General features: G+C 44.7%; 2 protein-coding genes and 1 pseudogene across 2 annotated transcripts; all 3 read right to left on the reverse strand.

The window, feature by feature from the left end:
- Positions 1–11117: 11117 nt before the first annotated feature.
- On the reverse strand, positions 11118–12053 carry LOC127199829 (olfactory receptor 4D1-like). Its single transcript, XM_051157816.1, has one exon. It carries the CDS (start codon positions 12051–12053, stop codon positions 11118–11120), a length of 936 nt encoding a protein of 311 aa, XP_051013773.1.
- Positions 12054–22194: 10141 nt separating this feature from the next.
- On the reverse strand, positions 22195–23136 carry LOC127200550 (olfactory receptor 4D1). The gene has a single exon (XM_051158905.1). The coding sequence runs from the start codon at positions 23134–23136 to the stop codon at positions 22195–22197; it is 942 nt and encodes a 313-aa protein (XP_051014862.1).
- A 20097-nt stretch (positions 23137–43233) lies between these two features.
- On the reverse strand, positions 43234–43349 carry LOC127200893 (uncharacterized; annotated as a pseudogene).
- Between the last annotated feature and the right edge of the window lie 17599 nt (positions 43350–60948).

Raw genomic sequence — 60948 nt, forward strand, 5'->3', positions numbered from 1 at the left:
GAATTTGGGGGAGAAAACAAAACGTCAACCAGTCGCAGTTCCTATGAGAAGACATTGGGAAATTTCTATAGTAGAAAGATCTTTAATACTTTTTTTTTTATAGATTCAAGTACAATTTGTTTTGTTTTGTTGAGACAGATTTCTCTGTGTCGCCTTAGCTGCCCTGGTAGTGGCTGCCCAGGCCGAGTGAATGGAAAGAAACCAAGCAAGGCCAGGTGGTCTCGGCGCTGGTGGTGATGAGGAAGAGGATTAAGTTAATACCTTCCTGCTGGACTGCAGGACTGTCTAGTTTTCCACTTGACTAACAAGACAATTTCACTTGACTAACAAGACAATTTACGCTTGGGGGGGGGGGGGGGGAAAGTTCAATCAAAAGCTTTTAAAGACCAGGCATGGTGATGCACTCCTTTAATCCCAGCACTTGGGAAGCAGAGGCAGAAGGGACCTCAAGGACCTCTGTGAGTTCAAGGCTAAGCTGGTCAACATAGCAATGTCCAGGACAGCCAGGCCTACACAGAGAAACCCTGTCTACACACACACATACATACACACACACACACACATACACACACACACACACACACTGGGGGTGAAGAGAGACAGACAGAAAGAGAGAGTGTTTAGATTGTGTTATCTTTCTTGAATTGCCACTGGTTTCCTGAAGTTTCTTCTTCTTTCTCCAGTTTCTCGTTTTTGATTTGTCTTGTTGTATTTTATTATCTGTCTTTTAAAAAAAAAAACTTTTTCTTGATTCTTTGTGAATTTTACATCATGCACCTCAATCCCACTCACCTCCCCATCTGTCCATATCCACACTCCACCCTTACCACCTCCCCCACCAAAAAAAAAATGCACACACACACGAAGCTAAAATTTAAAAAAGTATATCACCATGGAAGCTGCAGTGTGCCACACAGTATAGCCTTTTCCCCAAACAGCTTTACTTATAGGAAGGATGTTTTCTACAAGGTTGCCAAATACAATTAGCCAAAACACCATGAATGTAACATTCATATAATCCCTGATTGTTTTGTGGTTCTTCTTGCTCTATGTAATTTATTATTTATGTGTTATAATATAAACATATATGCCCAAAAAAACCTTTTGAAAATAAAAACAAATATTTATTACAATGAGTCATTGGTTTGGTTCGAGGCCTCATCTTCAGCCTTCTGGCTCAGAATACCTGACAGACCTTTCTGTGAAAGCGGGTATTAGGAAGGACTTGCCCACCTTGTCTTTGTGAAGCTCATCAGTTGACTTTCCCACATCCAATTTGGACAGTATTCTGTCTGTAATTAACACAAGAACATTTTTTTTATTCAGTGGTTAGCTTACCATATATGAAGCCTTTGATGCTCTTTACAGTAGAACGGGGTGCAGCCAAGAGCGGACCTGTCTCACCGTAAAAAAAAAAAAAAAAAAAAAAAGCCTAAAATTAATAAAATCTTTAAATGCCATATTCTGTAGATCTCTGAGATTAAAAAAAAAAAAGATTTATTTATTATTTATACAGAGGGCACCGGGTCTCATTATAGATGTGTAGGCTCATTTTTTTATCAATTATATTTTATTATGAAGTTATTAAATGAGCCTACCTCCCTAACAACCCAACTAACCCAAACAATTGGAAAAGGACATTAAAGAACACTATAATGAAACCTTAAGGATGTCAGTTCCGGGGAATGATTCTCCTGGCGTAGTCAGCAGGATTTTCAGCAGACCAGCAATTCCACCAAAGTCACTGGAACATCAAGCCTCAGCTGGAGTCCAAACCCTTGAAACTTTCCCTGGAGCAGGTCTCTTTAGGAGCTTCTTGAAGTGCAGGGATGAACAGCCAAAAACCAAGTCCCAACTAAAAAGCCTCCTCTCTCCTGTTTTGGGTATGTGTGTGTGTGTGTATATATACATATACATATACATATACATATACATATACGTGTGTGTGTGTGTGTGTGTGTGTGTGTGTGTGTACCCTCTACCCTCTCAGCCTGTTCAAGGATGTTTTTCACCAAGCTCCCCCATGAAGTAATTCGACTTCTAAGTGGAAAAACATCCTGCTTTCTCACATCTAAGTGGTAAACATCCTGCCCTCTTTTCCATCCCACATAGATGTTTATGAGCTACCATGTGGTTGCTGGGAATTGAACTCAGGACTTTTGGAAGAACAGCCAGTGCTCTTAACCTCTGAGCCATCTCTCTAGTCCCTGATTTCTGAGGTTTTTTTTTTTGAGGACCATCTGTTGCATCTGAATTGTTTGTTTATAGCTATTTTTTTTTTTTTTTTTTTTTGCCAATCTAAGAAACATGTTTTTGTAATTAACTAATCTAGTACGTAACATGACCGTGAGTTCGATTGCCTGACTGCTAATGTGCTTTTATTAATTATCCTAAGCAGTGGGTAACAGCAGCTTTCAGAAACTCGAATTTAACATTGCAGTTTTAAGAGTTACATAGGTATAATACCTTAGCATGTTGTAACCAAACACAATCTTAAATCTGTATCAATATACAAAGATTTATAGCAATGTAAGATTTTTGGCTTATCAATACTCTTTGGTGTAAAGGTAGATTCAATAATCTACCCTTTCACTTACCATTCCTATAACCAACCCCTTTAAAATGATAACAAACATCTATTACTTATAGAATAACCAAAAACTATGCACCGTCTCCTGGTAATGAGACATAGTTTTTCTTTCTGGAGGGCCCAAGGAAATTGGGATGTTGTCCAGTCTTTAGAAAGCTAGCTGTAACTTTTGCTTTCCAGCGTATAAATGTAGAGAAAGTTCAGAGCTTAACTGGAGTCCTGAACAGAACAGTCTGGGAGCCTGGATGATCTAGATAACCATTTTGAAACCGTCCCAGATGCGGATTTTTGAGGTGACAGTTACTGAGGCCATCTCTGAGATAGGATCACCTGGGTTTCTTGTCTTGTCTTGTTTTGGTGTCTGGTCCTCTTGTTCTACAAAATACTAACTTTCAAAGGTATTATATACTTATTTATTTATATATATGGACTGAACACAGCTCAGTTAAAGATGATTCTCTGCTCCCTGAGCAGGTAAGACACTTGTTTTTCTATGTAAGTTATTTTGGGCTGTAAAACCAAACTGTAAAATAAGTTTTTAGCTATGCCATGTAAAAGAATGCCATGATAAGTCCTGGGGATTTTTGTAGCCAAAGACTTATTGGCCATGCATAGCTGAAGTCCCAGCTGGAGACATTTTCATGTCTCAGTCAGTCTCGGAACTGTTCCCAAATGGAAGGATCAGCAAATTATGTTACTTGTCCTGTTTGGTCTTTTTTTATTTCTTTCTTCCGGTCTACAGCCAAAATCTTCAGGAGGTATTCCCCTGTCAAATATGATTTTTATCAATTTGGACGGAACCCACAGTTTTTCTCCTCCTATGGAAACACATGCATAATCCCTTCCCCCAGTGTAACACATTTCCTGCCTACCATTCTGAGGTTATGACATCCTTAATATAAACAAATAATTTAGTTCAGCAGTTTTTGTCATAATCCAATGTCTCTCAGTTGCTGTTTTTGTTATTGTAAGAAAAGGAGCCTTTTATTGGACTGAAAGGGGGGAAATGTAGGCATAATATCTCCCAAAAACAGATTAAATAATGATATATTGATTTTGAAATTTTTATTTATTTTTTGAGGGTTTTTTTTTCAAGGCAGGGTTTCTCTGTATAGCTTTGGCCATCCTGGACTTGCTTTGTAGACCAGGCTGGCCTCGAAATCACAGCAATCCACCTGCCTCTGCCTCCCAAGTGCTATGATTAAAGGTGTGCACCGGCTGATTTTGAAATTTTTAAATGAGAAAAGTAGTACACCTGCAAAGATACATGGGATTTTAAAAAGGACTGCTGAATTAGATCAGCATATAAAAGTCATAATTCCAAAATGGAAGGCAAGAAATGTTTCGTGTTGGGGAGGAGAATTATGGTCTTGTCTCAACAGGAGACAAAAAAGCTATGTATTCCATGCAAACTCCTGGAAATAAGATTTGACAGGGGGAGACCTCCCGAAGATCTTGACTGTGGATATAAGGAAAGAAGTTAAGGGGCTGGAGAGATGGCTCAGTGGTTAAGAGCACTGCCTGCTCTTCCAAAGGTCCTGAGTTCAATTCCCAGCACCCACATGGTGGCTCACAACTGTCTGTAACTCCAAGATCTGACACACTCACACCAATGCACATAAATTAAAATTAAATAAAAAAATCTTAAAAAAAAAAAAAAAAGGAAAGAAATTAAGACCAAACAGGACTGGTAACATAACTTGCTGAGCCTTCCACATGGGAACAGCTCTGAGACTGACTGAGACATGGAACTATCTCCAGTCAGGACTTTAACTGTGCATGGTCAATAAATCCTGGGCTACAAAATCCACAGGGGGAAAAAGTGGTCTTTACAAAGAATCACCTTTAACTGAACTGTGCTTGGTGCACAGCCCATACATATGTTAATTTTTTAAGTATAATGTCTTTGTAAGTTTCTATATTTTGCAGAGTGAGAGGACCAAACACCAAAAAAGACAAGACAAGCAGCCCAGGTGATGAGGCTACCGGGGCCTCAATGGCAATGTTTGCTTGAAAATCTTCATCTGGGACAATTTCAAAACGGGCGTCTAGATCATCCAGCGTCACAGGCTGTTCCACCCAGGACTCCTGTTAAGCTCTGAACTTTTCTCAGCATTCAAAGCCCTGACAGGAAACTTCAACTAGTTTTCTTAAGACTAGACTATATCCCAACTTTCTTGGCACCCCCAAAATGAAATTATGTGGGTGGTGGTGGATGGTTTTTGGTTATTCTATAGATAATACATGTTTGTTATTGTTTAAAAGAGTCGGCCATAGGAATGATAAGTAAAAGCATAGGTTGTTGAGTCCACTTTTACACCAAAGAACATTAATAAGACAAAATGATTACATTGGTATAGATCTTTGTACATTAAGACAGATTTAAGATGATGGTTGGTTACAAAATGCCAAAGGATTGTACATATGTAATTCTTAAAAATACAATGTTAAGGGCTGGAGAGCTGGCTCAGAGGTTAAGAGCACTGTCTGCTCTTCCAAAGGTCCTGAGTTCAATTCCCAGCAACCACATGGTGGCTCACAACCATCTATAATGAGATCTGGTGCCCTCTTCTGGCCTGCAGGTGTACATGCAAGCAGAGCACTGTATACATAATAAATAAATCAACAAATTATATTAAAAAAAAGATTATTCTAGGGGCTGGAGAGATGGCTCAGTGGTTAAGAGCGCCGCCTGCTCTTCCAAAGGTCCAGAGTTCAATTCCCAGCAACCAGATGGTGGCTCACAACCATCTGTAATTTAATATGGCGCCCTCTTCTGGCGTGCAGGAGTACATGCAAGCAGAGCACTGTATACATAATAATAAATAAATAAATCTTTAAAAAAAAAGATTATTCTAAAAAAATACAATGTTAAATTCTAGTCATTTTGAAAGCTACTATTATGAACTGTTTAGGATAGGCAAGAAAACCATATTAGCAATCAGACAAGTAAACTATTGGTCATGTTAGATAATAGTGTGGTTAATTACAAAAATATGTTTCCTAGATTGACAGATGAAAAATAGCTAGAAACAAGGGATTCAGACAAGATACATACATAGATGATCTTCAGACTCATCAGGCATCTACAGAATATGGCATTTGAAGATTGTATTAATTTAAGGCTTTTTTGGACATGAGACAGGTCTGCTCCTGGCAGTACGCCGTTCTATTTCAAAGAGCATGAAAGGCTTCATATGTGGCAAACGCGCCACTGGATGAGAAAATGTCCTTGTGTCAATTACAGACAGAATTCTGTTCAAACTGGATGGAGGAGAGTTGACTGATAAGCTTTGCAAGGACAAAGTAGCCAAGTCCTTTATAATTTCTGCTTCACATAAAAGTCTTTCAAATATTCTGAGCCAGAAGGCTAAAGATGATGCTCCAACGTTATGGAGAAGTTTGGCTAGACTGTCCAGGCAGCTAAATTTGTCTGTCATTTCTATACTTTTAGAAGATGCTTGCCTGCACTTCCTACATATTTAGGTAATATTTATTCTTTCTTAAGCCTCTGATGGAGTTGAAGACTAGATAGTTATAGTCTCACAATTAAAGTTAAATTATTTAGGATGATAGAAATTAGTAGATAGTAAAAACAAAACAAAACTTTATCCAAGGATTGCCAAATATACAAAAGTAAATCTTACCTAACAATTTTCATAACTTATATTATATATCATTTGTTATTGTAAGAGAAAGAGCCTTTTATTAGACTAAAAGGGGGGGGGGAAATGTAGGCATAAGGTTATTGTGTAGTTTAAATTCTGATTTTCTGTCTAAATGTTATGTAAACTCTGTTTCCCAATTGTCCCCATTATGTCAATAAAGTAGCTTGCAGCCAATTGATGAGCAGGGGAGAGAATAGGGCTGAACTTCCTGGCAGCCAGGGGAGGAGGAGGTAGGAGATTGAGCCAGAGGATTCAGCCACTGGAGAAGTTCAAGAAAGATCAGGAGGAAGGAGCTGGAACCGAGGGAAGCTGCAAAGTGCAAGCATCACTGGGATGTTTGCTGGGAGTAAAACAAACAGCATAGAGGGTTAAGAACAGATTTAAACTGCTCAGATTGTGTTGTGAAGCCTTGTATTCTAGAAGAGTCTTGATTATTTGTGTCATAATTATTTGTGTGATGGGTTAAGACATGAGCTAAACGAAACAAATAATTAATATTATTTAATATAAAATTAAATAATCTCAATACATCCCTTTTAAAGTATGATTGGATCTCTCTACAACAGCTTATCCTATCAGACTGTGTGGTACACCTGTAAGATACCTTCTATTGTAATGTGTAAAACATTGCCTCATTTTACCAGAGACATCTCCTGGAGCATTGTCAGTCTTAATTTGTACAGGTATTCTCATAATGGCTATAACATCTAATACATGTGTAATGACCAAATAAGCCTTTTCAGAACTTAAAGAAGCTGCCCATTGAAATCCTGAATATGAATTTACGACATGGTACATATACCTCAGTTCTCTAAACTCTGCAAAAGGGAGCACACACACCACTGTATGACCTTGTTCCAAATCAACACCAAACAGGATCTGCATTTCTGTTTTACCATATAGACATCCAGTAACTGGACCTTGACAATACACATACACTATCCAGTCTGACTGTGTTGGCCGATAGCCAAAGCCTTTCTCTGCAGCATCTCAATGGGCTGCCATTCTGCAGTTTCTTCAAGCCTCTGTAGATTTTTCTCATCTGGAACTGCCTCTTCTGGTGTTACTGTAAGTTCCAGATTGGCTTTCTCTGAAAGCTCCCTACTTTAATTCAAAGACTCTTCCCAATCTCTGTTCTACAGCCTTCAGCATCTAATTTCACAGTCTCTTCTTTCTCCAACTCTGTCTTATTCTGATCTCTCCCAAAGATGATATACAAAACCGTAATTGTCACTGAAAAAAAAATTATTTGCATGCTAAGAGAAACAAACTCAAATGGAATCCAGATGCACTATGTTAGTGTGTATTACATCTTTGTATGCCTTAGTCTCTCAAATCTATCCATTTTAAAGCTATCTATATCTACCTATGGAATTTCACCTCCAACCTCTTTCCCTGAGGACTTTCCTTTATTAGACCCAGCTTCCCTTGTAGACCTTACCCGTTCAGATGCTTGAGGCTTCTCCGTCTGTCTCTGGCTCCTGGATTCCAGAGAGACGCTTTTCTGCCTGACTCAAAAGATGGTGATTCCTCACCCACTCTGGCAAGTAACTGTGTCCACAGGTTTTTGCCCCTCCGGCTGGACTGGGCCAGGCTAGCAAGAGCCCCTTCTCAAAGGGATTTATTCTCCTGCCTTGGCTAGGAAATTGTGTCTGGCTTTTGGGAATCTTGCTTATGTTAAAGAGCCACTTTTTTTTTCTCAGCAAGAGTTTCTTTTAAAAATTGTGTCTGCTTTGCCTCTCTGGGTTTGTTTCAGTTTTTGTTTTTCTGCAGCTGGCTGTGGGCATTGCTGCACCATGGGGGTCTAATCAAGGAGCCCTGAGCTCTTGCCTGAGAGACTGTTTTTCTCCTTAAGGAACAGCATTAAGAAACTGCTCTAGGGGCTGGAGAGATGGCTCAGTGGTTAAGAGCACTGACTGCTCTTCCACAGGTCCTGAGTTGAATTCCCAGCAACCACATGGTGGCTCACAACCATCTATAACAAGATCTGGTGCCCTCTTCTGGTGTACATGCAGGCAAAACACTGTGTATATATGATAAATAAATAAATCTTTAAAAAAAAAAAAAAAGAAAGAAAGAAGGAAAAAGAAACTGTTCTAACTTTAGATCCTATGTAAGTTCTTGCCCCACTTGGTACACCAAAATGTTATTTTTATAAAATTGTGTTTGTTTTCTTAGTTTCTCTCTTAACCTGGCTATTGCCCAAATAATTGAGACTCTATTATATCATTTGTTTATCAAGATTTACAACACAATCCTGAGCAGTCTTAATCTGTTCGTAACCTTCTAAACTAATCTGGTTTCCTCCCATCCTAAATCCCAAAGACACTTGCACTTTATGGCTTCCCCTGCTCAGCTGAATCTCTCTCACCTCTCCTGGACATCTGCCTGTGGCCGAATCCCTTCCTGCCTCCTCTAACTTCTCCTCCCATGGAGGACAGGAAGTCCAGCCTTATTCTCTCCCCTGCTCAGCAGCTGGCTCTGCAAGCTGCCTTATTGACGTATCATGGGACAATTGGGGAGCAGTGTTTACACAACATTGAGACAGGGGGTTCTCAGAAGAAGGATTGCAAACCAGACAGGACCTTCGGTGGTCATATGGACAATGAACATCAACGAAGACCCCTGCTGCTACAGAGCCATGAACCGAGATACCTCAGTGGCAGCACAAACCCAGACATCACCACGGACTCAGCGGACCAAGCAGGTAGCCGCTACTCAGATCAGGCTGTTTCTCATCACTCAGTTCTGCCTCTCTTCATAGTGCACAGGTCTTTCTGCTTCTCTTTGCCTCCCATCTCCTCACCACATACTTTCCCATCACAGTGGCACCCGTGGCAGCAGGTGGGGCTCTAGATGTCTTCCATCACATGCCCGATGATCTGCGGTTGGACATCACTACTTGAACTCAAACCCCTCACTGGGTGCTGTGTGCCTTAAGGGATTAGGAATGTGTAAGCTGCTTTGTGAGAAGCTCCCAGAGCCAACCCCCTGAAGGTATACACCTGGAGATTTTTAGTATCTGTAAAAATAAAATGCTCTGTGAACACTCACATCTCAAAGCTCTGCGGTATCAGGGTTGAGGAGTAGCAGAGAGACCCTCCCTCAGCCTGTATGAGTTCTCAGCAGCTGACCATAGGTTTCCCTGGTCCTCTCAGCTTGCCATGCTATGTGTTGGCATTACCAGATACTAGAATTCGTGATCCCTGTTCATGGCAGTTTTCTCCTCATTGTCAGGATTTCTTACTCAGGACAAATGCTTCCTGTTGTCAGTGGGTACCACCTGCAGACACTGATGTTTGACCTGGAAAAAAGGCTGGACAATCCTCTGTCTTTTTCGCTACAGACTGAGGTGGCCACAGTGCTGGCCAACTGAGTCCTATGAGAAGTCTACTGAGGTAGCTGTAGGGAATTTCCCCCCCCAACACACTCAAACACACACACACACACTCACACGCATGAGCACATACACACACATGCACACATGCATAAAGGAAAAATAATTTGCATACATTTCCCTTTTGCTTTGTCTTGCTGAATGGCTCAGATGTGAAGGTGTGACATCCAGAGCTCTGGCAAGCCACAGTCAGCATGAGAGGAAAAGTAAGGCATCACCAAGAAGACAACTCTGAGCTGTAACAGGTTTTGATGTACTTGTCCCTGGCTCTTCTGTCTGAGACAGTGACTTCCTCCTTATTTGAGATGCTGTCCTTAGCTTCATCAGCTGCTGGCAGACAAAGGCATCTCCTTGATACAAAGTTCAGAGGCTGTTGGTACAGAGTTCGGAGGTGATAGCCAATGTTTTCTGAACAATTCACACACAGACACACACACATGCGTGCACACGCACACACACACACACACACACACACACACACACACACACGCCAGCATAGAAGTCTCACACAGCAAATACCACATTTTGACAGGGGGATGTTGCCATACAAGAGAGAAGACAGATTTTCCCAGGATGGTGGAATCTGAAGGTTGTGACAAAGAAAGCAACCGGAGGACCACGGAGACTATGCCTGAAGCAGAGTCAACCTGGGGGTGTGAACAGTATCACAAGACACTTAGAAGACTTCAGTGTGAAAGGGGAACCTGTGTGAGATGGCACAGATTGCACATGTCCATGCCCTCCTCTTCTCTGTTCTAAATTTTGGCTGTGAGTATGGATAAATGTGTGAGGAAGAAACAGAGAAAAGATAGACTCAGGATGGCCACCAAGGTGCGGAGAGAAACCAAGGGGAGCCTGCTGCTTTCGGGTTTTGGTTGGGATGGTGCTGGAGGAAATGCTCCTGCGTTGTGCCTTTAACACTGCATCCGTTTCTAGTGCGGTTTACAAAATGATGTACATCCCCAGGGAAAGACAGAATAAACACAGAGATAAAGCCAGAGGAAAAGGCTAGGCTGTAGGGGGGTGGCGAAGTGTCTGACCACATCAGATACAGCTCAAGGCACATGGAGGTTTCCAGAGAAATGTCCTGCACCCTTGCCGACCTCTCCCAGGAGCTCTCGTTCCAGAGTGGGACCCATACCTTGTGGCTCTAAAGTTAGACTCAGCGGAACTACATTCAGCCAAAACTTGCTTTGGCTTTTGAGCAAGCGTTTGTATTTTGAGTGTTCTTATTTGTAAAACTGTTTAAGGGAATGGTAACATCCACTGTCATGTTTCTGAGGACAAGTGAGATACAGGTGTGACAGTCTCTAACAGGGCTCCTGATACAGGAATGGGGCTATCAAGGATTGATTGTTAGTGTAACCTGACTTGTACTTTGTGAAGAAGGTTTTCCTTTGCGATTCCCTGAGATAATGCAAGTTCAGAGAGATTTGCCCTTTAAAGTCATCCTGTTTAATATTCATTCCTGGCTGCAAATTATTAGTCGCTTTGCTAGTCTCTTCATGGCTGCCTGCATCTCCTGGTTCCTGAGCGTGTAGATCATGGGGTTGAGCATGGGAGTCAAGACCGTGTAGCTGATGGACACAGCCTTGTCCAAGGGAAAAGGAGTGAAGGGCCGGGAGTAGATATAGATGCAGGGGATGAAGATCATGGACACCACGATGATGTGGGTGGTGCAGGTGGAAGCCGCCTTCCTCCTCGCCTGGCCCGAGTGGGACCTCAGCATCACCAGGATGATGGTGTAAGAGATGAGGAGGAGGAGGAACCAGATGAGGACCAGCATCCCACTGTTGGAGATCATGAGGAACTCCAGGAGGGAGGTGTCCGTGCAGGCCAGTCTCAGCACTTGGGGGACATCACAGAAGAAGTTATCCAGGACATTGGGGCCACAGAAGGGCAGTGGGAGCATCAGAGACAGCTGGACAATGGAATGGATGAAGCCTCCTACCCAGGCAGCCACGACCAGCCCCACGCACAGTCTGGTGTTCATGACGGAGACATAGTGGAGGGGCCGGGAGATGGCTATGTAGCGGTCATAGGCCATCACTGAGAGGAAGAAGACCGTCCCACCTCCCAGAAAGTGGAAGAAGAAGATCTGGGCCATGCATCCCTGGTAGGAGATGCTCTTGGTCTGGTGAAAGAAGTCCACCAGCATCTTTGGACAGGTGACTGAAGAGAAGCAAAGATCTATGACGGCCAGATTGCGGAGCAGGAAGTACATAGGTGTGTGGAGTCGCAAGTCAGAGGTCACTGTGGCTATGATGAGGAGGTTTCCCACCACAGTGGTGCTATAGACAAACAGGAACACCAGAAACAAGAAAAGCTGAAGCTCAGGAGTCTGTGAGAGCCCTGTCAAGACGAACTCTGACACCCACGTGAGGTTGTTCTGGTCCATAGTGTCTTCTCCATGCATTTAGAGGAAACAGATGACATGACAGACAAGGATGCCTGCCTCACTCGCTGCTCTTTTCAGTATCATTGTTATTCGGGTCCCTAGGATGAGCATCCTTATGTGAAGACCATGACATCACTTGCCACCTTGGCTCTGAAGAGTTGGCAAGTGGCTGCACAAGATACATTCATGAGATGCTGATTTTATTTTGTCTGTCTGTCTGTCTGTCTGTCTGAGACAGGGTGTCGCTATGTAGAGCAGGCAGGCCTTAGAATCAAGGCCCTCTGCCTCAGACTCCTGAATCCTCATCAGATCTCATAAAGCCACCAAGAACCTGTGACCTGCCTTTCCGTGATTGACATGGCGACGTGAAGACATTTAAAATGAAATGCTCTGGAGTCTCACTGCAGCCTTTATTTTCCTTAAGATCTGATCAAGAATGACAGACTTACTTTGTTGAGATAGCAGCTTCTCCGTAGGTAGAGTAGGACGAAAAAGTGTTTCCTACCAGACGTGGTGGTGCAAGCCTATAATCCTGAGGCAGGAGGATCAGAAGTCTGAGGTCATCCTTGTCTACATAGGGTATGTGAGACCAGCCCGAGATACACGTCACTCAGTCTTTGGGGGGGAGGGTGGGAAGGAAGGGGTGTGGCTTTCTTTACTAGCTTTTCTGTGAGACCAGAAAGGATGACATTCCTGTGTTTGTGCTAACGAGCCGTGCTCTGGGTGCCCCGATCTGCACGCCTCCTTCCTGTTCTAGGCTTTACATTTTGTTGCAAGTTTTCAGCATCTAACACGACAACAAAGTGGTAACAGTTCTCTCATAGTCTATTTTTTCCTCTTAAAACTCAATCACAGGAGTCTGGGACACAGGCCTGAGGTTCACAGTTACTTTGCTCCCAGCAGTGCACAGCCTGTGCATAGGCAGTACTTAGTGAGGACCGGCTGGTGGAGGCAGAGCGTGCGGAGAGTTACAAAGATGTGCGGTTTTGTGCCCAGGACCATGAGCCACAGCTGGAGGCCCCTTACCAGGTGAGGCTGCACAGAGCACAGGTGCAGGCAACTCTTACCAGGTAGGCTACACAGAGCACAGGTACAGGCAAAAGGGAGATGGCTCATTCATGAGACTAAGAGGGAGATGCTGGCACTCAGGGCTCTTCCGGAAAGAGATTCATCCTCTCGCGTGCTGCAAGTCTAAGGGGGAAAAGCGTTGAATGAAAAGAACTGGAGTAGATGAAACAAAAGAAAATTCCAAGGAAGAGAAATGGAGGGAAGGAGGGAAAGGCAACATCAAGGTTGGGGAAATACTTGCTTAGAAACAGGAAGTCAGCTGGGCAGTGATGGTGCACGCCTTTAATCCCAGCACTCAGGAGGCAGAGGCAAGTGGATCATTGTGAGTTCGAGGACAGCCTACAGGCTGAGTCCGGGACAGCCAAGGCTACACATAGAAACCCTGCCTCAGAGAGAGAGGGGGAGGGACTGACAGGGTGAGGACAAGTGGTCTCCCCACTCCTGTCCTGTCTCAGTTTCCCCCATTCTTTCCCCTCTGACCTGTTGCGATCTAGTGAGCTGATGGATAGCATTAGCCCCTCACTCTTGACATCCGTGTGCTCTTCCACTCCTGTCTCTGCTCACACAGCTGCCAGAAGACAGATCTGAATGGAAACATGGCCACACTCCTGTCATAATATTGAAGAATATCCAGTGCTCGCAGCTTAAAACCCCAACTCTTAAAAGTCGCGTGCATTTCTGCACATAGAACCTCCACAGAACAGAAGTCGGCTCGTGTGTGTACAATTCCCTCTTAGCACTCCATGTGAGGCTATAAAGGTCACCTCCACATACCAACCCTTTGTAATCACAGTCCCTGCCACTCAAGAACCAATAGCTACCGAAGGAATTCATGGTTCCTACATATACCATCCATTCGACTAAATCTGTATCTCTGGTAAGAACTCCCGTTTCCTTAAATAACTTTTGCTAGGAACCCACCATATGCACCTTCTCTCTGGCTCCTTTTCCTGCATCTCCCACAAGAACTAATTCTTCATCTACCCGGGCTCCGATCCTACCTTATAAGCATCTCTGGTACAGCACTCATCATTTTTCCTGTCACCTGATTACCTGGATTGCGAACTCAGCAACGGCACCTATGACAGCAACTCTGATTTCGTATTTGCTCAAACAACATCTGCCAGCTTCGTGTAATGGCGCTGAGTGACCTCGCTCTGTAGACTACGCGGAGACTTGCGTGGTGGCTTTGCCCTCCCTTTCCACCTTCTGCTCTCAGCCGTCTCCCTCCCAGCAGCAGGGTCAGTTCTGAGCTTAGCTGTCCCATGCGTAACCTGGAACATCTGTTTGCAACAGCATCACAGCCCCCATGCCTGCTGTGCCTCCGGTCTCCCCTCACCCATCCGGCTGACTCTCGTCCAGTCTGTGCTACTCATGTCCTCTTTCCTCCTGACAAGGTCCTTCTAACAGCTGAGCTGTGTGCGGGGGAGCAAGCCCTTTCCCTCACCTCACGTCGGCCAAGCACGGGACTTCACGGCTTACATCTTCTTGGAGGTCCTTTGTTATGACTTCAGCTTTCCAGTCTTTGGCCGTCCTTCACATGCGCTACATGGGTGGTACCCTAGAGGAACAGGGAATGTCCCCGGGGGAGCCTATTGGACAGGGCTCAGGAGACAGAGCTGGGCTCATTTCCACCAGGATCTGTGCAGCAATGGGACTTGTTAAAAAAAAAAAGTTTCTGCATCTCAAAGCATTCCCCTTCCTTTTTTTTTTTTTTTTTTTTTTTTTTTTTTTAGAATTCTCCCTTAAGGACCGAAAACACCAAGAACAGGAACAATCTTAATGATTAGTTTTTTGTGCTTCATGGTTTTCTGTGCAAGATGTTAAAAGACAAGGTCTTCAGCAAGTGCTGGTGAGATGGCTCAGTAGTCAAGAGCATGTAAAGACCCCGGGTTGATTCCCAGCACCCACATCTGGCTCACCGTCATCTGTAACTGTGGCTGCGGGGACTCTGGAGCCCTCCTATAGTCTCTGCCTCCTTTTTCTGCCCTCTATGGATACTAGGCACACATGTGGTGCATAAATATATATATGTATATACATGCATATATACATACATACATACATATACATATATATATATATAGGCAAAAAAAGCCATACACATAATTTTAAAAGTGAAATACTTTCTAATGTCAACAGAACCAGACTGGGAGTTTTCAATAATTTTTAAAGCTTTTGTTTTTGTTTTTGTTTTTTTTAGCTTTATTTACTTATTATTTACACAGTATTCTGCCTGCATATGTGCCTGCAGTCCAGAGGAGGGTAACAGATCTCATTATAGATGGTTACGAGCCACCATGTGGTTGCTGGGAATTGAACTCAGAGCCTTCCGAAGAACTGCCGGTGCTCTTAACCTCTGAGCCATCTCTCCAGCCACTAAAGCTTTTATTTTATGTGCATTGGTATTTTGCTTGCAGGTATCTCTTTGTGAAGGTGTCAGATCGTGATAGACAGTTTGTGAGCCACCATGTGGTTGCTGGGAATTGAACTCACTATCTCTGGAAGAGAAGTCAGTGCTCTTAACTGCTGAGCCATCTCTCCAGCCCAGACTGGGAATTTTTTTTAATTCCCTTGAGAGAATCACTCAGAGAGCTTGTTGTTGGGCAAACTCCAACCCAACCTTTCTCATTCAGTGGCTCAGTGGCAAAACCAAGAATCTGTGTTTGTAGAAGGTTCTTGGCTGATACTGGCCAACCTGTTCTATGACCAGACATTGGCTTGCTCATCAGCAGAATGCACAGATCTGTCGCCATCATCAAGATAACTGATTAAACCTTTGAAGTAGAGTGCTCATTTTCCCTCCCAGCCTCAAGCTCCCGGAATACTCACTCATGAGACTCAAAGTATATTTATAAATACCTAACCCATGTAGCTAGACTCTTCTTTGACTAGCTCATAACTCATATCCCATTTATTCTGTTCTAAGTTCTGCCACGTGGCTGGTTACCTCTGCTCAGGTACCATGTGTCAGTCATCCACACATCTTCCCAGGTGAATCTCTAGCACTTGGCTGTATCCCAGAATCCTCTCTGCCTGCTGGATATCTCACCTTCTGTTCTATCCTTTCTATAGGCATATGTTTTTTTTTAATGGACAGGCAATGCATCCTTATAATACACATGATATTCTCCCTACACTTCCTTCCTTATTTACTCTTTCTTCCTTTCTTCCTTCCTTCCTTTCTTTCTTTCTTTCTTTCTTTCCTTCTTTCAACAGAATTGAAATAGAGGTAAAAATCATAGGTTGGAAATAGTTTGTATATTATTACAGAGCCTTAGAGCCTGATATATCTTCTCTTTCATTTTGCCAACCAGATTGACACCGTAGATTTACTACCCATAGCCAGGTCTCCCCACACTCTCTCTAAAGAGCTGGGGTTCTTTGTACTTGAATTATCAGTATCTATAAATATTAGAATTGTACAGGAAATCCATGTGTTCTCATTCTGCAGGGCTGACACAGTCGAGTTAACAGGCATTGTATACTTGATGTAATGTAAAAACTGTGTGGGATCTAAGAGTTCAGTTCTCCCTAGACTCCCGGGGAAGAAAGGAAGGTCACACGTTCTATAGTGTCACAGAGTTCCCACATATCTCCTTCATGGCTCTTTTACAAGTGATCCAGTCTTCCTGCCTTGTCTTCGGGGCCTCATATTCTCTCTCCCACTCAGCCTAATCTATCCCTGAGGCGCCCCATTGAGCCCTTTGACTCAGTGTTCAACTTGTTAAAATTTTCATTTCAGGATATATTTCAGCTTGGCTTGTCTTCAGACATTCTATCTCTTTATTAAATTCTGTTTTCATATCTGAAATTGTTTTCGTTATTTTATTTAAGTAGGTGTTTATGTTTTTGAGGTATTTATTCTGTCACTCATTCATATCCTGTTTGAGTTCCTCAGATAGAAGTGTTATTGTTGTTTTAAAGTCATTCTTCTGTGTGACATACAAGTTGCTTTTCTCAGGAACATTACTATGGGGACACTCATTTTTGGAAGAGACCTTTTCTCTTGGTTGGCATTATGTTGCTTGTGCCTTTGCGATGAACCAAGTCATCTGAAGGTAGGTCATTGGTTGTGTTTCTTGGGAGGGTAGGTATCTGGTCTCACCTTTATTGAGTGGGTGTTTGGATCTGTTTGTTATCAGGTTGTGGAACAGCAGGGGATGGTGCTTGGGGCTCATTTTTTGGCAATTCTATGCTGATGTACACCTCATAATATAAATGTAGCCCATGTCTTATAAAGAAGACCCTGGAAAGCCACCCACTACCATGGGAGAACACGGGGAAAAGCCAGCAGTATGTAAGCCACAAAGCTGGCCTTCTAAGACCTCTAATCTGGTCGCACCTTACCCTCAGGCTTTTTCCATCATGAGAACGGTGAGAAACACATTTGTATTCCATAGTAAGACCCAGCCTATGGAGCACTGTTGCAGGAGACCAATCAGACTAAGATGCAGCTTGAGGAATTATCATGTAATATTAGTATGTCAATAACACTGAGGTGGTCTAATCCCGGGGTATCGGAAGGTCCTAATCAGCTAGAATTAGGTGAAGCTTCTGAGCCCTGGGCAGACCTTCTGTGGAGTTAGAAGATCCTCATTGCTGATCCTCAGACTCTCTGGAGACCTCACCAGGATTTATGGTTAGCCCTTTGGACACAGGATTTAGGAGTGGGTGTTGCTACCTGGGGAGGTGCATAGTCTTCCAAAATTGGTGTGTGTAGGGGGCATGCCAAGATTTTGGGGGGACCTTACCTGGGGGAAGGAGGAGAGGTGTGGGACAGGCAATCCTCAGGCATGCCGTGGGTTGGGGCAGGATCACACCTTTCAGTGTGAAGAATGTGAGCAAACTCATAAGGAGACCTTTGGAATGGCAGATGCTTCTGTGATCATCTGAGGGAAATACAGTATTCCACAAACCATAGTTCTAATTTCTAAGAATGTTCCCTCTCATTTTCTAATGGAACCTCTCTAAAGTAGCACTCCAGTCCCCACTCATGAACTTGTGAATATTATAGTGAATATAGTATATTATCCACCCCGGGACTTGGCCACATCGGCGTTCCTGACGTACTGATATGAGATACGTTCTCAAATTGAGTCTTAGTCTGATTGGTCTCCTGCAACAGTGCCCCATAGGCTGGGTCTTACTATGGAATACAAATGTATTTCTCACCGTTCTCATGATGGGAAAAGCCTGAGGGCAAGGTGCTACCGGATTAGAGGACTTATAAGGCCAGCTTTGTGGCTTTCCCTTGTGTTCTCACATGGTGATGGTGGCTCTCCAGGGTCTCCTTTATAAGACACTGGCCACATTCATATTATGAGGTCACTTGACACCTAACAAGGACCTCACAACACAGGAAACATCAGATTTTGGATTGGTCTTAACACATTATTTTGTGGGGTCAGCAAACACTCTCTGTAGCAGTTCCTATGGGAAGAAATTGGGCAAAATTTATAGTAAAGAACTCTTTACTGACAAAAACAGTTCCATGGCTCAGTAAGTAAAGATGTTTACTAGGCATGCTTTTTGACGTGTGTTTCATCCAAAGAGAACCAACTCCACAAAGTTGTCCTCTGATTTCCACATGTATACTTTGGCACACATGCGTTCCACTTATCAGCCCAACACAGACAAAATTAATCATAGTAACAGAAACAAACAGTGCTGTTCTGAAAAGGCATATTTTATAATTTTGTGGACTTCATGGAAAAAACAATTAAATAATAAAACCAGCCAACTCATTTGGAGATGAGAAAATTCACAGAGAGTTGAAGATGGCTATTCTTTGAGGTCAAGTATTGTGCTACTTCCGGCATTGTTCTTTTTATTTGGAATTAGTATGCCTATTCAGAGTCCTTATGATTACAAATGAATTTTATGATTTTTTCTCATTGTATGTGGAATGTCATTGGGATGTAAATGGAAATTATTTCATATTTGTAGCTTGGTTTTGGTAGTACACAAATCCTTTTCCCCCATATTAAAAAAAAAAATCTTTTCTTACTGTGTATAGTAAGCCTTAGTATGTTGTAACTGCGTAAATCAAATGTTATTTAAATGAATGATTCCTCATATACCATCAAAAAAAAAAAAAAAAAGAACTCTTTATTATCCCTTACAGAGGCAAATACAGGTGTTTCAAATTTTAAAAGTTCAACTAGGGACATTTTAAAGTTGTATTATTTTATTTTCCTTGAATTGTCACTTGTTTTCTTGAAGTTTCTTTTTGCTTTGTTTTAGGGTTTTTTTGGGGGGGTGGCTGTTCTGGACTCACTAGGTACAGCAGGCTAGCTTCAAACAGAGAACCCGCCTGCCTCTGCCTCTCTGAGTGCTGGGATTAAGGGCATGCACCACCACGCCCAGCTTTTGTTTTTTTATTGTTTGTTTTCTTAGGGTTTTTTGTTTTTTGGGGTTGTTGTTTGGTTTTGGCTTGAGACAGTGTCTCTCTAAATAGTCCTGCCTGTCCTAAAACTTACTAAGTAGATCAGGCTAGCCTTGCCAATATCTGCCTGGCTCTGCCTCCTGAGTGCTAGAATAAAGGTACATGCCACCCCCACCTTATTTCTTTTTCCTCCAATTTATTATTTTTGTTTTACTTTGGTATCTGTCTTTTATTGGGATATGTTTCCTTCATCTGCCTGGTTGTCTGTGCTTAAACATTAATATTTCAAATCAAGTCACTGGGACGCTTGCTGAAAGCTCTACATGAGTAGGGGCTTGATGCCTGGAGGTCTCCCCAGCCCACTGGGTCAGGCATTCTGTCAGAAGCTTCCCAAAGGATAAATTAGGATGATACACTGGAAACTGTCCTTCTGGGGGCTTCTTAGTAACTCTAAATAAAATTCTTAAGGGTTGGCAGCCATGTAGCTTAGTTGGTAGAGTGCTTGCCTTCCAGGCATGAAGCCCTGGGTTTAATTCCTCACACCTTCTAAACCAAGCATCGTGGTCTACATCTATAATCCAAGCACTCTGGAGGTGGAGACAGGAGGATGGAAGTATAAACTCATCCTTAGGTTCATAGAAAGTCCCATGTCCTTCCGGAATACATGAGAGCGTGATGATGACGATGATGAGGACTAGGAGGAAGACCCTCCCTCAGCCTGTATGAGTTCTCAGCAGCTGACCTTAGGTTTCCCTGGTTCTTTCAGCTTGCCATGCTATGTGTTGGCTTCACCAGGCACTTGAATTCATGACCCTGTTCATGGCAGAGTTTACTTCTCATTGTCAGGATTTCTTACTCAAGACAATTGCGTCTCTTCCTGTTGTCAGTGGGTACCACATACAAACACTGTTGTTTGACCTGGAAGAAAGGCTGGATATTCCTCTGTCCTTTTTCCTACAGACTGAGGTGACCACAGTGCTGGCCAACTGAGTCCTATGAGAAGTCATCTGAGGTAGCTCTAGGGAATTTCTTCCCCAACACACACACAAATACACGTATGCACACATACACACACATGCACAAAAGAAAAATGACTTGCATGCATCTCCTTTTTATTTTGTCTTGCTGAATGGCTCAGATGTGAAGCTGTGACATCCAGAGCTCTGGCAGCCACATTCAGCATGAGAGGGAAAGTAAGGCATCACCAAGAAGACAACTCTGAGCTGTAACAGGTTTTGATGTGCTGAATTAACCAGCTCGAAAGTGCTTGTGCTTGGGTCTTCTGTCTGAGACAGTGACTTCCTCCTTGTTTCAGATGCTGTCATTAGTTTAGTCCACTGCTGGCCGACAAAGGCATCTCCTTGATACAGAGTTCAGAGGTAATGGCCAATGTTTTCTGAACAATTCACACACATACACACGCACACACACACATGCACCAGCGTAGAAGGGTCACATAGCAAATACCACATTTTGAGAGGAAGATGTTGCCGTACAAGAGCCAAGACAGAAGGTTTTCCCAGGATGATGGAATCAGGAGGTTGTGACAAAGAAAGCAGCTGGGGGACCACAGAGGCTGTGGGGGATCATTGTGAGATGATACAGATCACACGAGTCCATCCTCTCATTTCTAAAATTTGGGCTGTGAATTGGGAGAAATGTGTGAGGAAGAAACAGAGACAGAATAGACTCAGAGCAGCTACCATGGTGCAGAGAGAAACCAAGAGGAGCCTGTGACTTTCAGGTCTTGGTTGGGATGGTGCTGGGGAGGAGGGAGAGGGGGAAATGCTCCTGCATTGTGCATTAAATTTGGCATCAATTTATGCTGAGACTTTTGCAAAATGATGTCTATCCCGCAGTGAATAAATGTACAGAGATAAAGTCTTAAGTAAAACCAGGTGCCAGCAAGTTAGAAGCAATACAAAAACCTGTCCCTGTTAGACGCAGCTGAAGGCACTGGGAGGTTTTCTGAGACATGTCACACGTGCCCAGGCCTTCTGAAAGCTCTTGTTCCAGTTGAAGGTCACACCTGTGCCGCTAACCTTGGGGTCAGTGGAACCCAGCTCTATCTTTCACTTTGTAAAAGTAATCGTGCTCTCAGCTTTCTTCTCTGTACTGTTTTAATATAGACTATGCAAGTACTAACAGTGCCCGACACGGGAGTAGCTCATCGAGATAGAGAACTGTAACTCTGTGTGTGTGTGTGTGTGTGTGTGTGTGTGTGTGTGTGTTTGTGTGTATGTGTGTGTCTGTGTGTGTGTGTGTGTATATGTGTGTCTGTGTGTATGTGTATGTGTCTGTGTGTGTGTGTGTGTGTGTGTGTTCGTTCATGTGGAGACCAGAGGGCAGGAACAGGAATGGTTCCTCAGATACCATCTACAAGGTTTTCCTATACACTGTCTCTCTCTGGCCTTAAATTACCAAGGCTGGCTGGTCAGTGATCCCCAAGGACCCCTGTCTCCAGCCCTCCAGCTTTGAGATTCTAAGCAGGCACTGCTATGCCCAGGATTTTGCGTGAGTTCTGTGGATCGAGTTCAGGCCTTTGTGTTCTCAAAGAAAACACTTCACCAGCTGAACTTTCTCCCCAGCCCTGGTCATTGTACATATTAAGAACTTTCCTCTGCTTTTCTGCCAGGGTAGCACGAAGTCCAGAGAAAGCTGCCATTGAAAGCCGAGCTATCAAAGCTAATCCCTCGTCCTTTTACTAAGCACTAGGCGCATCCCTAGTCTCTTCATGGCTGCCTGCATCTCCTGGTTCCTGAGCGTGTAGATCATGGGGTTGAGCATGGGAGTCAAGACCGTGTAGCTGATGGACACAGCCTTGTCCAAGGGAAAAGGAGTGAAGGGCCGGGAGTAGATATAGATGCAGGGGATGAAGATCATGGACACCACGATGATGTGGGTGGTGCAGGTGGAAGCCGCCTTCCTCCTCGCCTGGCCCGAGTGGGACCTCAGCATCACCAGGATGATGGTGTAAGAGATGAGGAGGAGGAGGAACCAGATGAGGACCAGCATCCCACTGTTGGAGATCATGAGGAACTCCAGGAGGGAGGTGTCCGTGCAGGCCAGTCTCAGTACTTGGGGGACATCACAGTAGAAGTTATCCAGGACATTGGGGCCACAGAAGGGCAGTGGGAGCATCAGAGACAGCTGGACAATGGAATGGATGAAGCCTCCTACCCAGGCAGCCACGACCAGCCCCACGCACAGCCTGGTGTTCATGACGGAGACATAGTGGAGGGGCCGGGAGATGGCTATGTAGCGGTCGTAGGCCATCACTGAGAGGAAGAAGACCGTCCCACCTCCCAGGAGGTGGAAGAAGAAGATCTGGGCCATGCATCCCTGGTAGGAGATGCTCTTGGTCTGGTGAAAGAAGTCCACCAGCATCTTGGGGGAGGTGACTGTGGAATAGCTAAGATCTATGACTGCCAGGTTTCGGAGCAGAAAATACATAGGCATGTCCAGCCGGGGGTCAAAGGTCACAGTGACCATGATAAGGGTGTTTCCCAAAACGGTGGTGATGTAGACAAACAGGAAGACCACAAACAGGAGTTTCTGGAGTTCTTGAGTCTGTGAGAAACCTAAGAGAATAAACTCTGACACCCATGTGATATTCTGGGGTTCCATGGGGCCCTCCCCATGTGCCTAGAGAGATATAACATAAAATAAAACATCATGAAAATTCACTCAGGTTTTTGGTGTGTGTGTTTGGTTGGTTTGGGGTTTTCTTCTTGTTGTTGCTGTTGTTGTTGTTGTTGGGAGGGAGGGAGGGAGAGAGGGCAGGAGGGAAGGAGGGAAAGAGGGGTGGAAGGAAGGAAGGAATTAGAATGGGTTTGTCAAAGCACACCATGCAGGAAGCTATAAAATGAGCAGAAATGGGACAGAAGCTTCCAGAGGCACTGAGGGAGCTGCCCCAACAAAAAGCAGTACACTTTTATCTTTGGCTTCTCCCTATGTCAGAACCCACCTGCCTCCTGAAATGCCAGCATGGCCCCTAATAAAGGGCCTTTGTTCCTGTTATGACTAAACAACCATTCATTCCTCTGTACCCCTTTCAGTCAGCAATACACACTGCCATCTCAATGGAGGAGTTGCTGTCTTGACCTTACCTTAAGATGCTCACAAAAGGAGAGAGGAGACCAAGCCTGGTGGTATGGGCCTGGAGTCCCAGCTGCTTGGGAGACTGAGGCAGGAGGATTGCAAGTTCAAGATCAGCCTGGCCTATGAAGTAAATGCAAGGCCATCCTGAGCAACTTACAGAAATCCTGCTTCAAATTAAAGAGTGAGGTATGCTGGGGATAGCTCGGTGGCTGAATGCTTTCCTCACCTCCACAGGACCTGTGTCCCGTCTCTACTATCTGGCTCCCCAAAAAGAAGGGAGAGCTGAATGCAAGAAATAAGATTCACAAATGGCTATTAACTGTCAGAAAAGGGCAAAAAGTGAACATTAAAGTTCACTTCTCTCTCTATTTTGTGGATATATTAAGATTGTCATGATTAAAAAGTAGAAGATGAGGGGGCTGGAGAGATGGCTCAGAGGTTAAGAGCACTGTCTGTTCTTCCAAAGGTCCTGAGTTCAATTCCCAGAAACCACATGGTGGCTTATAACTATCTATAATGAGATCTTGTGCCCTCTTCTGGCCTGCTGGCTCACATGCAGGCAGAAGACTATAAATAATAAATAAAATATTTTTTAAAAAAATTACGAGTCCAGGTGGTGGCGCACACCATTAATCCCCAGCACTCCAGAGACTGAGGCTGACAGATCTCTAAGTTCAAGGCCAGCCTGGTCTACAGAGCGAGTTTCATGACAGTCAGGGCTACACAGAGAAACCCTGTCTCAGAGAACCAAAAAAAAAGAAGGAAGGGGAAATGGTGAGGACTGGTAAGATAATTCAGTGGGCAACAAACTTGTGGTAACCCTGATGACCTAAGATTGACCTCTGAAACCCATGTAAAGTTAGGAGGAAAGAACTGACTCCACTAAGTTGTTCTCTGATCATCTGTATCATGATAGGCATGAACCCCACACAGATCACACACACACAGACACACACACACAGACACATACACACACAGACACACACACACAGACACAGACACACACACACACAGACACACACACACAGACACATACACACACAGACACACACACAGACACACACACACACAGACACACACACACACACAGACACACACACACAAACACATACACACACAGACACACACACAGACACACATACACAGACACACACACACAGACACATACACACACAGACACACACACACAGACACACACAGACACAGACACACACAGACACATACACACACAGACACACACACAGACACACACACAGACACACACATAGACACACACACAGACACACACACACACACACCACTACTGATAGAAAGATAAAATAAAACTTAAAGCAATAAGATGAGGGCTCTAGAGAAATGGCTCGGTGGATGAGCTGCTTGTGCTGTCAGTACAGGGACAAGAATTTAGAGCCCCAGCCCCCAGAGTGATCGAGAAGGACGCCTGAAGTCAGCCTCTGGCCTCCACACACACACACACACACACAAGTGTGACCCTACACGCATGTGCACACACCACATGCCCATTTTTATTAAATATGAAAGACCTCAGAGGTACTCTAATTTTGATGTTAATGTCTCTGTATTATTTGGAATTTTTACTTTAAGTAAACTACACATAAATCATGACTTTAAAAAAAGACTGGGAAATGAAGGAACACGTGAAGGCATCATATCTCCTAGATAAGATAGCAGGCAGCTATTATGCAATGCTCCTAGATATAACATATACGATTTATTTACAATGCACCGGATCCATAAAGCCAACTGCCCACAAATGAAAATGCATACCACCACTATTATCACCCCATTCCCACGTACCAAGCAGCCCTCTCAGCCATTTACCTGCTAGTATAAATGAATTCTCATCTGTTCCTGATGACCACGTACGTGACAGACACTCAGTCCTGATACCACTGGATGCCACCAAAGGTTTAAGGTGTTGAAAGATTCAACTTTCGTCCTTTAAAAAACAATATTCAGAGCTTCTTATTACCTATGGAAGAATAGTTAAGGTTTACCTACAATTCACCAACCACCCAAGAAATTAAAATATAGAAAGAGAAATTCATTTCTTGGATCATCACATCGGCAGGATAGGTCTTAGAAGTTGTACACTCCTCAACACTGTGAGAGTTTAGGGGATCAGAAATGACTGTGGTCTAGCCATAGCTTGAAATATATATTATACTCACACCTTTGTCATATCTTCTCCTAGGTATTTGTCAGAACAGTAAAAGCTAATTCTTAAAATGTGTATTTAAGAATGTATATTCCGCCAGGTGTGGTGGCGCACGCCTTTAATCCCAGCACTCAGGAGGCAGATGCAGGCGGATCTTTGTGAGTTTGAGGCCAGCCTGGTCTACAAAGGGAGTCCAGGGCAGCCAAGGCTACACAGAGAAACCCTGTCTCAAAAAAAAAAAAAAAAAAAACCCAAAACATAAAAGAAGAAAATGTATATTCCCCATAGAGTACTTATACTGTTGATTAAACCAGAAGCAATGTAAATGCATAGGTACAAAATACTGCTAACATAAAACACGACTCCTGCATGGGATGGAATTCCAAGTGGGGTGAATTTGTGTTCCAAAATAAGATTTGATTAAATGATATTTTAGTTTGTTATGTATTGGCATTATTTTAAAGAAATAAATACAAAACAGTTTTAGCATTTGTTCTTGAAGCAGGACCTCACTACAAAGCTTGGCCTGGATGTAAATCAGGCTAGCCTCAGACTTGCAGCAATCTCCCTCCCTCCTGAGTGCTGGGATTGCAGGCAGAGGCCACCATTTTATTAAAATCTTGTAAGATCAAAATGTTAACCGAGGTAGCTGGTGTCATGCCCCACTGATTGCGTAGATATGTATTTTTTTTTTCTCCTTTACCAATTTTTCTCACAGTTCAGAAATAATCACGAGATTTTTCACTTAGCAAAAGAAGTATCACAATAAGAGAACACAGGGGGCAACGAGGCGCGCCAAAGGTTTCTCGGTGTTGCTCAACCCCAGCTCTGTCTGCTGAGCCCTGTCCCAAGGAAAGATGGCCTGAGTGCAGAGAGGGGAAACCTCGGAACACCAGCAAGAGTGGAGCGGGGACAGGAGAGGAGGGAAGAGAAGTCTGTGTGTAAGAGAGCCATACAAACACACCCCACCAAGCTCTGTGAAAAAAAAAAAAAATAGGAAACAGCAAGTCCCCATTGCAGAACCAGCCATTGCCTGCTCCTCTTGGCAGGCTCTCACTCGCACCGCCCAGGGTAGCCTTAATGGCCGCAGGCAGCCAGTAACCGCAAGTCCTCTCTCCAAGCATCCAAGCATCCGTGCTCCATGAGACCGCACATGTCCGTATAGCCTGTGATCGTTCTCACTCCTTTACCTCAAGCCCAAATTCATCTCTGACTCTCCTGTCTCGTCTCCCAGCCCTCACACAGCCAGACTTCCTCCCTGGACGCGCCGCACACACTGGAGCAGAGAGCGGCTCTTCCTTTGAAGTCACTGGCCAGTCAGTCCTCCCACCTGACTTACTGTTCTGCACTCCTGGGAGTGCTCCTGCCTCCAGATTGTGCTCCATTTTAATCCACACCACGATGCGATGTGTAGTCAACTTCTCAAGAGATACCTTCCCCATCTGACCCAAAATGTCTTCAGAAGGATTCCAAGGCTGTTTATTGTCTGTAGGGGCAAGGGAAACCCCTGACATTTAGGTACAGATCCAGGAGTGACCTCACATCTATTCTAAAGAGTGCTCCATCTTGCTAGATAATCTGCCATTCACAATCATTTACTGTCATGATAATATTCATCGGTGTTTATTTACTGGATGTTTCCTGTGTGCTAGGCACTATGCTAAATATTTCAGAAGCATTCTCTTATGTAATGTATATTTAATGTATAGGAAATGCGATGACTTATCTCTATATATAAGTAAACTGAGGCTCGCGGGGGGGGGGGGGGGGGGCGGGCGGCGTAAATAACCACCCCAGGTCACACTGAGAAGGGCTGGCAGAGCTGAACCTAATTGGCCCCAGAATCTGCACCCAATTCTCATCCTCCACTCCCTTGTTTTCCTAAACAGCCTCAGTGCCCACCGAACTAGGACCCTCCGAGGACCTTGGGTGACAGTGCCCCATGTGCATGCTGTTTGGTCCTGCTCAGCCATATGAATCCCGCTTTTCTCTGAAGGCTTAGGAGTCACTAGGTCTTCTAGAACATTGTCACATGCTGGTATTTTTCCATGAGGATGTCTCCATCACCCCATGTACTATAATCTCAATGTGAGGCCAATATGCCGTCTACTACACGGTGCCCAGTGCACCCAGCCCCTCACAGAGAGATTGCTTATTCTGTGATGGATGGAGTGTTGAAATGGGCCAAACCCCTGGCACCTGAATAATGGAGAAGCAGGAACGGACCTGGAAAGGAATGCAAGGACCCTAGTTCCTAACACATAGGTGTTTGGGGAAACGCCAGCATTGCCGTTGCAGGGGCGGCATTCCTCCCACAAACCCCTAAGAGTCTTTGCAATGTATCCCCGGCCTGTAGGAGCAAGAGAGTGGGCTTAGAGGGGCTGAGGACTGGGAGAGACGTGGTACGGGTGGGGAAAGCAGAAACCTCCCAGGCACTTTCTGTTGTTACTCGGTTGTGCCTCTCGTTTGGTCGTTGCTCTTAGGAAACCAGTCTATATACTCTGAGAGGGGAGAAGAGGATAAGTGAGGTCTGCACACAGGAGCGCATCTAGTATGTGGCCGCCCTCGGAGCAGTAACAGATCTAGTAGACAGTGATGTAAGAGCAGGGACAATAAAGCAGAAGAGAGGCCTTGGAGAAGGAATGAAACGGCTGGGGTGAGTAGGAGAGTGGAGAGGCAGCAGGAGGAAGGTGGAAGCAGAGAAGATTTTAAAAAGGGAATATTAGAGAGTGGGGAGTGAGAGAGGACGGTCTGGGTGTGGGGTGAAGCTGCAGTATGGATGTGGGGGGGGGAGGGAGAAAGCTGTGTCTATATTTTGCCGTCCCTCCCACCCTCTTTCCTAAATCCTCCCCAACACATAAGCGTAGGCAGAAGCCTCAGCTCCAGATAAAACTAACCAATCTCCAAGTCTCCCCCCTCCAAGATTCTTGAGCAGTGACTTCCTCACACCTTTCCTCCTCCACCCTATGTTGGTCTCACAACAGGTTCTCTCTGGAGTCTCTCGGCCTGACTTGGCCAGGGGAAGGACACTGAAGTCATCACCTACCTCCAGCCTGAATGGCCAGGGAGACTCAGAGCCTCCATCTTCTACCGTCCTTCTGTAGATGCATTCTCCTGTCCATGTCTCAGACCATAGAGGAGTATCCTTAAGAAGGCCAATTCCTCGAGGGACAAAAGTTAGTCTTGATGGGCTCAGGCTGCTGGGGACAAAGGAGCAATGGGAGTTATTAAAAGTCTGAGTGCTGTTGCATCAGACACAGGTAATCGTTGAGAGGTTGCCTTGGGGCCAGGGCTTCAGGGCGACAGCTCACAGGACCAAGATAAGAATCCCAGGGAGGTTTACAAGAACAGAAGCCCTGGGTTCAGCACCATGGACAGTGTTAGGAGGGGGGTTTCCCACCTTCTCTGTCACTGCAGTTGAAAAAGTGATCAGTGTCCTAAGAAGCTATCCAAGTTGTCACACACCACTCCCACCCCCCATCGCCACCCAAGTTGTCACACACACGCGCACGCGCGCGCCGCCGCCCAACAGATAAACCCCAAAGCCTTTCTTGCCTGGACACCCTCCACTCAACCTCGGATCTTCTCACAGCCGGAGTGAATTGCTCGTTATAAATTGGCTACACTCACTCTCAAACTGTGGTCCACATCTGAAATTTACCGTACTCTGGGGGGTTGTACCCAGGGTCTCACACACGCTAGGCTAGTGCTCTATCACCACACTGCCGTCCCATCTCTCCTCTTGCTTTCAGTTTTGAAGGCCTTCCTACACTTGCCTTGGCCTCAGCCTACAGCCCATGGTCACCTTACTACCTTCTTGTCTCAGCCCCTCAAACAGCTAGGATTCCAGACCTACGCCACCAGGTTCAACATAAATTCATTATTTTTTTTTTTAACTACTAGATTTTAAAAAAATTTTTGTATATTTATTTACTTTCTGTATATGGGTATGGGCATAAGGTTATTGTGTAATTCAAATGCCGATTTCTGTACCCCTCATGTCGGCTTGCAATACTAGTTTTGAGAGTCTCCTGTCTCAATGTTGTATAAACATTGCTCTCCAATTGTCCCCTGATAAGCCAATAAAGCAGCTTGTAGCCAATCACTGAGTAGGGGAGACAATAGGGCTGGACTTCTTGCCTTCTCAGGGAGGAGGAGTTAGAAGAAGAAGTAAAAGATTGAGCCATGCGGAGAGGGCCAGGTGACGTTAAGAGAGAGCAGCTGGAGCAGAGAAAGCCATAAAAGTAAGTACATTGGAAGGAAGCCAGATTAGCTTGGAGCATTAAAATAGATTAATACTGCTCAGTTCTTGTGCCATCAAGCTTGTCAAGCAAATACAATAGTTCAGTCTCAATTGTTTGGGTGCTAGCTGGGTTAAGAGAAAAACTGCAACACATTTTTAAAAACAACCACTAACTTGGGTGTTTTGTTTGCACGCATGTCTGCATACTATGTATATTCCTGGTGCCAACAGAGGTGTCAGATTCCCTGGGGCTGGAGTTAAGACAGTTATCAGCTGCTATGTGGATGCTGGGAATCAAACCGGGTCCTCGGAAAGAGCAGCCCCTTTACTCACCCTCTTCAAAGTGTACAATTCAGGAAGGCAAGGGTGATGCACACCTTTAATCCCAGCATTCAGGAAGCAGAGGCAAGCAGATTTCTGAGTTTGAGGGCAGCCTGGTCTGTAGAGTGAGTCCTAGGACATCCAGAGCTACACAGAGAAATCCTGTCTTGAAAAGCAGAAACAAGGCTGGAGAGATGCCTCAGCAGTTAAGAGCATTGTCTGTTCTTCCAGAGGTCCTGAGTTCAATTCCCAGCGACCGTATGGTGGCTCACGACCATCTATAATGTGACCTAATGTGCACTTCATACTTAGTAAATAAATAAATCTTTTTTTAAAAGCAAAAGCAAACAAAAGTACGATTCAGGGGTATTTAGTATTGTACAACTTTATGTGGCTTTGTCGCTAACTCCAGAACATTTTCATCACTCCCCAAAGACACCCTGTATCTGTTAGTAGTCACTATCTTTTCTACGCTCCTAAATCCCTGGCAACCAGTAACCTGCTTTTGCCTCTATGAATTAGCCTGTTCTGGATATTTCAGTATTGGTTTTGTATCTGGTTTCCTTTGCTTGTTTTCAAGTTTCATCCATGTTGTGATATGCATGAGTACTTCATCCCTTTTCATGACTTAAGTTTATTCCATTGAACGGATATACCACATTTCTTTGTCTATTTAGTCCACTTACTGGACATTTGGGCTGTTTATACTTTGTAAGTATTATGGTTAAAGAGCTAGGAACATTCATGAAAAATGTTTTATATGGAGATATATTTTCATTCATCTGGGATATATACCTGGAAATGAGATTGCTGGCTCTTAGAGACCAGTCTATGCCAGCCTTTCGATGAATAGCCAGACTGTTTGCTGTTGTTGTTTTGTTTTGTTTTGCTTTTTCGAGACAGGGTTTCTCTGTGTAGCCTTGGCTGTCTTAGACTCGCTTTGTAGAGCAGGCTGGCCTAGAACTCACAGCGATCCACCTGCCTCTGCCTCGCGAGTGTTAGGATTAAAGGCATGCACCACAACACTGGCTATTCAGACTATTTTTGAAAGCATCATTCTGTCACCTGCCAGAAGTGTATGAGGGTTATAATTTCTCCACCTCATTACCTACTGGTACCCACCTACCTACAGTTTACCATGTGCATTAATTGCTTTGCTATGGCTATGGTGAAACACCATGACTAAGGTAACTTAAAGAGTTTGTTTAGGCTAACAGCTCCAGAGGATTAGAATCCATGATGGTGGAGCAAAGGCATGGCTGCAGGAAGTTGGGGACTCCCGTCTTGAACTACAAGCAGGAAGCAGGAAGCAGGAAGCAGGAAGCAGGAAGCAAATTCTAAGTGACATGAGCCTCTAAAACTCTCAAAGCCCCATCTCCAGAGGCACACTTACTCTAGTAAGGCCATACACATCCTGAGCCTTGCTAAGACAGAGCCACCAACTGGAGACCCAGTGTTCAAAAGCCGGAGTCTATGGGGACATTACTCATTCAACCCCCACACCATCTGTCCTTTCAGTTTAGCTATCCTCGTAAAGATAAAATGGTACCTCATGAGTTTAATGTGCGTATCCTTGGTGATGGCTGGTGTTTTATATGCTCATCATGTGTATCTTCTTTGGAGAAATACCAAAAACTTGGTGTTGGTTGATTTGTTAATTTATCTGTGTGGTGCTAGGGAGCCAACCCAATGCTTCATGGATATGACAAATATTCTACCAACTGAGTTAATATTCCTTGCCCTTATTTTTCAAATTGGATTGCTTATCTTCTGTTACTGGGCTATAAGAGTTCTTTACACATTCTTGCTGATTTTGAACCATTATAAGATATAAAAATTAGAGGCTAGTGAGATGGATCAGCTAAAAGCTCCTCCCAAAAGCCAGCTGAAGACCGAAATTTGATCTCCAGGACCCACAAGATAAAAGAAAACTGACTCTTGAAAATTGTCCTCTGACCTCTGTATGTGCTCAGTGGTACATGTACACACACACACACACACACACACACACACACACACACACACTAAATAAATAAATAAATAAATGTGAAATTTTTAAGGTATTATAAACATTTTACCCATTCTATAAATTACCATTGCACACTTTTTGAGACAGGGTCTCCATATGTAGCTCAGGCTGGCCTTAAGTTCATGATCCTCCTCATCTGCTCCTGAGTGCAGCACACACCAGCACACACACACCAGCACACACACACCAGCACGCATACACCAGCACACACACACCAGCACACACACACCAGCACACACACACCAGCACACACACACCAGCACACACACACCAGCACACACACACCAGCACGCATACACCAGCACACACACACCAGCACACACACACCAGCACACACACACCAGCATGCATACACCAGCACGCATACACCACATGGCTTACATTCTTAAAACTGTAATATGATATAAAGAACATCTTAAGAGTCATAAAACCTGATTGTTTATTCTGTTGTTTTGCTGTGATCTTGGTGCCACGTTCAACACTCCTCTGCCACACGTGGGGTCATGAAGATTTGACCTGTTACATCTAAGAGTTTTAGTTTTTCATTCCACTCTGATGCCTCTGGTGAGCTCACAAGCTCTACCAAAAACCAAAAAGATCCTGAAGCAGTTTAACTGTCAGGAAAGACCTTCCGGGTCTTTTTTTTTTTTTTTTAGACAGGGTTTCTTCATGTAGCCTTGGATGTTCTGTTCTTGGTTTGTAGACCAGGCTGGCCTCAAATTCATAGAGATCTACCTGCCTCTTCCTCCTTGAGTGCTGAGATTACAGATGTGCACCACCACACCTGCCCAGGGTCTTACTTTTTAAAAAGTATCAGTGACCATAGAAAGGACTCAAATAACCAGATGAATAGATGGAATAAGGAAAGCAATTCAGGACCTAGACAAGAAACTTAGCAAGTGCATGAAACAGCCAGTAACTCAGAGGGGAAATTTAAACCTGGAGAGTGAATTCAGCAACAAAATTAAGGTCAGAAAAATGAATTTTGGGAATGTCAGACAAGACTGAGACAATAATACATTAAACATATATAAAGAAAAAATAATGAACACGATCCAGACTTCCAAGAACTCCAGACTATGTCCAAGACACCAAACCTAAGAATCCATAGTCTAGAAATAGTCCCTAAATTAAAAACCTAAAGACATAGACTATCTATTCCATTCAATTATAGCAGAAAATGTCCTGAACCTAGAAAAGAAATGGACATGCAACTACAAGAGACATACTGAATCCCAGAGACACGGCCAGGGGAGAAATTCTTCATGAAATACTATAGTCAATATATCAAATTTACAAAGCCAGAAGACAGTGCTACAAGCCGTTGGCCAGAGAATGTCAACTCACACACAAAGGCAGACACCATTCATCAAGGACATACAACAATTATAAACATTTATGTATCGTGTCCTGGGCTCCCAATGTCCTAAAACAAAGACTAAAAGGAACAAGAAGCAAGAAGGGTCCTGATACACGGCAGTCATATCCCACTGTCACCTTTAGACGGGTCTTCTAGCCTAAACACCAACAAAGAAACTCAGACGTTAATTCTATCATCAGTCAAATGGCCTTAGCAGATAGCTGTAGCCCGTTCTGTCCAACAGATAGGGAAACTTACAAACTTTTCAGTGGTTCATGAACCCTTCTCTAAAGTCATTCGTCTTATGTGCCACAAAGAAAGCCTTAACAAATAAAAAGAACAAAGGAAAGAAAGACTCCCTTGTGCCTTATCAATCCACAATGGAACAAAACCAGAAATGCACAGCAAGAGAAAGTACATCAGTTTCTGAAGACTGAACAAACACTTTTGAGTGAACACCAAATCACTGAAGAAATCAGAGAGGAAATTAAAATATTCCTAGAATAATTAAAAATGATAGCACAACCTACCAGATCCTTCAGGATGCAGCTAAGGTCAGCCTAAAGGGGAAATTTTATAGTTGCCAATGTTCAAAAGAAGAAATACAAATAGCCAATACATATTTTTAAATGTTCAACATACTTAACCATTAGAGAAATTCATATGAAAATTACTTTGAGACTCCATCGCACCCAGTCAGAACGGCTTGATGTCAAGAAAACAACTTACCAAAGATGTCAACAAGAATGTGAAGGAAGCCAGGTGGTGATGGCGCATACCTCTAATCCCAGCACTCGGGAGGCAGAGGAAGGTGGATCTCTGTGAGTTCGAGGCCAGTCTGGTCTACAAAGCAAGTCCAGGACAACCTGGACTATATGAAAAACTTTGTCTCAAAAAACAAAACAAAGCAAAAAGAATGTGAAGGAAGGGAACTCTTGTTTATTGTTGGTATGTAAACTGGTGCAACCACTAAAGAAATCAATATGAACTTTAAAAAAATTACCATATGCACCAATAAAACACCTCCCAGGTATATTCACAAAGGACTCTAAGTCCCAGAACAGAGATATGTTCACGTATATGTTTATTGCTGTGCTGTCCGTGACAGTTAGGAGGTGGAACCAGTAGAACAGACGGAAGGATAAAGAAAACATGGGCGCTGGAGAGATGGCTCAGTGGTTACGAGAACTTGCTGTACAATCACGAGAGTGGGAGTTCAGACCCCAGAACCCCTGTAACACGCCTAGCACCCTGCAAATGCCCTCACCTCTAGCTCAGAGGGATCTGACATCTCTTCTGGCCTCTGGATACCTATGCATACACACCTGCACACACACACACACACACACACACACACACACATACATGTGCACACACACATTTTAAAAAGAAAGAACGTGTAGTACATTTAAACACTGAAGTCAATTCATCGACGGGAAGTGATTGTATTAAGCATGGTAACTCAAATTCAAGGGGACAAATACCACATTTCCTCTTATATGTAGATTTAGACTTAATTTTTTGTTTTGTTTTGTTTGTTTTTGTTTTTGAGACAGGGTTTCTCTGTGTAGCCTTGACTATCCTGAACTCACTTTGTAGACCAGGCTGGCCTCGAACTCACAGAAAAGCACCTGCCTCTGCCTCCCAATTGCTGGGATTAAAGGCGTGCGCCACCATGCCCGGCTAGATTTAAATTTTTATATGTCAACACATGTGGGTGGGTACAAGCTGCGAAACTAGAAAGGGGCCGTGAGAGAGAAGAAAAATGTCTCAAGGAAGGGAGGGTGGCAGAACACAGGCAACACGGAAGCAGAGTGGAAAGCGCTGGGGGACGAGACAAGTGGATGCCAGGGGACGGGGCATAATCAACAAGAACAAAGCGTGCGTGGAAATGGGGTAACGAAGCCCGATACTTTGTGTACGGACTATTAAAAAATAAACGCATGAATGAAGGAGTTTTATAGCTTTAGCCTTGCACTTAGTCTGTCCATCATTCCAGTTAATTTTTTGTGTATAGAGCAAGGTAGGTGTACAACTTTACTGTTCTGCACGTGCCTGGCCAGTTGTCTCCTGCTTTTCGTTGAGGAAAGTGTTCTTTCTCCGCCGAATAGCCTTTGTCATCCTTGTGGGAAGCCAACTGCCCATCGAACTTTAAGTTTATTTCCGGGTACTCCATTCTATTCCGTTGGTTTGTGGACCTGTTTGTAAGCTAGTGCCATATCGTTTTGATTGCTGTAGGTTTGTATTACACTTTTAAGTGGCGACATAGAAAGGCCTCTTTCTTTGTTTTCATCAGTGTTTTGTTCCATCAGTTGTTTTGCCTCCTTGGGGCTCCTTCCGTGTATTTAAGAATTTGAAGACTTAAAAACAAGGTGGGGGGAGAAGACCATTGGAAGTTTAATAAAGTCAAATATTCAAACTCAGGCCCCCATGGTTTTATAGAAAACACTTTACCATCTGACCCATCCCCCAACCCCTTCTTTCTCTGTTCATTTTTTTTTTTTTTTTTTCAAGACAAGGTTTCTCTGTGTCGCGTTGGCCATCCTGGACTCACTTTGTAGACCAGGCTGGCCTCGAACTCACAATGATCCACCTGCCTCTGCCTCCTGAGTGCTGGGATTAGAGGCGTGAGACACCACACCCAGCCTCTTGACACTTTGATTCTAATGAACTTCAGTGTGAATCTCCTTAGTTTATTCCGTTGATGTATAATTGATCTTGAATGTGTAGGTTTACATCTTTTATAAAATTTGGGGTTTTAAAAATCATTATTTTTACAAATATTTTTCTGCATCCCTTGTTCTCTCTTTTTATGAAACTCACAAAATGTATGAGTTCATATGCTTGTGATGTTCATGTGCTTGGTGGTTTTTCAGGGATCTCTTAGATTCTGCCCACTTTTCCTCATTTTTTTTTTTTTTTCCTGTTTCTCAGACTGCATAAGCTCATTTATTTAGTCCTCAGATAGCCATCTAGTTATCTGAGACAAGACTTATCTACATAGCCCTAGCTGTCCGGGAACTTGCTCAGTAGTCTAGGATGGCCTTGAACTCACAGAGATCTGTCTGCCTCTGCCTTCCTGTGTGCTGAGATTGAAGGCGTGCGCCACCACACCTGGCCTTGATTCTCTTTTCTATCTGATGAAGCCTCTTGTTGAACTCAGGATTTCGTTTTTGGTTTTGTTTTGTTTTGTTTTGTTTTTTTAAATCTTGACTATTAACTGTTGGGCTCCCCAGAATCTCTATTTGCTTGTAACAATTTCTGCCTTTTATTGACATCTCCCTGTTACTCAAACACCACGCCTTGACTTCTTGTAACCCTCTGCCCATGATTAACTTTTGCTTATTCAAGCACATTTCAGAAAATCACTGTAAGGTCTTTACCTAATAACTCTAAAGCCTTGGCTCCCTTGGGGACACGTTCTGTCCATTGCTCTTTCCCTGTGAAGGGGGCTGTGTACCTGTTTCTTTGTGTGTTCTTTAATGTTTTTTTGGGAGGAGTTGCCATTTGAGTATAGTGTGTATTAAGTATGAGACTCCCTTCCACAGAATGCTATTGTTTCTGAAGGTAAGTTACAGAATCCATTTATTTAGTTAAAAAAACAACAATAGGGCTGGAGAGATGGCTCAGAGGTTAAGAGCACTGTCAGTTCTTCTAGAGGTCCTGAGTTCAATTCCTAGCAACCACATGGTGGCTCACAACCATCTATAATGTGATCTGATGCCCTCCTCTGGCCTGCAGGTGTACATGCAGGCAGAGCACTGTGTATGTAATAATAAATAAATCTTTTTTTTTTTTTTTTTTTTTTTTTTTTGAGACAGGGTTTCTTTGCTTAGCTCTGGCTGTCCTAGGCTTTGTAGACCAGGCTGGCCTTGAACTCACAGTGATCCGCCTGCCTCTGCCTCCTGAGTGCTAGGATTAAAGGATAAATAAATCTTTTTAAAAAGAGAGAGATAAATGTAAACTAAAAGCCCTTTGATATTTCACTTATGTATCTAGTTCAAGAAGCTGTAAGAAGTCTAAGATCAGGCACCAGCATTTGGAAAGGATCATCTTTTTTGAGATTTATTTGCATTTTTTTTAATTTATGTGTAATTGTATGTGTGCCTGTGTGGGTATAGCCACAGAGGCCAGAAGAGAAGTATCCAATCCCCTGGAGCTGGAGTTACAGAGGGTTGTGAGCTGCCTGATGTGGGTGCTGGCAACTGGATTTGGGTTCTCTAGAGAACAGTGTCTTAGCTAGGATTGTTAATGCTATTATGAAAAACCATGACCAATTAACAAGTAGGGGAGGAAAGGACTTTTGGCTCACACTTCCACATTGCTGCTCATCAACAAAGAAAGTCAAGATGGAAACTCAAATAAAACAGGAAGCTGGACAGGCAGGAGCTGATGCAGATGCAATGGAAGGCTGCTGCTTGCTGGCTTGCTCCACATGGCTTGCTCAGTCTGCTTTCCCACAGAACCAAAAACCACCACCCCAGAGATAACCCCACCCACAATGGGCTGGGCCTTCCCCCCATTAATAACTAATTAAGAAAATGCTTTACAACAAATCTCACAGAGGCATTTTCCCAGTTAAGATTCCTTCCTTTCAGAGAACTCTAGTTTGTGTGTCAAGTCGTCATAAGACCAGCCAGCAAAACCAGCAAGAGCTCTTAACCACTGAGCCATTTCTCCGGGCCCTGGGGGAGTCTTCTTAGCATGTCCTTATGTGGAAGAAGGCGTAAAGACAAGCAAGGGAAACCAACACCTTCTTCAAGCTCTTCTTATCTCATTCACAGGAGAGGAGCCCTCGTGGACAAACTACCCCTTAAAGGCTTCATGGGCTAATTCTGTCACACAGAAAACCTCTCAACTTTGGAGAAGAAACATTCCACAACAGTACTTCAAGAGAGGCCTCGGGGAACTGCCTTGTCCCACTGTCATGCAAGAACATGTAGAAGGGATTGGAGAGATGGCTCAGAGGTTAAGAGCACTGACTGCTCTTCCAAAGGTCCTGAGTTCAATTCCCAGCAACCACATGGTGGCTCACAACCATCTATGATGTAATCTGATGCCCTCTTCTGACCTGCAGGTGTACATGCAGGCAGAATGCTGTGTACATAATAATAAATAAATAAATGTTAAAAAAAAAAAAACACACACACATAGAAGGCATTAGCTAAAAAGCAGAGGTCCCTCCCCAGACACCACAATCTGCTAGCACCCTGGTCTAGGACTTCCCAACTTCCAGGGCTGAGGGAGATAAACTTACGTTGTTCATAAATTGCTTTGTCTAAGGTGTTTTGTTACAGCAGCACAAATGGACTAACACCCAAGCATAGTGAGATCACGCCAAAAACAAATACATAACACGTCTACCATACACACCCAAACTATACCCTACAGTTAGAATGCCACCTGACTGCTTCTTATTTTACATAAAATAAAATCTGTGGCATTGGAAAGCATATTACAGCAGGCAACTAGGTCAAAACTTGAATAAAACCAATATGGTGGTTGGCTTTTTTTTTTTTTTTTTTTTTTTTTTTTTTTTTTGGTTTTTCGAGACAGGGTTTCTCTGTGTAGCCTTGGCCATCCTGGACTCACTTTGTAGACCAGGCTGGCCTTGAACTCACAGCGATCCGCCTGCCTCTGCCTCCCGAGTGCTGGGATTAAAGGCGTGCACCACCACGCCCGGCTGGCGGTTGGCTTTTTGATTTTTGTTTTTCCTTCTGTAGCTACTGGCTTAGAATTAGGGGAGTAAGGGGATGCAGAGATGGCTTAGTGGTTAAGGCCACTTATTGCTCTTGTGGAGTTCGGGTTTCTTGGAGCTATGAAAGAGACACCATGACCAAGGCAACTCTTATAAAGGAAAACATTTCATTGGGTCAGGCTTATAGTTCAGAGGTTCAGTCCATTATTATCACGGTGAGAAGCATGGCAGCACACAGGCAGACATGGTGCTGGAGAAGGAGCTGAGAGCTCTCCATCTTGATCCTCAGGCAGCAGCAGGAGACTGTGTCACTGGGCATAGCGTGAACATGCATGAAACCTCAGACCCTGCTTCCACAGGGATGCACTTCCTCCAACAAGGCCACACCTATTCCAACAAGCCACACCTCCTAATAATGACACTCCCTATGGGCTAAGCATTCATATACAGGAGTCTATAGGGGCCATACCTATTAAAACCATCATGCAGAGCATCCAAGTTTCCCAGAACCCACATGACAGCTCACAATTATCCATAGCCAATTTCAGAGGATCCAGTGACCTCTTCTGACCTTCACAAGCACCAGACATGCACACAATACATGCACACAAGCAAAACATTCATACATATAAAATAAAATAAATCTTTTCTGAAGAAGAATTAGGGCTGGAGAGACGACTCAGAGGTTAAGAACACTGTCTGTTCTTCCAAAGGTCCTGAGTTCAATTCCCAGCAAGCACATGGTGGCTCATAACCATCTATAATGAGATCTGGTGCCCTCTTCTGGTCTGCAGGCATACAAGCAGGCAGAACACTGTATACATAATAAATAAATAAATAAATATTTTTTAAAAGAAAGAAAAATAATTAAGGCTGGGTGATGATGGCGCAAGCCTTTAATCCCAGCACTCAGGAGACAGGGACGGGCAGATTTTTGTGAGCTCAAGGGCAATCTGGTCTACAGAGTGAGTTCTGGGACAGCCAGGGCTACACAAAGACAGATGCAGGCAAGGAAAGTTTATGAGAGCGCAGAGAAGCTAAAAGTTCAGTTTCGTGATCAGAGTACCAGGAAATGGGGCACCTAGACTCTAGACTGTGTAGAGAAAACCCCTGCAGAGGCAGCTGGGGAACAGATCCTTAAACTTGTGCATGGGGAAAATTTAAAGCAACCTAGCAAAGGCTTTGGGACCTGAGGCATGGTATAAGCCACCAGCGGGGTCCTAGACTGGCATGGAGGTGCTCCCTATGTGGTGCAGACCCAAATGGCACTGCAAAGCCTTTGAAAAGAACTCAGACAGTGACGTCATACTTCACATAGGCTGGTCAGAAAGGACAACTCAAGCAAACCAACAAAGTTGACATTCTTGGGCTGGAGAGATAGCTCAGAGGTTAAGAGCACTGGCTACTCTTCCAAAGGTCCTGAGTTCAATTCCCAGCAACCACATGGTGGCTCCCAACCATTTGTAATGAGATCTGGTGCTCTCTTATGGATTGCAGGAAGAACATTGTATACATAATAAAGAAATAGATATTTTAAAATATTTTTTTTACATTCTCTGGAATGTTGACAAGACCCAATACAGTATTTCCAGGACACGATCTAAAATTATTTAACACACACAAATGGAAAATCTTCAACAGCTTGCAAGAGAAAAGACAACCAATAAACACTAGGCCTAAGGAAATGTTAATGTTCACATGTCTAAAGGCAAGGTCGCTGGTGTAGAGGACATTTACTGCTGTGACTTCTGGTGCAGTGCCAAACCCTCAGGTGCATGGTCTCCTGGCACATAGCCCTGGAAATTGCAGCTTCCTATAAGATTGGCTTGACTGAGGTGCAAGGCGTTGTGGCACATGACTTTAATCTAAACACTTGGCGGGCAAAGGCAGGCAGATCTCTGTGAGTTCAAGGCCAGCTGGGTCTGTAAGGTGAGTTCCAGGACAGCCAGGGCTGTTATATAGAGAATCCTGTCTCGGGGTGGGAGGGGTGGGGGTGAGATTGGCTTGACTGAACCAAGGTGCAGACAGATTTCTACAGAAATTATGATTCCATGAGAAATTTGGAAGAGATGAGGAAGGCTGGTATCTTTCAGAGTACAATGTGGTTTCAGAATGGAAAAAAAATTATTTAGATTGAGCTACAGAGACGTTATCACTGACCTGTGTTTCTGAGCTGAATATGTGGGCTAGGGAGTGGTTTCTCTCAATTAACAATTTAAAATTGTTTTCCAACAGTTTACAGTGGCATTATAATTACTAGAGCTTTATAAGACAAAAGTAAGCACACTTGGATATATGGAAGGATAACAATTCTCATTTTTAAAAAAGTTGAATGCTATTTTGTTATTGTGGTTGTTTCAAGACAGGGTTTCTCTGTGTAACCCTGGCTGTCCTGGAACTCTCTATGTACACCAGGCTGTCCTGGAACTCAGAGAGTCACTTGCCTCTGCCTCATGAATGCTGGGATTAAAGCCATGTGCCACCATCATCCACCGAATACTATTTTTTAAGATTTTATTAATTTATTTTATGTATGAGTGCTCTGTCTGCATGTACTCCTGCAAGACAGAAGAGGGCATCAGACTTCAGTATAGATGATTGTGAGCCACCATGTGGTTGCTGGGAATTGAACTCAGAACCTCTGGAAGAGCAGTCTCTTATCCACTGAGCCATCTCTCCAGCCCCCGAATACTATTTTTTTTAAACTTTTTTACTGATCCTTGTGAGTTTCTCATCTTGCCAGACACTCTCACCCTGGGAACTGGCTCATTTGTGCCACCTCCACCAGGGCCTGCTCCCCCATGTGCTAATGAGGGACAAGGATAGCTCACCTGCTCTCATGACCCTGGTGTCAACTCTCCCGACTGCCTCAGATGTCGTGGGGTGAGGAAAAGGAGGACATCTTTCCCCGCCCAAGTCACCTCACAACAGACGAGAGTGTCATGGCTAACTCTCCAGCACTCTAGCCCTTGGGCCTGGCTCCCCGGCACCCCCTCCATCAGGGCCAGCTCTATTGTGTGGCCATGCCATATACAGTGCCCACTATCCCAAGTGCTGCCATAGGTGAGGGATAGGGACATATCTCCTTCTCTGACAACCTTGGGGCCAGCTCTCCTGCCTGCTGTAAGTGGCAAGAGGGGAGAGGGTAGGCATCTCTCCCTCGCTCATGTCGCTGCTTGGCAGACAAGGGGTGGGCTGGCGCACACACACACGCACACACACCCACACACAACCAGGGACAGCTCTGCTGTGCTTCCTGGGCAATGCATGGAGCCCACTCTCCCAAGCGGCTGGCTAGGGGTGGGGTCAACTCTCGTGCTCTCATGCCCTCAGAGCCAGCTCTCCCACAATGCCCAGGCAAGGGGTGGGGCCAGTTCTGCACAGCTCCGCAGACATCAACATGCTCCCAGGTGGCAGACCAGACCAGGGCCCCACCGTGGTCGCAGGGGGCATAATCAGCTACATACGTCAGGCCGTTCTTCCCTACCCTGGAGTTTCCAGTTCTGCCTCTCTTCATTGTGCCCACGTCCTTCTGTTTCTCTTTCTCTTCCATGTCTCCACCACTTACTTGCTTCTCTTAAGTGATGTCAAGGGTCTCTGAGTGTCTGAGGTCATCTCAGGAGTGCTATGCCCGACCCATGCAGTATGGCATCTGGCAGGGGTCATCTCAGGCGTGGTCCGCACCCCTCCACCCCTGGTCCTGCACAGCACTGAACTGATGGCCATTTCACTAGCTCCCTGTCTGGGCCCCCTGCACCTGACTGGTGGTGGTATCAGGCTAGCTTTTGTTCAGGGAGTTTTACTAACATTCAGATATTCACAGGTCAGAACACTGAGCCTCTCTCCTCCCTGCCACCTGCTGACACCCGTATGACACAGCAGCCACACCTGCAACTCCTCTAGAGGAGTCTAGTACCCAAGACTTTCTATCCAAACAGTGGTGGAAAAGAAAGAGAAATTACTATACCCACACATTCTAGGGCAGTGGTTCTCAGCCTTCCTGACGCTATGACCCTTTAATATAGTTCTTCAGGCTGTAGGGGCTCCCAACACTGAAATTATTCTCATTGCTACCTCATAACTGTGATTTTGCTACTGTTATGAAACATAGTGTAAATGTCTGATATGCAGGATGTCTGAAGTGTGACCCTTGTGAAAATGTCGTTCAACCCCTCAGTAGGGTGGTGACCCTCAGGTTGAGAACTGCTGTTCTAGAGGAAAGAATTCTCCTGGAAGGGCTCGTTGGTACTTAGAACGTGATGAGATGCTGTGTGACTTCCTGGAGAGACAAGGAAATGTCCCTTCGCCCCAGGTAGGGCACTAATGGCATTTACTAAGGACAGTTCTGGGCTGGTGGTGGCTCAGAGGGTAAAATGCTTTGCCATGTTCACTCGTCCAAGCCTGATGGCCTGAGTTTACTCCTCAGATCTCACAACAGAAAGAGAATCGACTTCCCAGAACTTTTCCTCCGACTTCCACATGTGTGCCCTGATGTCGCAAATGCATATACTTCCTCTCACATACATGAAACATGTGCACATACACACAATAATAATACATAAAAGAAAAAAATTTAAAAACAGTTCTAAAAAAAAAATAAAAAATAAAAACAGTTCTACCTGTGTCTAGCTTACTAAACCAGTGAGTTTATTGTGGTTTCTTCTACGTGGGGTCAGGGGGAGTGGAGTCTCTGTATAACAGCCCTGAATGTTCTGGAACTCACTTTTGTAGACCAGACTGGCCTCGAACTCAAAGAGATCTGCCTGCCTCTGCCTCCCAAGTGCTAGGACTAGAAGTATGTTCTACTAGAGCCAGCTCTTGTGGTTTCTTGAGTAAGGCTGAGTGTTACTTACAGGAACATGTGTGACTCAGGGGCAGCTACTTCACCAGAAGGCCACCCCAGCGCGGGCAATAACTCACAAAAGCTGCACCCCTGCAGCTCCTTACGCACCACGCAGGCTGCTCAGGTAGTAGCCATTCTCTCTCCTCCCCAACAACTGTTATCAGTTATGTGACCTCAGAAGAGGACCTTGAGACTCCTGTAGTTTCTTCTTTTTGTTTGGTTTGGTTTGGTTTGGTCTTTCGAGACAGAGTTTCTCTGTGTATTCTTGGCTGGCCTTGAACTCACAGTGATCCACCTGCCTCTGCCTCCCAAATTTTGGGATTAAAGGCGTGTGCCGCCACCACCCAGCATGAGATTCCTGTAGTTTCATTAGCTTCTTGAGCCCTGTAAGCTTCATTTACGTCCTGGCCCTTTTATGTTTCATTTACCTCCTGGGTGGTTTTAGCTTCCCTCCTCTCTCCAAGAGGGAATGTATCTATTCATAGAAAACAGCTAATGAGTGCACCCGCAGCCTGGATCCTTGCCACTGTTCTACGTCAGGAAGAACCGAGAATTTTGAAGCTCTACGCAGTTTCAGCCACCAGATGATCCAACTTCATATGCAAGGATTTACACTTGCAGAGGTGCTATAATTTGCTTCAAGACATGTGGTCGGTTAATAGCACAGCGGGATGTTATGCACAGGATTTTCCTACAGGTGTTCTTTCCATCCTCCCACACCCAGAGCCTCCATTTCCACACTGCACAAGAGCACTGTAAGGCTTACAGGAAAAGATCAAACATGTTAATGGCGAAGAGAGATGAAGAAAGAAAATAGAAAATGTCATTCAAACAAGAGCTTATTAGCGTCCCTGGCAATCCCGTTGGAAATGGATGCTCCACTGTGTCCCTGTGGAAGGTCATGGCTTACAGGGAAGTCTGCGTTCACTCGCCCTCCTCTCCAGGGGCCTGCAAACTTTTAATGGAAGCATTGAACGGGAGCCAAGGCTGCTGTCGCTAATAAGGCTCGCTGGAACCACTTTAAAAGTTGCTCTACTAAACAACTGGCAGTGAATGCCAGGCCGACAACAAGTGTGTTAAGGGACGTGGGTTATAGGCCATCTGCCTTCGTCTCTGTTTCACAGATTGATGATGATCATGTCATTTATGGGCCTAGCATACCCATTACCTGGCCTATAGTGGGAATTTAGAAGAATCTGCTAAGGATCAAAGTAATAATTTAAAATAAAATTTCTGAAGGGTAGAAAAGAAGTGAAGGACATGTCTAAGCTACACGTTTATGTTCAATGTTCAATGCGGGTCAGTTTTTTGTTTGTTTGTGTTTGTTTTTTCGAGACAGGGTTTCTCTGTGTAGCCTTGGCTGTCCTGGACTCACTTTGTAGACCAGGCTGGCCTCGAACTCACAGCAATCCGCCTGCCTCTGCGGAGTGCTGGGATTAAAGGTGTGCGCCACCACGGTAGGTCAGTTTTTTTTTTAAGATTTATTTTTTATATTGTGTGTGTGTGTGTGTGTGTGTGTGTGTGTGTGTGTGTGCGCACACATATGAACCATATACATTTCCTTGGAGGCCAGAAGAGGGTATTGAATCCCCGGGGGCTGGATTTACAGGCAGCTGTGAGTCACACATGAGTGCTGGGAACTGAACTCTGGTCCTCTGCAAGAACAGTACACAGCTTTAACTACTGAGCCATCTCTCCAGCCCCTTAACAGTTTAAAGTTATTCCAGGGCCCTAATTTAAAGTCTCCTCTGAGACTCCAGGCAAACTCTCAGCTGTGAACCCAGCTAAAACCAAAACAAAGTTGCAGTCTTCTGAAATATACTAGTTCTCATTCTCACTTGAAAATGAGAGCTTTAATCCCAGCACTGAGGAGGCAGAGGCAGGTGGATCGCTGTAAGTTCAAGGCCAGTCTGGTCTACAAAGCGAGTCCAGAACAGCCAAGGCTATACAGAGAAACCCTGCCTAGGAAAAAAACAAAAAAGAAAAGAAAGAAAGAGAGACAGGAAAGGAAAGACCTAACCAAAATGTCTCACGACAACATGTGAGCCCCAAGGGCTTGCTTGAGTAGTCTCCGATGGTTGCGAACCACACTGCCCTCTGAGGCCGGCTTTGTTCACTGTCTGACGTTCTCCCTGGCACATATCCCATGGTTCTCATCTTTCTAACTCTCTGAGATCTCCATTATGTCTTGGGCACCATCTTTTGGCATTGCCTTCTCTGGGGCTGTTATTTGTTAACTGTTAACTGCCTGAGTTGGCTTAGGGAGGGGTGTGAGGCTGTGGCCTCATGACCCTGCCCTCATCTATGTCAAGAGCCTGGTTTGGGCAGGCAGACTCAGCTTCTGTGAATTCCTGTGTGGGGTAGGCATGCTGTTCCTGGAGACAGCGCTCATAGCACACCTTCTCGTCCTCTGGAGTTCACATTTTTTTCAACCCCCTCTTTGGTGATGTTCCCTGGGCTTTGGAGGTTATGATATAGATATTCCCTTTAAAGTTGAGCACTTGGTAGTCACTTAGTCTCAGCACACTGGCCAGCTGAGTCTAGGCATTAACTGCCGCCCGCTGCAAAAAGAAATTTCTCTGAGGAAAGTTGAGAACAGCTCTAGTCTATGGGTATAAATTTTTTGTGTTTTGTTTTTGTTGTTGTTGTTGTTGTTGTTTTTCTTTGGGTTTGGGGTTTTGTTGTTGTTGTTGTTGTCGTCGTTGTTTTTAGAGACAGCGTTTCTCTGTGTAGCCTTGGCTGTCCTGGACTGGCTTTGTAGACCAGGCTGGCCTGGAATTCACGGGAGATCTGCCTGCCTCAGCCTCCTGAGTGCTGGGATTACAGACACGCTCAGCTGGGTATAAAGTATTTTAAAGAGAGTTGAAAAATCACACACACACACACACACACACACATACACACAAAGACATGGTAGCCTATACATTTAATTGTGGAGGCAGAAGGGGTCAAATATCTATGAGTTCCAGGCCAGCCTGATTTACTTTGCAATAAATAAATAAATAAATAAATAAAATAATCTGATTTGGGAAAAAAGAAACTTGGCTATAAAACTAGGCACAGTGGCGTACTCCTTTAATCCTAGCAGTCGGGAGGCAGGCAGATCTCTGAGAGTTCGAGTTTGGATGCCCAGCACCCATGTAACCATCAATTGGACATGGCACCTGCCTGTAATGCCAGCACTTGGCAGAAGAAGATAGAGGACACCCCACCCCACCCTGCCCAGGAATCTGGCTAACTAGACTAGCCATATCCATGAGTCTGATTGAGAGACCCTGCCTCAGTGAATAAGGCAACCAAGAAAAACTCCTGACTTCAACCTCAGGCCTCTAAGTGTACACACACACACACACACACACACACACACACACACACACATACACACACACACACACACACACACACACACACCTTTAATCCCAGCACTCGGGAGGCAGAGGCAGGCAGATTGCTGTGAGTTGGAGGCCAACCTGGACTACAAAGTGAGTCCAGGACAGCCAGGGCTACACAGAGAAACCCTGTTTTAAAAAATCAATAAACCAAAAATAAAAATACCTCCCAGGTGCTCCCTGAGGGTGTGAGAGCTGACCCCACCCCTTGCTGTCTGCAGCACCCCAGACAGCAGCCACCAAACCTCACCTGAGCAGCACAGTAGAGCTAGTCCTGGTGGCACGGGAGCAGGAGCATAGGAGCCTCACTAGCTCAGGTTCCACACCGGTCCAGATGCAGGGATCACTCCAACATCTGCCCCATCTATGAACTGCAGGAGCTCACGAAAAGGCTGCCTGTGCAGATCCAGAGCTGCAGGGCCTCCATGACACGGGCAACAACAGAATCTCTGAGGCGTCCCAGTGAGAATGCAGTATTGATGGTGTAGCCGAAGCCAGAGGCCTCGCACCAGACCAATTGCAATGAACATTTGCAAGTAAGCCTGTTTTGGCAAAAGGGTGTGCTGTGGGATATACTGTGACACACCACAGCTTCCATGGTGAGATTTTCTTTTTCAGGGGAGGGGTTGCTTTTATTTTTAATTTTAATTTTTGGTTTTATTTTGGGGGACAGTTTGCAAGGGTGAAGGGCAGATATAAAGCGGCAGGGAGATGAGTGAGATTGGGGTTCATGATATGAATTCTTAAAGAATTCTGGAGAGATGGCTCAGAGGTTAAGAGCACTGTCTGCTCTTCCAGAGGCTCTGAGTTCAATTCCCAGCAACCACATGGTAACTCACGTCTATCTATAAAATGATCTAGTACCTTCTCTTGGCATGCAGGCAGAATACTGCATAAATAATAAATCTTTTTAAAAAATCAGTGAAAAGATTTTCTTAATTTAAAAAAAAATTTTAAATGCTAAAAATAGCTGAGCATGGTGGCACATGTCTTTAATCCCAGCACAGTGGAGGCAGAGGCAGGTGGATCTCTGTGAGTTTGGGGCCAGCCTGGTCTACAAAGCGAGTCCAGAACAGCCAAGGCAACCAGAGAAACCCTGTCTCGAAAAACAAAACAACAACAACATGGTGCCATGTCAAGATGAAAGGGGGAAAGTTGTGGGTGCTGCTCGAGAGGTTGAAGTCTGGCATCTCCAAATAGCCATCTGAGCTCCATCTATTAAGACAGATTCCTTTTCTCAGCAGGGTTCTCTCTTGGCCTGATCTGGGGAACCCCAGATCTTGCAAGGAACGTCACATAACCTTCAGGGAAGAGTACAGTCCCAACCCTTTCCTGTTCAGCAAGCACCTGGGGATTCCTGGAAAACCCCTACACTATGATAAGGAGAGCTTAGCCTTCAGCAAAAGATCTTTAATCATACCTAGAAGTTCTTCCCCCACTAGTAGGATAATTAAGTACTGTGTTTTCCTTCTTGTGATAGGACCCCATGCTACTGCATGTAAACAAGGCACTGTACCACTGCATATAAATTAAGTATCCTCGCCCCGACAAATCAGACACATTCACCCTCAAACTCCTCCCCGCTGTCCAAGGTTTTTAAATCCCTGACTGATGAAAATAACAGTTGTGGTTGGCTGGCTTGCTCTCTCGTGCTTGCACCATTTCTCCACCATGACCTTCTGAGTCTCCATTTATTCTGGGGATGAATCACCGCTGAATGCCCCGGGGCTTGACTGCAGGTCAAGGAGTCAAGGCAGTGATGGCAAAGCTGCCTTAGCAGCTGCTGAATCCAACTCCATCACCTCGGCTAGCTCAGTACTGGCCATTAAGTGAAGCACTCCCTGGGCCTGCCTTCTGCTCGGTTTTGGGTGTCTGCCCGCATCCTCTGCCGTGCTTAGCACATCAGCTAAAGGAAGAGCTGTAACACTTTTGGTATCACCACAGGCTTGTGGAGCTCCTGAGCCGCCACTGCCATCTGATACCAGCAATTTCATTCTAAAAGAGCTAAATTGGGGCTGGAGAGATGGCTCAGCGCTTGAGAGCGTGGACTGCTCTTCCAGATGTCTTGAATTCAGTTCCCAGCACACCTCCCAGATGGTGGCTCATGACCATCTTTTTTTTTTTTTTTTTTAAGAGCTAAATTGTAACACTCCATGGAAAAACAGCTTTTCCATGCCCCAGCCTAGTGCACGGACCCTGCCCTAAAGCACCCTAGCTATTCCTGAAAGAAAGAGGACCTTTGATCTTGATTGAGGTCTATCTGTTCTCATCCAGAGCAAGCAGCAGCTGGACCAGCCTGCCAGGCGTGGAAGCTAGGCCACCTGCCAGATTCTGAATGACAGAAGATAAGATGAAGGAAAGACAGCAGTCCTTTTGCCCTAACTCCCTCCAGTTTCTCCCCCGCCCAGCCTTTTTTTTTTTTTTTTTTTTTTTTCCTCCTGGCCACTCTTTTCTGCAGTCACACTGGATTCCAGGAGCAACAGGACCTGGCAAAACATTTTTCTAACAAGTGACGTTAGGCTTCACAGGACAGTTCACTCCCCAATAAGAACAATTACCCTCCATGGTGAGGCCTCTGGGACAAAGGATTGTATCATGGGCACCACACTGCTTCCTTCAAGTCATCACCAATGTACGCAGAGTCCCTGCAGAACTGAGCAGGGATGATGACCAGTCAGACCAGCTGTGCACGCTGCACCCCTGCAGAACTGAGCAGGGATGATGGCCAGTCAGACCAGCTGTGCACGCTGCACCTCTGCAGAACTGAGCAGGGATGATGGCCAGTCAGACCAGCTGTGCACGCTGCACCCCTGCAGAACTGAGCAGGGATGATGGCCAGTCAGACCAGCTGTGCACGCTGCACCCCTGCAGAACTGAGCAGGGATGATGACCAGTCAGACCAGCTATGCACGCTGAAGCCCTGCAGAACTGAGCAGGGATGATGGCCAGTCAGACCAGCTGTGCACGCTGCACCCCTGCAGAACTGAGCAGGGATGATGGCCAGTCAGACCAGCTATGCATGCTGCAGCCCTGCAGAACTGAGCAGGGATGATAGCCAGTCAGACCAGCTGTGCACGCTGCACCCCTGCAGAACTGAGCAGGGATGATGACCAGTCAGACCAGCTGTGCACGCTGCAGCCCCCTCCTTTGTTTCCCTTTTCTGTAAAATTTCAATGTTCCTCTCAGTCCTTTGAAAATGGAGTCGGGGTCACTGACCCAGGGCCATGTTGACTAAATCTTCTTTCTCTGCCCTTCACCAATTATTATCTCTTTGATTGACACATTGAGAGAAGAAGCCATGTCCAAGTTGATGGGACTCCCCCAAACTGAAACTCTTTTTCTAAGATTTATTTATTCATTTATTTATTTATTGTCTATGTATACAGTGCTCTGACTGCATGTACACCTGCACACCACAAGAGGGCACCAGATCTCATTATAGATGGTTGTGAGCCACCATGTGGTTGCTGGGAATTGAACTCAGGACCTCTGGAAGAGCAGCCAGTGCCCTTAACCGCTGAGCCATCTCTCCAGCCTGAACTTTTTCTCTTGAAAGAGAGTCTCACTATGTAGCCCTAGCTGTCCTGGAACTTGCTATGTCTACCAGGCTTTGAACTCACAGACATCCCTCTGTCTCCCAAGGGCTGGAATTAAAGAAATATGTTTCCATGTTTGACTAAAACTAAGGATTTTGCCATAAATTCCATGATCAGTAAAAGAAAAACATGAGATGCAGACGTGAAGATCTACATGAGAGGACCACAGAGGCACGCTTACACAGCACGGTGAGAGCAATCGTCCCCAAGTATTCATGTGGCCGGGGAGCATTACCGTGACTGGCTCCAAAACAATAAAACCTACTAAAGTCAGCCTGTCTTCACGTTTGAACTCTGTCAAAGTTATAATAAAAACACTTGTGTGTGTGGGGGGGTTATGTTTTGGTTTGGTTTGGCTTTGGCTTTCTTTTTGGTTTTTTGTTTGTTTGTTTTTCTAGACAGGGTCTCTCTGCTGTTAGGCCTGACTGTTCTGGACTCACTTTGTAGACCAGGCTGGCCTCGAACTCACAGCGATCCACCTGCCTCTGCCTCCCAGGTGCTGGGATTAAAGGCGTGCGCCACCACTGCCCGACAAATGAATCTACTTTTAAATGTATCTTCTCCATTAAAGTTAATTAAAAATCTAAAGAAATTCGAGCTCACCTATAAACACCCAGAAAAACAGTGCAGGATTGTGGGGACTGCGTTCCCCTCTTTATGCTGCAGCATTCGCTTCTTTATTCATTTACTGGTGTTATTATTTGTACAAAGTCCGGTGAAAGACATTTTTCTGGGTTTTTTTTTTTTTTTTTTTGATAGTTGATGTTGATTGATTGGTTTCATGACTATTTCTGAGAACAAATATGCCATTTAGAGCAGTGATTAAAACACAAGCCAATCCTGGCGTCATATATATTTGCAGGTGTCTATAGAATGAAAAGGAGATAAGAGCCGGGCGTGGTGGCGCACGCCTTTAATCCCAGCACTCGGGAGGCAGAGGCAGGTGGATTGCTGTGAGTTCGAGGCCAGCCTGGTCTACAAAGTGAGTCTAGGACAGCCAAGGCTGTTACACAGAGAAACCCTGTCTTGAAAAACCAAAAGTAAAAAGGGAGGTAATAATGTTTGGAGGATGAGATGCAGCCAAGTAGCTGCATATGTGTGTTAGGGACATGGCCCAAGCAATTTGTCTACAGCCTGAACTACCAAGCAAGTCAACTGCCGTGAGAGAGGAAACACAGGAGGATTGTAGGACAAGGGATCAAAGAAAACTAACACATTTGCGGGAAGTAAGCATTATATTCCTAAGCCATGATGAGGAAGAAATGAAAGAGGGGAATAAAAGATATCACAAGACAAAAATTAAAGCACCATGTAATAAAACCTAAGGTTAAAAAAAATAAAAAGCAAAAGAAATTCTAAGAGGAACATGTAGAGTTAAAGAATGCCTATTTTTTTTTAACTTTTTTTTTTATTAATTTATTCTTGTTACATTTCAATGGTTATCCCATCCCTTGTATCCTCCCATTCTTCCCTCCCTCCCGTTTTCCCCTTACTCCCCTCCCCTATGACTGTTCCTGAGGGGGATTACCTCCCCCTGTATATGCTCATAGGGTATCAAGTCTCTTCTTGGTAACCTGCTGTCCTTCCTCTGAGTGCCACCAGGTCCCCCCTCCAGGGGACATGGTCAAATGTGAGGCATCAGAGTACATGAGAAAGTCATATCCCACTCTCCACTCAGCTGTGGAGAATGTTCTGACCATTGGCTAGATCTGGGTAGGGGTTTAAAGTTTACCGCCTGTATTGTCCTTGGCTGGTGCCTTAGTTTGAGCAGGACCCCTGGGCCCAAAGAATGCCTATATTATTAAAGATTCCCAAATCAACAGCGTCCCTCTGGGAGGCTCTATAGAAAGGATACCATCTGGAGGTCAGAGATGGTTTTGTTTCCTCCAGATTCATAGAAGATCTTGGGGAGACCCGCCAAAGTCACCATGTGAAAACTGAGAAATCAGGGTCCCCTCTTGGGGTTCTTAGTGTCCTTAATGACTACAAGAACAGTCTCAAGTGGAAGTGCAAGGGCAGTTTCTTAGAGTTGAAAAACCCCAGGACAAAGAAGCTGTAAGTCTCACGGCTGCGGAGAGGAGGAGAATGAAGCCAAAAAGCCAGCATGGCAGAGAGGGAAACTGAGGCAAAAGGAAAGAGAGAGGGAGAGAAAGGGGGAAGGTGCTGGGGAAATGGTTCGGCAAGTAAGAGCACTGGCTGCTCTTGCAGAGGACCAGGGTTCCATTCTTTGCACCCACATGACATGGCAGCTCGCAACTGTCTGCAACTCCAGTCCAGGGGATCCGATATCCTCAGGCGGCGCCAAGCGCACAAGTGGTGCGTAGACATGCACACAGTCAAAACACCTGTACATATAAGTGAAAACAACATTGTAAAGAAAAAAAATGAAGAAACTCAAGGCACTGGGGAGTTGGGTGGGTGTTTTTTTTTTTTAAGATTTTATTTATTTTATGTACCTGAGTGCTCTATCTGCATGTACACCTGCATCGCACAAGAGGGCAGTAGAGAGTATAGATGCTTGTGAGCCACCATGTGGTTGCTGGGAATTGAACTCAGGGCCTCTAGAAGAGCAGCCAGTGCTCTTAAACAGTGAGCCATCTCTCCAGCAGCCCCTATTGTGGAGTTTTAAATAGCCTGTGCTTTGGCCACTTGTGACTTTTACCATAAGTAGAATGGGCTGAACGGAATGTGAGGAGGACAGTTGCATCCTAGGTGGGTACCGGAGGCCACGGCAGCTGCAGTTGTAGCGGCAGCCTTGAGGGGCAGCAGGGAGTTCCAGCAGAAAGCAGTGGTGGAGGAGATGAGGCAGAGAAGATGGAACACAGTAGCACTGACAAGAAGGTGAGAAGAAAGCCGGGCGTGGTGGCGCACGCCTTTAATCCCAGCACTCGGGAGGCAGAGGCAGGCGGATCGCTGTGAGTTCGAGGCCAGCCTGGTCTACAAAGCGAGTCCATGATGGCCAAGGCTACACAGAGAAACCCTGTCTCGAAAAACCAAAAAAAAAAAAAAAGGTGAGAAGAGGCAGAGTTGTGGCTCCAGAAGGGGCATCTGGGGGCAGTGGGTGACGGACTGTGGCCCTGGTCACTAGAAGAGGTCCTGGGGGTCACCAAGCCTTGAAGTCAAGGGTACCTCATCTAAGTCAAAACTGCCCATCCCAGCCATGTATGGGGTGAAGGTCATGAGAGCTAAGGTCTGTGGCATCAATAGTTCCTATAAGGGTGGAAGACTCCAAAGCCCGAGGCTCAGGGGCCACTCCCGCCGGCTGCTTTTCTTAGCTGACACGAGTGCCAAGCTGCTGGCATTCAGAACTCAGAAAGCAAGCCTTCAACCTGAGCACCCAGAGCTTTAAGTCTCTGGTTTCTAAACCTCGGGGCCATGAGTCTAGCTATGAGGGCTTGGATCTGGAGTCCCCGAGTTGGCCAGCCCCTTAAGGCTTTGGCACTCAAGGGCCAGTACTACCCACAGTAGAGGGCCCACTCCTTACCTACTTATGATTTTTTTCTTTCTTTCTTTCTTTTCCTTATTTATTTATTTACTTATTTATTTATTTATTTATTTATTTATTTTGGTTTTTTGAGACAGGGTTTCTCTGTGTAGCCTTGGCTGTCCTGGACTTGCTTTGTAGACGAGGCTGGCCTCGAACTCACAGCGATCCGCCGTGGCTTCCAGAGGTGCGTGAGGTGTTTAGACAAGGAAAGGGGAGATTTCGGGCAACAGGTTCAGCTGGGAGGGTGTTCTGGCACTCTGCTGCACACTGCACTGATGGCATATGGCACAGCCTTCCCATCAGAGACGATTCGCCCAGAAAGAGAGAGCACTGATGGCCAAGGGAAGGAGTGGGCGCAGTCTAGTTTGGTGAGACAGAGAACGTACTGAGGGTACCTCCGGGAGCCCGAGTGACACGTGAAACCCTTGTGAGTGCTCACGAAGACTCACGGGTCCTGTAGGCTTGCCCCTCCATGACAGAATAGCAATAAGTCAGATCTCATGCATGTCCTGTGAGGACGGTCACAGGAACCCTGATTCACATTTGCAACAGTCATGTCTGACTCAGGTTAGATGACAGTAGGTAACCAAGACATAGACATCTAAAGGGGAGCCAGGTATGGTGGCACACGCCCGTAATCCCAGCACTCGGGAGGCAGAGGCAGGCGGGTCTCTGAGTTCGAGGCCAGCCTGGTCTACAAAGGGAGTCCAGGACAGCCAAGGCTACACAGAGAAACCCTGTCTCTAAAACCAAACAAACAAAAGAAAAAGGTCTGTCTGAGATTAAAACATGAGTTTGGCAATCAATATTTCCGCTTATGTCATGCTTTTATGGATTTCTTGGTAGTTTATGTCTCCTGAGGGAAGAAAAGTTAGTGAAAGGGAAATCGTCTCATTCAGCTCTACTTCAGTGAGGTGTGTGTGTGTGTGTGTGTGTGTGTGTGTGTGTGTGTGTGTGTGTATGTGGGGTATGTTATGTGTGGTATGTATGTGTGTTTGTGTATGTGAGGGTGTATTGTGGGGGGCTGTCTGTGATGTGTGTGTGTGGTGTGTGTGTGTTTGTTATGTGAGGGGTGTGGTATGTGTGTGTGTGTGGTATATTGTGTGTGTGTCTGTGTTTGTGGTGTGGTATGTGTGTGTCTCTGTGTGGTGTGTGTGTTATGTATGTGTGGTATGTAATATGTGTGTGTTTCTGTGTGTAGTGTGTAGTATGTGTGTGTCTCTGTGGTGTGTGTAGTTTGTGTGTATGTGTGTGCGCATATGTGTGTGGTGTGTGTGATGTGTATGTGTTTGCACATGCAGGTATATCTATTTGGGTATGTGTGCATGGGAGGCCAGAGCACTGGATGTGTTCTTCAAGAACTATAGATTTGGTTTTTGAGACAGGCTTTCTCATTGGCTGGCAAGCCCCTGGAATCTGGTTATAATTGTCTCAGAGATGAGATTACAGACATATGCCACCATATGCAACTTTTTCATGTGGATTCTCAAGAACTGAACCTAGGTCTTTGTGTTTGCAAGGCAAATATTCCAGCCTCTCAGATATCTTTTTTTTTTTTCTGTTAGATTTTAATACAATTTTTAAAAATAAGTAAAAAAAAATAATAATAACTTTCTGAGCCGGGTGTGGTGGCGCACGCCTTTAATCCCAGCACTCGGGAGGCAGAGGCAGGCGGATTGCTGTGAGTTCGAGGCCAGCCTGGTCTACAAAGTGAGTCCAGGATGACCAAGGCTACACAGAGAAACCCTGTCTCGAAAAACCAAAAAAAAAAACAAAAAACTTTCTGTTAGATTTGAATAAAATTAAGCTTCACAATATTTAGTAAAATTTAGAGCAAGATCAATTTGTGTGTAGTGGTTTGGTTTGTTTTTGTTTGGGGGGGTTGTTTGTTTGTTTGTTTGTTTGTTTGTTTGTTTTTGAGACAGGGTTTCTCTGTGTAGCCCTGGCTGTCCTAAACTCGCTTTGTAGACCAGGCTGGACTTGAACTCATGAAGATCTGCCTACCTCTGCCTCCCCTCCCAAGTACTGGGATTACAGGAGTGCACCGCCACTATGCCGGCCTTTGGTTTGATTTTTAGAGACAGGGTTTCTCTGGCTGTCCCTGGTAGCCCTGGCTGTCCTGGACTCAGTCTTTTGTTGTTGTTGTTTTTTAAATCTTGCCAGCTGATAAAACTTCCTCCTCCTGCACATTCCTTTTTTATACACAAGCAAAGAAACATACTTGAAATCATGTCAACTACTTACTGTTTGTCTGATGAAAAATGTGAGTTTTCTCCTAACATATGAGCAACTGAAATCTGGTGATCATGTTAGCTTTGGGGCCAGTGGTGGTGAGGAAGTAGGTGCCACTGCTGACACCTTCTGGCTGCATAGCGACAGTGCTAGTATCAAAACCATCTGGGTGCCTTGAAAGTCTGGAGACAAGTGAAGATGCTGTGTTGCTGGAGCCCACTGTATTCACACAGACAAGCGAGCACACACAGAGATGCCTGAGGCAAAAAGTGACTGAGGGCAGGCATGGTGGCACCTGTCTGTCATTACAGAACCTAGGAGACTAAGGCAGGAGGATTCCAGTGAGTGGGAGGCTAGCCTGGGCTACATGGTGAGTTCAAGTCAGCCTGAACTATAGAACTATTCCTTGTTTCAAAAGAAAGTGAATCCAAAGAATTAAACTCTAAAAGGGAAGATGTTTCAGAATTATAGTAATCAGCTTCATAGTTATGCCTACATATAAGTAATGTGTTAGAAATGTATTTACAGCAGTCAGAGGCTATGGTTGCTAACCCCAGTTGCCGACTTGAAGAGATCCAGAGTCACCTTGGAGATGGGCCTCTGGGTCTACCTGTCGGGGGGGACCTTAGGTTAATTGACATGTGAAGATATGTCTATTATCCAAGGTGCAATGCCCTGGGCTGGGATCCCTGACTGTACAAAAGAGAGAGCATGAACCCAGCTCAATCATCTGACTTTTCCTTTTACTTGACTCTGCAATGTAACATGACCAGCTCCCTAAAGCTCCTGCTACCATAATTTCTTCACCATAACAGACTGTAACCATGAGCTGAGAGCCAAAATAAGTCCTCTTCACTTCTGTTGTTTTTGTCAGGGCACTTTATCACAGCAATGGGAAAAGAAACATAAAGGGAAATTCTCTAGCACTTGGGAGTGTCCTCGGTGGTAGAGCTTAGCATGTAAGATGGCCTGGGTTAGCAGGGGTGGTGGCACACAACTTAAATCCCAGCACTTGGGAGACAGAGGCAGGCAGATATCTGTAAGTTCAAAGCCAGCCTAGTCTACAGAGCAAGTTCCAGGACAGTGAGGGCTACGTAGAGAAACCCTGTCTCAAAAACAAAAACAAAACAAAACAAAAATGTTACGGGTTCCATCCTCAGGATACAAGGATTTATTGATTGATTGATTGGTTGATCGATTGATTTGGGTTACAACTGAAGCCTACAATTGATCAAATTTGGTATTTACAGGAAACAGAGCTGGATAGTTTATTGACTTCTTCTTTAAATGTTTCAACATAGTTAGCTTCTGTAATGTATATAAGAAGATTATATTTAATTTTTGTAATATACATAAGATTACTAATATGTATGACATCTGAAAGACATAATTTTTATGTCAATATACATATCATATAATAAATATGTAACTTTTTCCATATAGTATGGACTCTTTGGCATTATAACTGATGCTCTACGTGGACCATTTGACATTGCTTTCTCAACCTTATTCACATTCACCCATCTTAGCTTAGTTTGTCCCATGTATTTCTCCACAGTCCTCAGATTTTCAGTATTTAGGCTCTGGCTTAGATTTTGGAAGTTTGTTTCACTATGGAAATGAACTGCTCTGGTACTTACTATCTTGGGAGTTTGCCTTTCTAACATCTTCTGTTTATTCTCTCTACCTCATCGTATCCATCCATGCATCCATCCATGCATCCATGCATCATCCATTCACCCATCCACGTATCCATCCATGCATCCTTCCATGCATCCATCCATGCATGCACCCATCCATCCATCCATGCATCCATCCACGTATCTATCCATGCACCCATCCATCCATCCATCCATCCATCCTTCTGCTTTTCTCCACTAGCTTCTTCCTTACCTATTTCAGAATCTCTGAAAGATGGCAGGTATGAGCTCTGTACTCCTGCAGTAGAAAATAAAGTTCCATCTTAAAGAGCTAGGAGAGTGTTTCAGGACCACGGACAGTGACTCACAGCTTTCTAGTAATGGCTGGCAGTGAACAAACACCTTACAAGCTAAATCCAGGGTCTTTCCCCAAGTGTGGGGCTTTGAATGAGACCAGGCCCCATGGGCTTAAGTGTTTGAATACTTGGTCTCCAGTTAGTGGAACTGTTTGGAAAGGATTATGAAGCGTGGCCTTGATGGAGGAGGTTTCAAAAGCCCACACCAGGCCAGTGTCGCTCTCTGCTTGCCTGTGGATCAGGATATAAACATGTAGCCCATGCCTGCCTGCCTATCACCGTGTTCCCTGCCATGGTGACCATGGACTAATCCTCCAAAACTGTAAGCAAGTCTTCAGTCAAATGCTTTCTTTTATAAGAGTTGCCTCGTTCACGGTCTCTTCCCAGCAATAAAACAGTAACTAAGACACAAATTCAGATTCTGAAATCCTCCCCAGGAAGATATCATAGCATTAGTAATCAAAATACACTGTAAATGAATGCACTGATTAAAAGTTTACTGCAAAAAAGAAAAAAGTTTATTGCTGCAAAGAGTGACAGCTACATCCTAGACGCACTTCAGCAAATATCTGTCTGAGCCCCTGCCAAGTGACATGCTCTGTCAGACAACCTTGGTGCTGGTGTTTTCTAGAGGAACAAAACAGATAGAATGAACCTATATACATGAAAAGAGAATGGATTAGTGGCTTACAGGCAGTGGGGCATCCGGTCCAGTAATGGCCTTCTCCCAAGAGAAAGGCCAAGAATGTGAGAGTCACTTGGTCTAGGGGGCTGGATGTCTCAACTGGTTTTTGGTCTAAGTTGCAATCCCCCAAAAGTATGTCCTAATGCCTCTGAAGGAGCACCTCAGCAGCAGGATAGATGGACTTACCAGCAGGAGTGACGCTGAGCAGGCAAAACAAAAAACGAAAAGTTTCTTTTTTCCATGCCCTGCTATGTGAGCTGCCACCAGGAGGTGCAGCCCAGAGTTAGGGTCGGTCTCCCCATCTCAAAAGATCCAAACAAGAAAATCCTTCACAGTGTGCCTGGCTGCTTGGGGTTTAGTTGATTATGGATGTGGCCAAGTTGACACCCAAGATCAGCCACGAGAACAACCAAACCTCACCCCCACTGTCCTCTGTGTGGCTGCTGTCTCACAGTAGTAGAAACCCCACCTTCATCGCTTGCAGAAAACAAAGGCAGATACAGTTTAGAGCATGTTTTTCCTGTTATAATTCTGGGCAGCTTGTTGTCCACCAACACTGTCCCCTTTCATGATTTCTGTCGCTTTCCCTCAGTGATCATCCTAAGACGTCACAGAAATCAAGCGACGCTTCCTTTCCCTGCCTCCACTGCCAGTACATTGCATCTAACCTGTCAGATATGTATTTTTAGATTCATTTCATTTTTACGCATGTGTTTCTGTGTACCAGCTTCATGCCTCGTGCCTACAGGGGCCAGAAGGAGGCATCTGATCCCACTGAAACTGGGTTATGAACTACTATGTGAGTGCTGGGAACAAAACCCTGGTCCTCTGTGAGAGCAACTAATGCTTTTAACCACTGAGTCATCACTTTGGCCTTAATTTCAGATTTTATTCTGTGCATATCATCTGCATCCCACTCTTACTTCCAACACACACACACAAACACACAGAGGAAAAAGACAATTTAATGTCTGGCAAATGGCTCAGTGGATGTGGCACTTGTTGTGCAAGCGTGAGGACCAGAGTTCACATCCCCAGAACCCACATAAAAGTCTAGTGGGTGGGCCAGCCAACCCATAATTCCAACCCTTGGATGGTGAAGAGGATCCCCCATAACAAACTGCCTAGCTAGTCTATTCCTTATCGATGAGCTCTGAGATCAATTGAGGGACCTTCAACGAATAAGGTGGATAGCAGTCAAGGAAGACTCTTGAGGTCGACCTCCGTCCTCCATATGCACACATACACATTTACATGCTCCTGCACTTACAGTGTGCCCA

The sequence above is a fragment of the Acomys russatus genome, chromosome 16 (genome assembly GCF_903995435.1).
Source record: "Acomys russatus chromosome 16, mAcoRus1.1, whole genome shotgun sequence".
NCBI lineage: Eukaryota > Metazoa > Chordata > Mammalia > Rodentia > Muridae > Acomys > Acomys russatus.

Bases quoted from the DNA above. Each gene is read 5' to 3' on its own strand.
- LOC127199829 (XM_051157816.1), bottom strand. From the start codon at position 12,053: ATGGACCAGAACAACCTCACGTGGGTGTCAGAGTTCGTCTTGACAGGG.
- LOC127200550 (XM_051158905.1), bottom strand. From the start codon at position 23,136: ATGGAACCCCAGAATATCACATGGGTGTCAGAGTTTATTCTCTTAGGT.